At 37.8% G+C, this 70,176-nt stretch overlaps 7 protein-coding genes, 1 long non-coding RNA gene and 1 other non-coding gene across 12 annotated transcripts; 3 read left to right on the top strand and 6 right to left on the bottom strand.

Annotated features, from left to right (window-relative positions):
* The first annotated feature begins 5,475 nt into the window (after positions 1-5,475).
* On the top strand, positions 5,476-6,007 carry LOC121987530 (actin-depolymerizing factor 1-like). Its single transcript, XM_042541294.1, has 2 exons — positions 5,476-5,744; positions 5,857-6,007. Exons 1-2 carry the CDS (start codon positions 5,497-5,499, stop codon positions 6,005-6,007), a joined length of 399 nt encoding a protein of 132 aa, XP_042397228.1. The 5' UTR covers positions 5,476-5,496.
* A 348-nt stretch (positions 6,008-6,355) lies between these two features.
* LOC121987529 lies at positions 6,356-6,842 on the top strand. Its single transcript, XR_006113641.1, has 2 exons — positions 6,356-6,499; positions 6,572-6,842. It is a non-coding gene; the product is annotated as an uncharacterized LOC121987529 (long non-coding RNA).
* Positions 6,816-7,749, bottom strand: LOC121987528 (thioredoxin 1-like). The gene is made up of 2 exons (XM_042541293.1): positions 7,397-7,749; positions 6,816-7,240 (listed from the first exon to the last, which is right to left on the bottom strand). Exons 1-2 carry the CDS (start codon positions 7,599-7,601, stop codon positions 6,927-6,929), a joined length of 519 nt encoding a protein of 172 aa, XP_042397227.1. The 5' UTR covers positions 7,602-7,749; the 3' UTR covers positions 6,816-6,926.
* Positions 7,750-11,730: 3,981 nt separating this feature from the next.
* Positions 11,731-19,237, top strand: LOC121984645 (DEAD-box ATP-dependent RNA helicase 8-like). 3 transcript variants are annotated; one of them, XM_042537699.1, is made up of 10 exons: positions 11,732-12,343; positions 13,635-13,695; positions 14,161-14,395; positions 14,831-15,069; positions 15,282-15,533; positions 15,614-15,794; positions 16,731-16,819; positions 17,219-17,292; positions 17,378-17,528; positions 18,956-19,237. In XM_042537699.1, the coding sequence occupies exons 1-9, from the start codon at positions 12,081-12,083 to the stop codon at positions 17,454-17,456; spliced, it is 1,473 nt and encodes a 490-aa protein (XP_042393633.1). In that variant the 5' UTR covers positions 11,732-12,080; the 3' UTR covers positions 17,457-17,528; positions 18,956-19,237. The 3 variants fall into 3 exon arrangements, with proteins under 3 accessions (XP_042393634.1, XP_042393635.1, XP_042393633.1); XM_042537700.1 differs by lacking the exons at positions 17,219-17,292; positions 17,378-17,528; positions 18,956-19,237 and adding an exon at positions 15,889-16,206 and having other exon boundaries at positions 11,731-12,343; XM_042537701.1 differs by lacking the exons at positions 16,731-16,819; positions 17,219-17,292; positions 17,378-17,528; positions 18,956-19,237 and adding an exon at positions 15,889-16,208 and having other exon boundaries at positions 11,731-12,343.
* An 18,765-nt stretch (positions 19,238-38,002) lies between these two features.
* LOC121984644 (remorin-like) lies at positions 38,003-40,833 on the bottom strand. The gene is made up of 5 exons (XM_042537698.1): positions 40,557-40,833; positions 40,117-40,167; positions 39,926-40,013; positions 38,722-38,803; positions 38,003-38,430 (listed from the first exon to the last, which is right to left on the bottom strand). The coding sequence occupies exons 1-5, from the start codon at positions 40,747-40,749 to the stop codon at positions 38,236-38,238; spliced, it is 609 nt and encodes a 202-aa protein (XP_042393632.1). The 5' UTR covers positions 40,750-40,833; the 3' UTR covers positions 38,003-38,235.
* A 3,100-nt stretch (positions 40,834-43,933) lies between these two features.
* LOC121984643 (protein SHORTAGE IN CHIASMATA 1 homolog) lies at positions 43,934-56,442 on the bottom strand. The gene is made up of 10 exons (XM_042537697.1): positions 56,046-56,442; positions 55,931-55,969; positions 55,762-55,848; positions 55,593-55,667; positions 55,426-55,497; positions 52,539-54,526; positions 47,968-48,148; positions 46,407-46,886; positions 44,446-45,915; positions 43,934-44,368 (listed from the first exon to the last, which is right to left on the bottom strand). Exons 1-10 carry the CDS (start codon positions 56,382-56,384, stop codon positions 44,255-44,257), a joined length of 4,845 nt encoding a protein of 1,614 aa, XP_042393631.1. The 5' UTR covers positions 56,385-56,442; the 3' UTR covers positions 43,934-44,254.
* A 1,930-nt stretch (positions 56,443-58,372) lies between these two features.
* Positions 58,373-62,513, bottom strand: LOC121984642 (DUF724 domain-containing protein 3-like). 2 transcript variants are annotated; one of them, XM_042537695.1, is made up of 7 exons: positions 61,901-62,513; positions 61,383-61,802; positions 60,669-60,974; positions 59,941-60,564; positions 59,753-59,846; positions 59,512-59,685; positions 58,373-59,433 (listed from the first exon to the last, which is right to left on the bottom strand). In XM_042537695.1, exons 1-7 carry the CDS (start codon positions 62,369-62,371, stop codon positions 58,544-58,546), a joined length of 2,979 nt encoding a protein of 992 aa, XP_042393629.1. In that variant the 5' UTR covers positions 62,372-62,513; the 3' UTR covers positions 58,373-58,543. The 2 variants fall into 2 exon arrangements, with proteins under 2 accessions (XP_042393629.1, XP_042393630.1); XM_042537696.1 differs by having other exon boundaries at positions 58,373-59,286; positions 61,901-62,510.
* A 171-nt stretch (positions 62,514-62,684) lies between these two features.
* Positions 62,685-62,758, bottom strand: TRNAI-UAU. Its single transcript has one exon. It is a non-coding gene; the product is annotated as a tRNA-Ile (tRNA).
* Positions 62,759-65,147: 2,389 nt separating this feature from the next.
* On the bottom strand, positions 65,148-66,075 carry LOC121987527 (glutathione S-transferase U9-like). Its single transcript, XM_042541292.1, has 2 exons — positions 65,702-66,075; positions 65,148-65,612 (listed from the first exon to the last, which is right to left on the bottom strand). Exons 1-2 carry the CDS (start codon positions 66,023-66,025, stop codon positions 65,268-65,270), a joined length of 669 nt encoding a protein of 222 aa, XP_042397226.1. The 5' UTR covers positions 66,026-66,075; the 3' UTR covers positions 65,148-65,267.
* Between the last annotated feature and the right edge of the window lie 4,101 nt (positions 66,076-70,176).

Raw genomic sequence — 70,176 nt, 5'->3', positions numbered from 1 at the left:
TAATTATTTTAGAATTTTTAAAATTAGAATTTTTGGGATTGATCCAAATTGTGTTAATCGATTGACACAATTCACTGATCGATTGGGAAGTTTCAATCGATCAAGTGATCAATTATAGCTTTTAACTTTCGAACAGAATAACCCTTAATTGATTTGATAATCTATTCAGAGTCTTAATCGATTAAGTAATCTATTATGGAGTCTTTCTATTTGCGAATACGGAGCTTTCAATCAATTCAGTAATTGATTGATATGCTTAATCAATTCAATAATCGATTAAGAAGCTCTTTGTATACAATTTCAGAGTTCTGAATCCATTGGATAATCGATTCAGATGCTCAATTGATTTAGTAATCAATTACGAAACATTCTATTCGTGATTTTTGCCCCTAAATCGATTGACGGCTTTCATCAATCGATCGGGATCGATTGACGACTTTCGTCAATCGATCGGGATCGATTGAATTGATCAGCCAATCGATCCAGAGGTTAATTTTCACAATTTCTGACTCCTTAATCGATTGAGAATAAATTCCAATCGATTACAAGAATGTTTTTGTCGTAAATTTGAACTACGAATCAATTGAATTGGTCGCTTAATCGATTAACAAGCAGGTCAATCGATTGGCGGATTGATTAAAACCAATTCTGTGTGATTCCACTCTCGGATCAGGAAACAATTTTCCTTCTCCATAATTTCTTTAATATCCAAAACAATAAAACTACGATTACTACAATTTATAAAATTAATTTTACAATCATGTCCAAACATGATTAGATTCTAATATCATTATTGGGATATGTTCAATGTGGTGTGTATTTAACACGTTTCACAAAACATGCAGTAGAAGCAAAATACAATAATAAAACTATTTTATTATAATACATACATCACATGCATGCAGGATACAACTCACGCAGACATAATCGTAAAACAAAAATTTAAGAATAATAATTATTCTAGGCATACCTTACAGATAATGTGTAGCGTCATTCGCATCTACGTTGAGATCTTCAAGACAACTCCGGTGAGCAATAAAGTTCGCCTTCAATTAGTAAACTAAGTGTGGAGGTTATGCGATCAAAGAGAATGAAGAAAAAATGAAAGGTTAAGGAAGAAGAATTTGTTTTCTTCTTGGCTTGAGGTGGGCGGCGACAGAGAGAGGAGAGGAGAGAGAGGGAGGCTATCTTTTCTAAAAACCTAAACAAATGAATAATGAATATATATATATACTTCGATTAGAAAGCCCAAACTTAGTTCAAAATTCTTTAATTAAAATTTAGCTCATTATAACCTCTTGGTCTGATTCACAACCAAACTACTTGGTTCAAAACCAAATCAATTTGGTTCATGACTAAACCAAAATAGGGTACTCTTCCATAAGAGATGTGGCCTATCCGTGCTTCCGTTCCAACAAAATATCTTCCATATTTACCCTTTGATTAATCAACTAAACATTTTATCTCTTGATTTGAAAATCAAATTCTCAAACTTGTTTTACGTCTTTTAGATAGTCATAGTGTGTGTGACCTAATAGATTCCCAATTTATCTTGGTCGTCTGTAATTAACTATTTAATTATGGATCGATCATAAGTGGCACCTAGTAGTATATCATGATCCCTAATTAATCAAAAAATCATAGTTGATTCCAGAACTAGTTCTAAACCCTTCAATGACTACAGTGAGTTGTATCTTATTCTTTTCACTCATCTTATATCCACTTGGTTCATGACATGATCTATGAATTTGTTCCCACTAGACTGATTAAGTCACACCTAGTCCGAGTAATACTTCCTCGTCCTATGGATTCAAATTACTCTTATATGTGTCTAAGACTCTCATACTCTTAACATATGATGCTTTACAAAGACTTTGAGTAATAATTCTCATAAGTGGTCATAAAGTATACATCTCCTCGCAAAGAGCGATGAATCCTCTGTGGATTATCCAAACACTTTCGGGCACTTCGACCTATACACAATCATCTCGAGTTCACATTTCCAAGAAGATGTTTTGCTTAAGATGTCAAAATATAAGTCTTCATGATTAAGGTGACTTGAATACCTCAAGTCAAAGGAAACTTACACTCGAGGTATAGTAAGTACTTTACAGACATATCCATATATGTAGAGAACCATATGAAACCTTACAATAGGTCACTCCAATGAACTAGTTACCATAACTAATATCCACGTTTAACTCTCGACATCTCAATGTCTCCCGCTAGTGAGTAGCAGCTGCTTGGTTAGACCAAAGAGTATAATCCGTGCTAGTCTCATAGAGTTGATAATGTCCGAATGCATCAATTCATTAACTATGGAATGTTTCAATACTTTCATAATTATACATGTAAAGACTTTCACTAGTTGTGATCCAATCACAAGTTCTCTCATGTTATGAGTCATATTGTGAACATTCAGTAAATGAGTTTAAGATCATGCAAATACATAAATAAAGTGTACTCAAATAAAAAATCTATATTTATCAAAATAAATAGTACAATCGTAAAACGATTATCTCATAAGATCTCTCAAATATAATATACATAATCATACGACCTGAGATAATAAATTAACTGCAATCACATTGGGAAAAGAATGTGCTGGGCTTGCATTGTTTGACCAAATATGGAGCAATGGAGTTTCAAGTTTATTTCTTTTCCCAATCCAATGATCAATCGACTGTATGAAGTTTTTTGTGGTTAGAATGATACTACAACTTATTTCTATCTGCTGCTTGCTCAACTATCTCACGGCCGCACCCAAGTCGTCCACCTGTGCTTTTTTACGGAACCATGCTTCTCTCAGGCATTTCGTCAAACATCCTATAGGGAGTTGGCAGCCAGGCGTCATAGAAGTGGTGGAGATCGGTATGCTTAGTGAGTTCGGATGCGGCAGATCATAAAAAACAAAAATTAAAAAAAAATAAACTCTTTACCTTAACGGTTCTCTAGTACCGACCCCATAAATATAAAGAAAGAGATAAATGTATGTACACAGACGTTGGATGCATAATAGAATAAATCTTAGGTCGTCAGTTCATAAGAATCGATTACCATTATTGCATTACGCTCTAGGGGTTTAAAAGCTCGACGCCAATGGGGTTTAAAAGTCAATATTTAATTGTATTTTTTTATTTTTAGTTGGTATTAGGTATCCTTATTAATATGCTAATAACCTAACGAATCGAATCTACTAAATCGAATAAATTGGATTTTTAAACAAATCAAATCTATCATACTTTGTTATGTAAATTAGGAATATAAATGAACCATACGTTCGTGAATAAATTTGATGTTCGACTTAATAAGAGATTGTTTAAATTCATTCAATATACATAAAATCAATTAAATGAATAAATTTGAATAACTCTTTAAATTAAATAAATAAGTTTAAACATATATATATTCATCTCATTAATATTCGTGAAAAACGTTCAAAAGTTTCAAAATGAACAAACAAGTTTCCATTATTAAATTCAATAACCAACCAAACAAGTTTAACATGTAAAAGTTTCAAACAATTAAATAGTTTAAATTGAGAGTTCGATAATATCTAAACGAACCAAGCTCAAGCCAAGCTTAAATCAAGATCATGCTTGATCCTGTCCGAAAGTGGTGAAAATGACTGGCTGAGAACGTGGCTCTGGTGCTGACCAGATGAAGACTTCTCGCTATCCTGTGTGCCACAAAGAGCGTTAGTTGTTGGGCCAAGGAAGCGGTTTCCAGTGTTGGCCCTCCGATACTCAAATGAATAATCAATTTTGGGAGAGGAATAGTGAAAGAAAATGTAACAACGAGCGTGTAAATTATATAGCATCGCATACCTTTGTCTCTGGATGAAATCTTCCTTTTATAATGTCACTGTTGTGTTTATGCATGAATTACAAAGCACTTTCACAAAAGGACAGACCATAAAATGATTTTGACGCCTTTTCTAAAATAAGCCCGCAAATCTTTATGATTTGATAGGTTAGAAGCTTCGAAATTGCAATTTGCCTGCAGAATATCATCTGTCCTCCGTGGCATAAAATGCCAAAAAAAATATAATAATTTGTTGGGTTACAGGACCCATAATAAATTACTTTGACCAACCAATCGAATTATTGGTATAATTTGACCGACCCTTACTCTTGAGACGTACCCGGTCAATATTTATGAATGTAGTCGACGACTCGATTTTCACTTAGCTTCTTTATTTGAACTGTATGCAAATAAGTGTCTAGCCTATCCGATCAGACCATACGCTCGATCGACTGGAGTAGTTAGTCAGGATAATTGATACCTAGCTCCATGCTTCATCATTGATTATGAAATCAGGATTCAATGCCAGATTGGCTAGAGAGCCCAATCGAGCGAGCCCCTAGTTTAACACTTCGTCTACGCATAAGATTGGAACTTACGCCCCTTGGAGGTCTGGTCAGGTAGTCTCTTGTTCTGAATGATGTTGACCATCCTTTGACTTTGACTCCCATGTCAACCGATCTCTTGGACTTTGACCCATCCCAGAGGGGTCCACTTTAAACATAGTATCACTGCTCATAAAAAAGAAATCCAACGAGCTCAAGCCTAACAAGTTTAATGGATCATTTTAGGTTTTGCTTAACTTAATTATCTTATCAAATAAATTTGAACACCACAATAAAAATTGAACCAATCAAATCACTAAAAAATCAATTAATTTAATAATCGATTGAATTAATTAACTTTTTAACAGTAGATTGTGAATCGACTGTTATTAGACAACCAAGTCGGAAATCGAGATTTAAAAAAAAAACTCTTTAAATATCGATCCATAAAAGATCGATTCAATAACAATGTTCGTTCAATTTCATCGATTTAACCAATTTTTTAATTTCAAAATCAAGTTCGATTTCATGGTTTAACTAATTTTTGAATTTCAAAATTGAGATCAAATTGAATAAAAATCAAAATAATCGATATTTTCTTTAAAAAAATAAATTCCCCAATTGGTTTCTTTCTCTCATCCCTAACTTATGTTACATACTATTTTTAAAATAGCTTAGTTAGATACGCTTACTATTAATGGCAATTGATTAAGTCAAACTATTACTATCCATAAGAGAGGAGCAAACAAAGGTCAACCTTTTCCCTCCATCAAATAATTGTCTCTACCCTTTTTTCTCTCCCTCCCCCACAATTTCTATCATTAAATTCCCCTCTCCTCCTCCTATTCTTCATTCCTCCTTCCTTCTAATCTCAATTCTACTTGAATCTCCTCAAGAAATCATGGTAAGCAATTCAAAATGTCCTCTCTTCGATCTTTTAATACATTCGCATTTTAATGATCTCCATGGTGTCATTATACATTCAATAGTGTCTTCTTTTAAATGAAATGTTGTGCAAATCCATTTAATGCTTTAGATTTATTCCTTTTTGTTTGTGATTTTGTTTATGAATACTAAGTTTGTTGGTACTTAATCAACTTGCATTACTTATGTTGGGTTCATTGTAAAGGCAAACTCCGCGTCGGGGATGGCAGTGCACGACGATTGTAAGCTAAAATTCATGGAACTGAAGGCTAAGAGAAATTTTCGCTTCATCATCTTTAAAATCGATGAGAATGTGCAACAAGTCATAATAGACAAGCTCGGTCAACCGAATCAGAGCTATGAGGATTTCACTTTAGCCTTTCCGGCCAATGAGTGTCGTTATGCCGTGTTTGATTTCGACTTCATCACCGACGAGCATTGCCAAAAGAGCAAGATCTTCTTTATTTCTTGGTGAGAAAAAACAATAATACTTGATAATTAGATCGAATTAGAATGATTTCTCCTTCAATTTCATTTTTTTATAAATATAATTTAAAGACAAACTTACTTTTATTTCAATCAGGGCTCCCGATACATCGAAGGTGAGGAGTAAAATGTTGTATGCCAGTTCCAAAGACAAGTTCAAAAGGGAACTCGATGGAATTCAAGTTGAGTTACAAGCAACGGATCCAAGTGAAATGAGCTTCGATATCGTGAAAGCCCGAGCCTTATAAACCTTTCCAATACTAAAATCTATCGATTCCGACAAACTCCTTTAGCATTATATCAAATTTAATTAAGTCAATTTATTTTATTTCTATATTATTCATTTATTATTATTATTATTATTATTTATCATCATTGTATGAATATTGATTGTGCCAAGGAATTGATTTATGATATTTCACATTTTCATTAAATAGTTTATTTAATTTTGCAAATGATTAAAAAAATTGGTTCTCTTTTAAAAATTTGAACTTTATATGGATTGCAATTAGGGTAAAATGAGAATTCGGAAATTGGGAGGGGCAATTTTAAAAGTAAAATAAATCTCGGATCCGACCTCGATCTTATTTAATGCCATGCGATTTCATGTTCTTCGATCGCCCTATTGAAAACGGAGAGGCGGAGATCCCAATCCCAGGCGATCTGATCTGAAGCGGGTGATCGGTGAGAGCGCGCCGGAGAATTCGACGGTCTCTTCCTCTTCGCCTCAGTTTCAACTAGTAATTTCCCCGTCCTAGCTCGTTTGCTTCGTGGAATTTGTGGTTTTCGCGTCTCTCAGTCTTTCGATCTAGGTTATCGGGGAGGGAGTTGACAGATCGGATCTGGAACTCCGTCGAAAGAGGCGCGGAAGCTGCTCTGGAGTCGGAAATGAGCACTTCGTCGATGGAGATTACGCCAAAGCTTTGAGCTTTTACTCGCAGGCCAGCTCCTTTTCCTCGATTTTTCTTGATCTTTGAGTAGTCACTTCTCTTTTCCCTCTGTTCAAGTTGTGGTTTAGATCAAAAACTTTGATCATCAAATTTATCTCCACAATAATAATCCAAAGCAGACATTTAGATTTCAGCCAATGCTTCTTACAGAAACAAGCAATATAAACACAATATGCACAGCAATACAGAGAGCTGAATGCAAAAAAAATTTGTGACACTAGATGAACTTTTCGATAGAACTGGCCAGAGTAGATTCCGGCACAGCTCCGATCACAGTATCCTTCTTCTCTCCATTTTTGAAGATCATTACAGTCGGGATGCTCCGGATTCCGTATTGATTAGCTATTTCAGGGTTTTCGTCAGTGTTGAGCTTGTAACATTTCAGCTTGCCTTCGTAAACCTTTGCTAGTTTGGCTATGGTCGGCTCGATCATTCGACATGGTCCGCACCAAGGAGCCCAAAAGTCGATCAGAACTGGAACATCCGAACCCAGAACGCGTGTTTGCCATGCATCTTTCGATATCTCTGGGACTGCCATGGAGTGGAAAAAAAGGGAGCTTGATTATAGATCAAGATAAGTTGTAAGCCGAGTTCTTGATAAAATCATCGATGGTCTAAGAAAGTAACTTCCGAAACCACGGCGACATCATGAAAACCCTAGAGAAGAAGCGAGAAGGAAAACATTACGCTGGACCGCGGTTTCCTGCGCCTCGCAGACGACGGCGGCCACCCTCCTGATGACGGCCCTCGATCTCGACGCCGTTATCCTGGGGGGAAGCGAACCGCATCTGAGGCCGCTGAACCGGGGGATGACCCCCGCTCGACGGCCGGCTCTCGGCGCGGCGGTGGGATGGGACGGGACGATCAGCGACTCGAGGATTGCAGCGGCCATGAGGTCTGCCTGCGTGATCGAGGCGGAGCGAGACGGCGAAGGAGAAAATGGGAATGGAAAGGAATTTGGGAGATTGGCGGATGGACCAAAAAGAATGGATGCAATTTTGGCATCAAAATGAGTGGCGCAGATTGAGTTTTCAAAACGTCAAGCGAAGAGATAAGGAGAAAATTTAACAGAAACCGTAACAAAAATAATTATAATATCCCTTAATAATTGTCTTTTACTAAAATGACGCCATTTTTGAAATAATCATAATTAATTAGGGAGCCTTATAACAATCAAAATCTTTTATTTTAAAGTAAAAATTAAAAGGACACTTTTGTTATTTCAACCTCTATTTAAAATATTAAAAACATGCATTATCTATAAATTTCTTTCTTAATTATCTCTCTTTATCCAATAATTATAATCGATTAGTTAAATGACTAAAAGTTACTATATCATATAATAATTTGGTATATAATATAGTAATTTGGGCAAAGATAATAAGTGGTCCTTTTCAAATGGTCAAAACCACGTCCCACTTTAACTTTTTTTTTTTTAATAAAAAATCATTCATATCATTGTAAAATGACATAATTATTCTTCACTATATTATTTTTATTATTATATCACTTTTATATTTTCCTTCTAAATCTTGAACTTAAATATTAATTACGATCTCATAGCGGCTATACAATTATAGTAGCTATGATTTTATAGTTGTCACATAGTTGTAATAGCTATGGTTTTATAAATACTATAACATAAAAAAAAAATTAAGACTAAACTTGTTCGGAGCCTCCAAAAAAAATTTTAAATAATTTTTTTTTAGTTAAAATTGAGCTATTACATGTTTCAAGCCATAATTAGTTGTAGATCTTAAAACAAGTTTCGATTTGATATATTGTGTTTTGTGATTCAACCTGAGTCAAAAAAGTACGACATCTTAAAGTTTGATATTTAACATTCATATTGTAGTAGCTATGAAGCTATAGCTACTACAACTACGTGATAGCTCAGTTGTAACAACTATGCTTTTGTAACTGTTATAACATGAATGTTAAATCCTAAATTTGAGATATTATAATTTTTGACTTGCATTGAACCACGAGATGCACAATATATCAAATCAGAGCTCGTTTAAATATCTACAATTGATTATAAGCTAGAACCCATAATAGCCTAATTTTAGACTCAAAAAATGTCACTTAAGTCTTTTTCAAATGCTCTGAACAATATTAGTTTTTAAATTTTTTTCATGTTGTAGTAGGTGTGAAACTGTAGCTGCTATAAGCCTACAACTGTATGACAGTTTGGTTGTACTAACTCTGAGACCATAGTTGTAACAATTGGGCAGCAATTCCAAGATCGTAGCTGCTACAATACACCCCAGGTTCAGGATTTAGGCGGAAAATATAGGAGAGAGATAATAGTAGTTGGGTTATTTTACAAGACGGTGGGGGTACTCTTTTAATAAAAAGAAAAATCAAAGTAGAGGGTCATCTTAATGATTCCAAAAATAAGGGACGCCTTTTTGATTTTTACCCTAATAATTTTAACTAAAATTTTATAAAATTTGAAAAAAAAAAATTAAAAAATTAAAAGAGCGCTCACATCTAAGGAATTGTGAAATAGGTACTCATTTTGTAAAAATCATTAAATGGGCACTTCACTATATATTTTACCTCGTAAATACCATTATTTCTAGTATTGTTGTAGCAGTTATTATGATTAACTACTACAATATATAACAACTATAGATTAACTACTACAATGTTTTAACAAATCTTATTTCTATGACTATTATAGTAGATATGATTAGAACATTCACATAGTTATCTTATCCAAATATTTCATCCTAAATTTTGAATAAGATAGCTAAAAATCTTTTGCATCTATTTCTCTAAATTTGGAGAATAGATTGCATTCCTTAACTATTATAGAGAAGAGAGAAAAATAAGAAAATTGACATAATGTGTAGTGAAAAGTGAATATCCAAATTTAATAAAGTAACTCTTTTATTATAAAATTATATATTTTAGATAAGGAAATTGGTATGAATACTCTTAACTTCTATAACGTGTAACAGTTACTTTATAACTACTATAAAGTAACTACTTCCTAGCTGGTATAATGTGTAATAATTAATATAATTTTATTGTAGTAGTGAGTAGTTGCTATAATAACGATGAAATTTAGTGTTTAAGGTTTAATTATAATTACGTAGTAGCTAATTAAGTAGTTGGTACCATTTTGATGAGATTTAAGTAATTTTAATCGATAAAAAAAAACATATTTTGATATAATAATATTTTATATATAATAATTTTTATTAAAATAAAATAATTAATTTTTCATGTCATAAACACCTACTGAGTAATTGTAGCTATTATAATAGTGAAGGAATAAAAGATATTTTTATACAAAATATTTGGCAGGGCACATTTTTGGCCTAAAATTTTTAAATTACTACATGCAAATCTGATTGTGTAAAAAATAATAAATTTTATAAACATGTAAAGTATTTTTAAAAATCTATTTAGAAGTTTGATCAAAATCCATATGATGTGTTTTAAATTTGTACACGATACAAATTTACTTAGGCGTGCAGGATGAATACACTTTACCCCTCTTTAAAATTAAAGGAGGTGCAGCGGCCGAGTATTTTTTCAATTTCTCATATATTTAAAAATTGAGATATAGTTTTAATAGATGATTTTTTTTTTAACTAGCGATTGAACTCAAAATGTTAAGGTGATGGATTATCCGTTACGAGTAATTTTTGATTTATTTTAATGATTGATAGAAAATTTTTATCGGATCGGATTGATTATCCTAAGATTAGCCGACATAAGTTAATATCTAGTACCAATTAAAAAAATTGAAGAAACACATCCGCAAAACCCTTCTTAATGATTGAGTTTCTTCTCAATTTCTCGTACATGTAATGATCGAATTCTAACTTTAACAAATTAATTTCTTTTAATAAACTGTTAATATAAGAATACTAGGTTGATGAATTATTTATTATGAGTACTTTTTGATTTTTTTTTTTTTGTTAAAAATGTTAAATTTATGATACTTTTTGATTTATCTTAGTGACTGGTAAAATTTTTTTATAGAATCAGATAACACTTCCAAAATTAGATGACATAAATTAAATATTTAATGTAAAATACAAACATAAAATAATTGAAGAAACACAGTACAATAATTTGATCAAATATTCAAATTGATGTAGCAATTTTAATTTGAATAAATTTATTAATTTAAGCGTGAGATATCCTTAATTTAGTTTGAATAGTGAACCTTTCAAATTTTGTCGATCCTATCCGAATAAGGGAAGCTAAAAAGTTAGAGATAAGATGATTATGGATGGGATGAAGATCTTAATCCTGTAAAATAAAACTAAATCAGGGAAGGAGTCCTTGACGTTAATTCTCAGACACTTAAGTTAGAATCAGGAAGTGAGAATGAGTAATCAAGAAATAGAGCAATCTTGTCTTTCCTCATACCTGACGTATCCTTTTATATATTTTTTTTTATGATCATTCATATGTCCTTATTTAATAATATTAATTGTCAAAGGAATACTTGTTTGTCTTGACTTTCGTGTATTAATGATAGATAGAGTGTGTTTCTTTGTCTTGGCTTCTTCATATTTAATGATATACGGAGTGTTCTCTTTTGTTTTCTCGTTCCTTCTTGTGTAATGTCATTCCTTACTTTAGACGGGCGGTCCGAGCAGCTCGTTTTCCTGCCGATTGAAACAATTGGCTACGCGTTTGTCTATTCGTCCGACCGACCCATGATGTCCATCTGTCTGACCGATCGGGTGATCCGGTCGGTCACTCCTTTGTCGATCGGGATAACCAGACAGTCACCTTTGGTCAAGGGCCTTTTCGTAAGTTCCGACGTAGCCCGTCTTGATTTTGACTGACACCTACAATTCACCCGTGACAGATGGACTCTCCCTTATCGCTACATCCATTATTATTTTTATTATACAAAATACAAATTTTAAACATTATTTTACATTTAAAATAAAGTATAATAATTGAGCTCAGTTATTAATTATATTTTTTATCCGCTAGGCGGCCATGAACATCCGCCCATGTCCCATCGATCGAACCGATAAATACAAGGGCATTTCTGTCATCCACCGGTCTCCTTTCCGGCAGCCCTTCTCTTCGCCTTTTCCTCCGCAGCCTCGTCCTTTTCCGATTCGAGAGAGATCGTGAGAGAAAGAGATCAGCCTATTCACGCAGTGCCGCCTCCATCTGGAATCAAATCTTCGCTCAGTTGTTGCGAAATCAGAGAATCCCTCCCTTTCGCGTTTTTCTTGGGAAGTTCCCAGATCAATAAACCCTAGATTTAGTCGATGCTTTCCAAATTTTAGGTATTTTGTTCATCTCTCGGTTTTTAAGGAGAGATCTTTCGTTGGTTAGTGTTGATTCGTCTGTCGTCGCACGGGAGGATCGCTCTGTGTAGAAGATGAATCCTCGAGGAAGATTTCCTACGCCTGGGATGGGGAACGGTCGCGGAGGCAGTGGGAGTGCAAATCCTGGTTTTTATCCGAGGAATCCTCAGCAACAGCAGTACGTACAGCGGAGTCAAGTACACGGGCAGCCGGGTCCGCAGTTCCAGCACCAATATCAGCAGCAGCAGCAGCAGTGGTCGAGGAGGAATCCAATGGGGAGCGACTTCGGGACTCGGGTACCGGCACAATCTATTCAATACGAGGCTATTGATTCTAGGTAAACTGGAATGCGAACATCGTAGAGTAAAATTCTGGTTTTGGATTATTTGCTGCAATATTTGCCAGTGTTAATACTTGCAACTATATGGAGAGCCAGATAAATCACTCAGCAATTACTTCTTTTAACTCATAGATGGTATTCACTAATGATAAACATGTATAGCATCCTCTTTTTTTTTTTTGGATGATTCCTTGCGTGGTAAACGATAATGATGTCGTTTCTGTTTGTGCTTGGAGACCTTGCAAAGTGTCTGTCATGTTTTCATGTAGTTAACTCGAAAAGCTGCATCTTCTCCAGTTTGTAGGACTACTCTGAACAATTCATCATGAAAGTAAGTGTTCACTAAATGGGATAGCTGTCTAATACTAATATAATAGGAAAAAACTTCTTTTTCTGGATAGTTTATTGGTTCCATTTCTAACTCAGGCTTTATGCATTAATTCTTTTTAATCATATGTACATTCTATAACACAAAATAGGTGCATGAATGGATCTCATGTTACACTCTAAGTATGAAAGCATAACTCGCCTACCCATCAATTTTGGATTTCAGATGCTCCAAAATTAGTAATTGACAATCGTTTTTTCCAATTTTTTTTAAAATCAAGTATTGAGACAAATAGATAGAGAAGTGTTTTGACTAAATCACCCAATTATCTGTAGTTGGCTACATAGATGAAAAGCTTTTCTATGTACCAAAATTTTTTGTATTTTGAAAAGTTTTCTTTCATGTAAACAAGGAAACTTGCTCTTGATTACATTTTAAGAAATTGTAAGATCAAGAAAGTTTCAAATATGCAAATTATTTTCAATTTTAGCTAAAAAGTGGGCCTGATTTGTCATTTTTCTCTTAGAGATATTGTAAGGTGTGCAGTGGACATTAAGAATTTAGATGTTTGAGGAAATGATATGTGCACATTTGTAACTTTACTAATTTGATTCGTGATGCTATGCTAATTGAATCTCATGTAATCGATAAGCTATTAAAAAAATCTCAATGCATCTTATTTTTAACTTGTGAGCATAATGCTTGAGCATCACAAGCGACTTCAACGTCATCATCATCAAGTAATATTTTCCCCAACTATTTGGGGTTGACTAGAGCATCACAAGAAATATTTTTGGTATATTATAGTGATTGATCTTTGTGTAGCTGGTGATATTATATAGATGTGATTTATTTCCCACATATTTAGTTCAATTGACACGAAAATCATTGTGTTGCAATACCATATCAGCACTTTTTAAAAAAATCTTTTTTAGCTAATTTTAAGCCTGATTATTTCAGTTCCCAAGATTGGAAGGCACAATTGAACATACCACCTCCTGACACACGCTACAAGACAGAGGTAAAGTTAGTGTTCGTCTTGCTCTAATAAGAGAATAATTGGGAATTGGTTGCTGTGTAGTTTATGTCTACTAATAAATACAATTAAATGCTGCTATGCTTTGCCAAAGTTAAATAGGCGTGTACTGCAGATCTAGTGTCTTTCCTAGGGATCCACAAGAAAACTCATGTAACTTCTAGATGTATATTTATGTTAGTACAACAGTCTCCAAATGTAACATATTACAAAAATGTAGATTAAAATGTATGGCATCCTCTATTCTACCAGCACTTCATATTCAGCATCTGTTCTATAATTGTCAAAGAAATTACTCCCATCAAGTTTGTTAGGTTAGTTTAGATGTTCTCACCTGTAAATAAATTAGACCATGGACCATGCAAATATTCATAATGTTATCTTTTTGTTGGCAAGTCTTGCTTCTATGATTATGTATATTGATTATAATTGTTGGTGCACAATTGCCAGGATGTAACTGCAACTAAAGGGAATGAGTTTGAAGACTATTTTCTGAAGCGAGAACTTCTTATGGGCATATATGAGAAGGGTTTTGAAAGGCCTTCACCTATTCAGGAAGAAAGCATTCCTATTGCACTCACTGGCAGTGACATTCTTGCTAGAGCTAAAAATGGGACAGGAAAGACGGCTGCATTTTGTATTCCTGCTCTTGAAAAAATTGACCAAGATCTCAATGCCATTCAAGGTTCTTTTTTCTTCATATTTTTTTCCCACAGCAGTAGTTGTATCTGTGTACTGGTTTATATTTTGGCTCAGATGTGAGCATCTGTAGTTGAAATCATTATTTCTTTATTCTTGTTTTCTTTATTAGCTGCAAATTCATATTTCCTGTATTCTCATTAGCATCATAACTTTGAAGTCTTTTATTTTTTGTGCTGTTCTTCATTTGGTTACTGTGTTGTGCATAATGATTGATTTCTGCTATGCTTTGTTAGTCTGATAATCTTTATCTACATACTATACTTGATCTGTATTGTTGGTATATGAGGAAAGTAAAATGCATTAGACTCGCCTTGATATTTCATGTTACCATGAAGCTGTTCATGTGTGATAGATCGGTATTAATTGTGTAGTCAGAATGTTTTTCCATCCAATAATTGAGAACTTTTGTTTTTTTCAGTTGTTATATTAGTTCCAACAAGAGAATTAGCTCTTCAAACATCACAAGTTTGTAAGGAACTTGGAAAACATTTGAAGATTCAAATTATGGTTACTACTGGGGGAACTAGCCTGAAGGATGACATTATGCGTTTATATCAACCCGTCCAGTTGTTGGTTGGAACTCCTGGTCGAATACTTGATCTTGCAAGAAAAGGGATCTGTGTTTTGAAGGACTGTTCGATGCTTATATTAGATGAGGTAATGTATGATGAAGTTTGATCTTGCTGTACTAGATTAATTGAGGTGTTTTCATCAAGTCTGAGGCTATTACATTGTTATGTATTCTCTTATCCTTAACGAGTACTCTATAGTTCTCAGACATCTTTCTGATCTGTTTCTTATAAGCAAATATTTACTTCTGCCTGTTCATCCTCTTTTCTGATGGCAAGTCCAAATTTCTAATTTCACAGGCTGACAAGCTTCTTTCTCCAGAGTTTCAGCCATCAATAGAACAACTTATTCAGTTTCTTCCTGATAATAGGCAAATTTTAATGTTTTCAGCAACATTTCCTGTAACTGTTAAGGATTTTAAGGACAGATACCTTCCAAAACCCTATGTTATCAATCTGATGGATGAACTCACACTGAAGGGAATAACACAATACTATGCTTTTGTTGAAGAGAGGCAGAAGGTGCACTGCCTGAATACCCTTTTCTCAAAGGTTTGTCCTAAATTTGGACTATTTCAAAGGTTTAAAATTTTTCTTGGGCCTGAGAATGACTGGTTTACCTGTTTTGACAGCTTCAAATTAATCAATCTATTATTTTCTGTAATTCTGTTAACCGAGTGGAGCTATTAGCAAAGAAAATCACTGAGTTGGGCTATTCTTGCTTCTATATTCATGCTAAAATGTTGCAAGATCACAGAAATCGTGTTTTCCATGACTTCCGCAATGGTGCATGCAGGAATCTTGTTTGCACAGGTATGATATTTCTTTTATTTTGCCTTTTCTTTTTTGATTGGAATCTAGCATGTGTGTTGTTATGATGATATCAGCAATTATCTGCTAATTGTAGACAAATCCATCCCCAACCAATGAGATTCTTGGCTTTATGATTTTTTGCATGGGTCATACTCGAAACATGTCATGTGGAGATTCATAGAATGCAAACATTATTTCAAGCAAGATCTAGACAAGCACTGGCTTGGTGGATAAAGAGGAAGTTTGAATAGGATTGGAAGGAAATTAGGGAGAGTCCTCTTCTTCTAATTGCATTTGGCTAGTACCGTTTATTATTTTTCCTGAGTTCAGTGCTGTATCCGTTTTTGTGCTCTTCATCTTATGATTCCGGTTGAGGAACTCATGGTTCAATTACGTTGAAGAAGAAAGACAGGTGATGCAGTTTAAAATTACAAAATTCTAGTTTGAAATTTTTTAAATAGCTGGTTTTAAATTTTATGTTTTTTTTAAAAAAGTTTTAAGGTTTATTTTGAAGTAGTCAAGAGAAAGGAGGAAATTTTATATTTGCAGGATAAGATTTTTTAAAGAATTGCTATTTGTTTATCTAGCGATTGAATAGGTCAACGTTTGGGCCTTTAAAAAGACCCTAGTTCCTTTTGTTTTTCTCTCTTGAATTTATTAAAATTTCCCTCTTCAGTGGCTTTTGTTCTCCGTGTGAGACTAGTTTGTTCATCCTAAATAAAGAAGTGGTATCATATTGTTTACATGCTGCATTGCTAAGATTAATACGCTTCACATGTTCTATGGTTTTCTGAAAACCTGTTATATTTGACCGAACAACTAGATTGAGCATATTCCCAAATTGCTAATAAATATGAGAAGTTGGGCTAATTTTCCATGTTTAATATCTTGCTCTTCAAATGACATGTGTCGTGACATATTTGGCTGCCTTTGCAGATCTCTTTACCAGGGGAATTGATATTCAAGCTGTTAATGTTGTCATCAATTTTGATTTCCCAAAGAACTCTGAAACATATCTTCACAGGGTATCATCTTGATACTGTGTTTATATTAGTTAAGTGCAAATGCTACCAATTCATTGAGAGATGGTATAGGGAACATGCTGCTTGTCACTTTATTGATTTAGATGACAATAAATTTTAAAAAGAAAAAAATAGGCAAGCTATCTATCTAAGATGACAATAATTCCCATAAGTTCTTTTATTGTGGCCTTTTTTATTTTAAGAAAATGTTATTTGCCTTAATTCTCAAAGAAAGAAAAAACAAAGTTCTAAATTAATTAATCGTTCACATTTGAATTTGTCCATCCCCCTATGTCCTGAAATTGATTCATCAGCAAATCAATTGTGCTACTTGGCTGCATATGCGAGTTCACCTTTTCTATTAAAATATGTTCCCTTTGGCCAATGGTTGGGTGATTTCAGGTTGGTCGTTCGGGAAGGTTTGGTCACCTTGGTTTAGCTGTCAATCTTATCACCTATGAGGATCGCTTTAATTTGTATGATCACTTGCCAATGCTTAAGAATCTAATGCATTATTTTCATTTTCTTTTCATGACATGAAAATCAATTGCCTGACTACAGATATCGAATGGAGCAAGAACTTGGCACAGAAATAAAACAGATTCCTCCACAGATCGATCAGGCTATATACTGTCGGTGATCTGGAACAGTTAGGAGTCTGATATTTTCATGCTGAATAACTAGAGTGCTACCTGTATACGTTGACACATCAGTATGGAACTCTCAATCTTTGACATTTCCTCATTCAGATCAAATTAGTGTAGAACACACGTGCCATCTCACTTTCTGCTGATATAAAGTGATGCAAGGAAATATGATCCCAGTAAAACTTTGTTTAAAATGATGAAAATTTAGTAAAAAATTATTGAAAACTGTTTTCATTAACATGCCTGTTTGTGTTAACATGCATTCATGTCATACTAGTTTTAGTATCTACAACACTTATGCCATGGCACTACCAATATCAAAAAAATTTACCTTTAGCAAATTTGTTTTTTTTGCAGTGCTCAAGGAAAATTTAAGGATAGTCCATAGGCTATTCAGAGTAACTTATATGATTGTTTTTTCAATAGTTAAAATTGTCTTGTCAATGAAAAATAGAACTCCTACATTATTGGCTCCTCTATGTCAGTAAATCTCAGTTTTGTATTATTGTATATAAAAGATACCTTAATTTTCAAAAGAGGTTGATTATGATTCTAGCAAGTGAAGATTGACCAAAATGGAAAACATGTGACAGAAGATATGCTTGATCTAGCTAGAATTCATGTGGAGGTAGATATGCTTGATCTGCCTTTTTGGCGGGCATAGCAGTGTTTAATAATAGTAGCTAATGACAATGTTCTGATACATCTTTAAACAACAAAAGCTTATTTCAAGTTTTTGAACTATTAAATAGTAAACAAAAATTACACTATAAAATAAGTAAATAATTGAACAAATACTTCACATTTGACTTACAATGTAATTTTCAAAAGTTTATGTTTAAACATTGAAGTTCCTAAATACAAAATATCATCGAGGTTGATTCTATTTTTTTCTATATTAATTGTTTTAGTAATTCCTTTCTCTATGGCCAATCCAGCTTCTTCATATCTGATGCAGCTGATATCAACCTATTCCAATTTTGCAACCTATGAACTATATGGATCTTCCAAATTAAGCTTCTCAATTACTTTACTCTTTTCACCACTAATCACAATTGAGTTAATATATTAGGGTTCATCTAAAATTCACTATTCTTAGTTTGGTGAACAGTGTGTTGTTGATAGAAGGGAACCCTCACAGATGGTTTGACGATAAAAGGGAAAAAACTGTTAGAATTGTAGATTGTCATGCACACAGTTAATTTATTATTCTTTTCTTAAAGAATTAAATGCAATATTGATTTTATCCTCTCTTTGGTCACCAATTATGTGACTAAAAGTTGCATTTGAATCTTTTCTTTGCCTTTCTAATGGTATGCTACTGATTCCTGGGCACCATTTTTTTAAAGCAACCTAAGTACTTGCAGATTGTAATATAGACATCGTACTGAGCTGCATGAATGATGCAATATTGACTTTTGATGAATTTTACATTAACTATTTTATCATCATCTCTACTATACCTGACTTATTCCTTTGTGCACACATGCAGGGTTTCTTTTGTCACCTTGTGTTGGTGCCCAAGTTGCATCTGACGACTAAACCGCTATACTATGATTGGCTATTTGGTAACATCGATCATGGTCACTCTTAACTTAATATGTTATATTCAAAAATAGATTCTTCTAGTTCACAGTTTCATAGGCATTAAACTGTTGTGCATATACTGGTGAGAAGATGATTGTTGCTTCATGTTATCTGTCAAATGCATACAGTTGAAGACTGCAAAGCTGGATAGAATGGTTAGTGTGTTAAAATCCCACATTCTGAAAAACTAGAATATTATCTTGGTCTGTAGGATTTATGACATCATTTTGCTGATAGACTAATTTTTTTTCTTCTCTTGCTGAAGAAGTTACCGAAAATCCCTTGCCAAGGGTAAATTTCTGAAATCTTTTTGGGTGTCATTATTTGATCCAGGTTTATGAGCAGTGAAATAGGTTCAATTTAGACTAAATTATTACCAGTGTGTCATTTGTTTTCAGTCTATATGATCAAATTCAGGTTATTTTCACATTCTTTTGTGGTAAAAATACCTGAAATTTCAGGTTTTCGGTCTATAAGTTATACTAAAACCTGGATCAATTTAGGTTGTGCCTGATCAAGTTTCTCTTAAAATTCAGTTTTATCCAAACTCTTTTCCACTCCTGAGGCTTTCTGCTTTATCAATCTTGTAATTTTGATCAGCGAAACAAAACATGAGTAAACAAAACCAACTAAACGACTCCGTAACCAAATGGAATGCTTGATGGTTGTGGATATGATTTTGAAGATGCTATAGGATTAAAACTTTCATGATTGAGTATGACTGTTTGTTCTAACGACAGTGATTAAAGAATACACGGTTGTGTGCTTTTTTTTTTTTTGGCTATTCCTAGTCAAAACCCAAGTGGTTCCCGCTGATCGGGACTTCTTAAAATGCTGTTTGTGACTGCTAAATTTTTATTTTAAATTTTGTGTTTTTTTTTCTTTTCAAGCACCTTGCAATAACTTCTAATAGTTTATTTTTTTTTAAAAAAAAAATCCATCTAAAATATAGAATGTGAAAATATTCTCTAAATCATTTTGGTCCGAGTTGGCTTTAATGTGTGTGATTATTCTGAATCAGCATGCGATACAATTTCACCTACATAAGATTTCGTGTTTGAATTTCCATTTAACCTACTTTTTAAAAAAAAATAAAAAATAAAAATCCCTCAGATAAATTGAATCTGCTTATAATCGATTTGGCCTAAGAGAAATGTGAAATGGAAGAAACAGACAAAAATAAAATGGACACCAAAACAAATCTGGCTCCACGAGCATTGAAGAGAAGACAAAGAAGACAGCCACCCAGTAATTTGACACCACCACGGAACGCGACGCTGGCTGACGAGGCCGATAGCGGCACTACGTGTCGCAAGAGGCGACGCCACCAAGTCGTTGCCATCCATCGATGGCTAATTTATTAAATGCAGCGCTAAGACAAATCCCAGTCTAATAATAACTCCATGGTCTTCAAAGATGATAATCAACCACAAAAAAATTACTTTGATTGATTTTTAATTTATATAAAATATCTTAAGATTTAATAATGTTCAAATGGCTCACATTCTATTAGTAAACCTCTTTTCTTGAACGGAATCAATTTTAAACAGTATCAATCCATTTTTAACAGCCTTTTAAATTTCATCATATCCAAAATTTCTAAGATTTATATTACGGGTTGATGGCTTACAATATTCATATTTTAAAATTTTAAATAGGCTAAGAATTTTAGAAATACATTAATATGTTATTAAATGAATATGATACGCTTAAGTTTACACTGAATTTCTGTCAAAGTTATATAAACTATTTAAATTTTAGAAACTCATACCATACTATTAAGTTGTGAAATTAAGATTTGAAAATCCCGTCTAAAAGGAGGAAAGATGATGTGCTAGCTAGATGGTAAGAATATTAACAGAAGAAAGACTTCGAGTTAGGAGCTGCGGACCTGGAGCGATTCTCTCTACGCACATCAAGGAGAGAGCAATTAATGAAACGACAGAGAATGTCTGATATCATAATGTGATGAAAGATGTACATTTATCCTCCGAACAAGCTTATGTTACATGTATATGAACTATTTTTTATAACTTTCGTAATAATGCGACTTAGAATATCTGATGTCAGGTAATAAAAGATATACAACCATCCTCATAAGAAGGTTTCGTTGTATGTGAATGTCAGAGTATTGGTGATGCGGTGATGAGATGATGACACATGGAGGAAAAGGGCGGGTTGGTCATTACACATTTAGAGGGCTAGGGATTTTGAGAAAGGAGGCACTGTTCACAGAAGAGGGGGGTTTTTTTCGTTCGCTGGAGGAAAAAGCCACCGCCTCCTCCCTTCTCGATGCTAACGCCACTGAGTAGCACTGCCGCCTCCTCATGTCATCGTCGCCGCACGGACTCACGTGAGGACGCTGCTTCCTCTTCTTTTCTCTTCTCTCAACAACCACGCTACCACCTCCCCCTCCTCTCATGCACATCGCCGCGCACCGACATCCCCCTCTCCCTCTTGTCTTGTCGATAGCTCCTCTCATCGGCAACCCCAGTCATTGCTGCCATCTATAGGCGAGGCTCATGCCACCTCGCCGTCTGGCGCCACCTCATCGCTAGCCCCATCCCGCCTCCTCACAGGCACACCAGCAGGCCACGCACCTCCCCTGGCATCGTCTCCCTCTCCCTCCTTACCGGTGACCTTCTCTCCGTCAGCCACAGCCAACCAACGCTACCCTCTAGGGTTGCCGCCCACCTTATTGTTGTTGCCTTGTAACTAGCTGACCACGCCGGCACAAGATCAACCTCGAGCCGCATCTAGCCCCATCATCGTAGATGACTTCCGATCTGTGCTGTCGTACACTTCCGACGCTAATCAGGTATTCGATCAATGTTGACGTGCGTTTTCGGCATCGATCTGGCCTTTGAGCCACTGCTGTGTTTTGGCCATCGAGCCGCTATTCCATTCCAACTCTGTGTCATTGTTGTATTTCGACCTTCACACCACTATTATGATTGTGAGTTATTGGTATTATCCGACCTATGAACCGTTATTACGATTCGACCTTTGTATCACTATAACATTTTGGCCTACGAGCCACTATTATGGTCCAACCTACGAGCCACTGTTATGCTCCGTGCCGCTAGATCCAGCTCCTCATCCGGTTCACATTCATCTACTCTTCCGGATCATGATGACTCGATCAGCGTCACGACTAGCTCACCTGTCTACTAGAAGACACCCCCTTTGGTCAGGGTATGTCACCGTACTCATTCTTTATTCATTTCATTATTCTACTATTATCCTATTCCTTATATATTCGTGGGGATCTGCCTTGAGCATCGGGGTACCAGGGACCGGGACAACACAGTCACTGTCTGCATGTAGCATTGACCATAGACCTTCTGACAATTTGGTCAACATAGAAGACAACTCATCATACCCTCCCCCTCTGGGTCATGACAATTCGGTTAACATTCCAACCACATCACACCGATAATTTCGTCTTCTTAGCTTCCGGATGGGATCATATTTGGCATAGTCTGTGGGAATCTCCATTTGATTTGGAACGTGAAGATGGATGACGCCGAGAAACTCTCTTCCATCGTCATGGGCTCGGAGGATTTTAACGAACATATTATATTCTTCTCTCACTCCACGAATATTCGGGAGTTGAGAAATTGACTCGAAGCCTCAGCTGGTCGACAGGTTAATTTTTCTATTATATTTTTCCCTGACTCCACTGGTATTTGGGAGTCGAGAGATCGATACGGATTCTCAGCCGATGGACAAGGCTCCTTTATCAGGTACGCTACGGGCTCTACTCCCTTTTTACGATTACAGGATATGCTATAGCTCCCTAATAAGAGAGTAAGATTGTAGTTCCTTGATCAAAGACTAGGACCCTAGATCCTTGATCAGATACTAGGGACACAACTCCCCAATCAGAAACTAAGGGCACAACTCTCCGATCAAAGACTAGGGGCACAACTCCCTGATCATATACTAGGGACGCAACTCCTCAATCAGAGATTATGGGCACAACACCCCGATCAAAGATTAGGGGCACATCTTCCCGATCAGATACTAGGGACACAGCTCCCCGATCAAACATTAGGGGCATAAATCCTTGATCAGAGACTCGCGGTACAACTTTTCAATCAGGATCTAGGGGCCTCACAATTTGATTACAGGATAGGGACCTTACTCTTCGATCAAGGACTAGGGGCTTAGCTCCCCGATCAGGTGTGCTACAGGCTCTGCACCCTACACCTATGGGGCTCTACACCTTTTTACTACTACATGCTCTGGACCTTCCACCCATGGGGCTCTGTACCCTCTTATAGTTACAAGCTCTTTGCACCCTCCACCCATGGGGCTCTGCACCCTCCTACTACTACAAGCTCTCCACCCTCCACCCATGGGGCTCTGCACCCTCTCCTCCTATTAAGGCTATAGGCTCTATACTCTCCACCAATGGGGCTCTACACCCTCTTACAACTATAGGCTCTACATATTTCACTCATGGGACTCTGCACCCTCTTACTACTACAGGCTCTGCCTCCTTTTAAGGCTACAGGCTCTGCTCCCTCCTATTGCTATGGGATCTTCTCCCTCGCATTGCTATAAGTTTCGCTCCCTTTGACGGTTATGACTCAGATTATTCTCTCCCTGACTCCGAAGACATTTGGGAGTCAAGGGATTGATACTATTTCTCTCCCTGACTCTACGGGCATTCGGAAATCGAGGGATCAAATTATATCCTCAGCCGGTCAGTATCACTCCACGATCAGGTATGATAAAGGATCTGCTCCCTCATATTGCTATGGGCTCCGCTTCCACTGACATCATAGCTCAACCTTCCCAGTTCGGGGTCGAGTTATCTCCACTGGTCTTAGACCAAAGTATCTCCACTAGTCTCGAACTAGATTATCGCTCCAGCTTGGCTCATGAGCTCCGCTCCCGTTTGCCTTCGATTTCATAGGCTATGCTCCAGTTCAGTCATGGGTTCCACTCCCTCTCGGCTCACGGGTTTCTCTCCCATGCGCTTTCAATTTCATGGGCTACGTTCTCGCTCAGTTCTCGAGCTCCACGCTTGCTCAGTTCACGGACTTTGCTCTCGTTTATTTTCAATTTCACAGGCTACGCTCCCGCTCAGTTCTCGAGCTCCATGCCTGCTCAGTTCACATACTTCGCTCTTGTGCGCCTTCAATTTCATGGGCTACACTCCCGCTCAGTTCTAGGGCTTCACGCCTGCTCAGTTCACGGACTCCACTCTCATTCACCTTTGATTTCACGGGCTAATCTCTCGCTCAGTTCTCGGGCTCAATGCCTGCTTAGTTCACGGACTTCGTTCCTGTGCATTTTCGATTTCACGAGCTATGCTCCCGCTCAATTCTCGAGGTCTACGCTCGCTCAGCTCAGAAGTTTCACTCCCATTCGCCTTCGATTACACAGGCTCCTTGCCCTTTTCTATCTCGGGATCCATTCCCACTTGACACCTCTCAGTCACCCACTCAGCATTTGATCGATTACCCCCCTCAGCATCCCTTGGTCGCCTGCTCGGCTCATTGTTCTCTGCCTAGCTCTACATCTTACTTGTCACTCTGTCGACTCTCATTTTGCTCATCGCTCGGTTGCATCGTCATCGCTCGTAGGGCATTTTTTTCGTTGCTCATTTGACATTCGCTCAGTCACCTGCTTGGCATCCGCTTGGTTATTGACTTGATATTATTTTTCGTCGCTCGCTCTGCACTATTATTATGCCTCGCGCGACACTACTACTATCGCAACAGCTTGCATGGCATTATATGATGGGTTCAGTGATTTGACTCTATTATCAGGAGCGATTCAGCCTTTGCAACAAACTATCTAGTCAATCGGACTCATGCTTCCTTCGACTAGACTTGAAGCGGAGGCTTGTGATGCAGTGATGAGATGATGACACGTGGAGGAAAAGGGCAAGTTGGTCATTACACATTTGGAGGGCTAGGGCTTTTGAGAAAGGAGGTATTGTTCATAGAAGAGGGGGTTTTTTTCTTCCGCTGGAGGAAAAAGACACCGCCTCCTCCTTTCTCTACGCTGACATCGCTGAGCAGCACCGCTGCCTCCTCACGCCATCGCCACCGCATGGAATCACGCGAGGAAGTTGTTGCCTCTTCTTTTCTCTTCTCCCGACAACCATGCTACCGCCTCCCCCTCCTCTCACGTATGTCGCCACGCGTTGGAAACCCCCTCTCTATCTCCTCTTATCGACAGTTCCTCTCATCGACAGCCCTAGCTGCCACTGCCATCTATATGTGAGGCTCATGCTACCTCTCCGTCCGACACCACCTCATCACTAGCCCCGTCCCGCCTCCTCACAAGCACACCAGCAGACCACGCGCCACCCCTGGCACTGCCTCCCTCTCCCTCCTTACAGACGCCCTTCTCTTCGCAGGCCACAGTCAGTCGACACTGCCCTGCAGGGGTCACCGCCCACCTTATTGTCGCTATATTGTCGCTGGCCAACCAAGCAAGTGCAAGATCAGCCCCGAGACGCATCCAACCCCTCATCGTAGACAACCTCCAATCCGTGTTGTTGTACACTTTCAGCACTGATTCGGTATCTAATCCACGTTAACGTGTGTTTTCGACACTAATATGGCCTTCAAGCCACCGTCGTGTTCTGGCCATCGAGCCGCTATTCCATTCCAACTCCGTGTTGTTGTTGTGTTTCGACCTTTACGCCACTATTATGATTGTGAGCTATTGGAATTATCCGGCCTATGAGCCATTATAAAAATTCATCCTTCGTGTTGCTGTAACATTCTGGCCTGCGAGCCACTATTATGGTCCAGCCTACGAGCCACTATTATGCTCTGTGCAGCCAAATCTAGCTCCTCATTCGGCTCACATTCATCTACTCTTTCAGATCACAATGACTCGATCAACGTCACAACTAGCTCACTTGTTTACCATAGGGCACTCCACTAGGTATGGATACATCATCATACTCATTCTTTATTCATTTCATTATTATATAATTATCCTATTCCTTATATATTCATGGGATCTGTCTCGAACATCGGGGTACCAGGGACCGGGGTAACATGGTCACTATCTACAGGTATCGTTGACTAGAGACCTTCTAATGACTTAGTCAACATAGAAAATAACTCATCATATCCTCCCCCTCTAGGTCATGGAAATTCGGTTAATATTCTGGTCACATCACACTAACAGTTCCGTCTTCTCAGCTTTCGATGGGATCAATTGGAATATTCCTGGGTGGGTAGCGGTTATTCTCCGATAGGTTGTTGCGATTCCCAAACAATGTTATCCTCTCGAGACAGTCTGACCGATCCTATATCCAACCAGCTGTATAATTTCTCAGCCTCTGCAGAGACTCCATTCATCTTCATGGTCCCACAAGTTTCATAGAAGACCTCAAGGTGCTGGTTCGGATCTTCATAGGGTTCTCCCCCAAATTGGTGTTGTTGCACCATTGTAATAACTGCAAACTTTATTTCAAAGTGATTAGATTCAATGGTCGATCTCGTGATGCTTGACCTCAGGCCATGTGCAAAAGGTGTTGCATGGTCCTTGAGAGGTTTATTTGTCATTTCTGAATGTGATTGCTCTACTTGTTGCTTTCGTAGGTTGTTTCTTTTATGGAATGTCCTATCGATCTCAAAATCAATAGGATATAAATTTTCTACAATGTTAGTCCTATGCATACAAGAGTTATATTTTCTACAATGTTAGTTCTATGCATACAAGAGCAATATTAATCAATTAAATTTAAATAATTAAACTAAAAAAAATTTGAAAATGGAGAAAAATATAATTTTAGAAACAAAAAATAAAATGCAAAGTAAGTGAAATGCAAAAATTAAAAATACAAAAATATAAGTGTAAGAAATAGAAGTAAAAGAAATACAAGATGTATACAAAGGAATGTGTAAGTAAATTTTATAAAAAGAAAATAAAAGCAGAGTTTAAACTAACTCTAATTGAAAATCAATAAGTGCTAACAAATTCCTGATAATGGCGCCAAAAACTTATTACGAAATCGCAAGTGCACGGCTATGTCGTCAGTAATAAAAATATTAATCCCACAGAGATTAGGAACACTCAAAGACTCACATCTTGAATTAGCTAAACTAACGAATTCTTAAAAAAGTATTTTTGCATAAAAGTAAGCGGAGAAACATAGAAAAGTAAACTAAAGATAAAATGAGAAAGTCTTGATTAGCAAAATATTCTAGGGATTTCGATTTCAATGTGATGGGACTTAATGTGCTTAGTTTTACCCATTCCTTATTGTCAATTCTCATACATGTAGGAAGCCTAACCCAAGTACCAACACTAATCCGTGGTTATGTGTAGGAGTGTTATCCCTATTGTCATCCTATGCTCCTAAATGAGATGGTAATCTAAGAAGTTCGATTAAGAGAGAATCCTTGTTATTAGGACCCCCGGTCATACATTCCTAAATCACACAAATTATTTATAAGTACGAGATTAAGTAAAATCCACTAAGTTCAGTTAAATCTCCCTTGTGGGATGATTACCCTCTTCATTTAGACCTACCCCTAAATGTTTGATTAAGAGGAAATCTTTGTCACTAGAACTCCTGGTCATACAATTTAGAGATCAATCTATACTAAATTAATAATCCACACACATCCATCAAATTTAACATGAGAAATAAGCAAAAATCGACACATATACATTAGATTTAACAAGAACAAGAATAAAAACATCATTTGAGCAGGACATTGGTGTAATCCAAGAGTTTTATATCAAATCCATATCACACATACTCCTTAATCCCTAGAATAGGAAATCTACTCTATAACAAGAAAGGAATTGAATCCAAAGACAAGGAAAACAAACCTCAACATTCATATCAATAGAGAAGAGAATAAAAGACTTAGCGAGTACGATGAGTAATCTTCGGAGCAATCCTTGCTAATGGAGGAATAGAGAACTAGATTCCAACCTTCGATAGTTGATTCGAAACCTCCAGGACACCATATCTGAGCTTTAGATCATCTTCCCCAAGAGGGGAAAACTTCCTCCCCTTGAAATGGGGGGAGAATCCCCCATTTATAGGCTGGCATGACCCCTAACACGTGCAGTGCCACGGTCGTGCCTTTTGGGCACAGCCAAAGCCAGTTGGTCACAAGGTGGCACACAATCGTGTCGAATTCACACGGCCCCAGTGAAGTTGGTCTTTGGAAGCTAGGCACGACCATGCCAATTGGCATGACCTCAGTCAAATTGAGCTTTGGTTGCCCCACACGGTCGTATGAATCTACATGGCCTGAATGGGGGTTGGTTGCTCGATGTCCTGCACGATCGTACCTAGGGACATGACCAAGCTCTTGTTGCGGTCTAGTGAAGTAGCACTATCGTGCCAAGAGACACGACCCTGCTCTGCCCCCTTTCACCACAAGCTACTCCTTAGTGCGTTTTCACTCCATTTCTGCCTCAAAAGCCTTCCTGTCATAACAAATTACAAGAAGGCAAATCTTCGAAACAAAAGAGTAATAATGCTGAAATAATGATAAAAAGAAGTGCAAATGCGTAAAACATACTCGAGATAAAATCGTGAATGTACGATAAAGTATGCATAAATACATATGTAAATTATACACCATTCACCTCCCTCTTGCAGGCCGCACAAGGGACCAACAAGGAGGGTGCGATGTGCTGGCACCGGGATCTCCTCACGGGAAGGAGGTCGAGCTTGGCGCCTGCATGGCAATAGGAGCGGGCAAAGGTAAAGTATTGGCATTTGTTGGGGCTCCTATAAGCACAAGCAGAGACCGCACCAGTAATGGTGGGTTGACAGGTAGAATCTTGACTCAAGAATTTTGGGAGTCAAGGGATGGAGAGTCCCGAGCCGACGGAGAGGATTGCTGAGTGACCATGGTGGAACAATGTCTCTTCCAAGTTATCCGAAGAGGGGTCTTGGATTATCTGGATGACACTGATTCAAGGATTGTGGGGGCTAGAATCGCCTCCCATAGAACGGGTGTTGGCAAAGGTATTTCACCTTCTGAGGTGTTGGGTCGGCATTCATCAGCTAAAGCAGACACTTGAGTAGACCCAGCACCCGCATGGATTTCTACCCTAGTTAAATCAACGATTTCAACGTCACGGGTCACCAATTCAGCGTTAGTCAACCTAAGGGCATTCCTGAAAGTGGCATTCAATGTGGCAGAGGCTGCAATAAGGGAGATATTTTCAATTAGCAAATAAAACCCAAGGAAAAAAGCAGGATTTACTAAAAGAAAGGCGAAGAGCCATTACAAGGGGGCTTAGCCCAAACAATGGAGTAACCCCTCTTCAATTAGAGATGTGCTATCAAATTTCAAGTCTTGCAAGCGTTCAGACCCTTAGAGGTAACCGTGCTCCAAGTGGAGGTCCTTTATGAAAGGAGGTGTAGGTAGATCCTACTGCTATCAGGTGGGCCAGGATATTGAAAACGGAGGAAGAAGAAAAGTTAGAGTTTCCATCCCTTATGAGATGAGGGAAGGATCAGATCGTGACCTACTCAAGAAGAGAAGAAAAGTACCCCGTCATCCACTTTCTTAGGATAAAAAAGTAGTGGAATAATCAAGCGGACAAGGGAATTCGATATAGGTTGGACAAGATGACTAATCCGGTTAAAATTAAGAAGGAGTTAGGCCCCAACTAACACAAAAAGATATGAAAATATTGAAACACATCGGAGAAGAAGGGGGGCAAAGTCTGCTTATCAGATGACTTCGAAAGAAAGTAACATAACCAAGAGGGGGATAGTCAGGACGGTCATTATCATTGGGGAGTATCAAAATATGGTTAACGGGAATCTCATAGTAGCCCTTAGCCGGTCCAAGGAGGCGCTACTGAAGTTGGACTCTATAGATCGGTACCAAGGAGTGGATGAAGATCCTATAGGTATCACGAGACTAGTACTGGGATGCAAGTGGGAGCAGGGAAGATCGTGGCCAGAGGAGGGGTGAGCAAACCTTCGACAAGGGTAAAACAAAGAACTTACTCAAGGAAGGTAATGCAGTAGGCAAGAAGCAAGGGTGGAGAAGATCGGCGTACACACAAATGAGGGTTGCACAAAGAGGAGACCACCATCGCAATCTTATTTATATAGGGAGGTAGTTAATCAAGACCCTTAAATCTGTATTGTCTTGAAAATAGAGAAGAATCTGTGAGGGATCGGTCGGCCGACTTGAAGGGGGTTGGATAGACGGCGCCTCCAAATCGATTGATCTTCCTGCACTTGTTAGTATGCGCAGCGGAATATACAAAACAAACAAGCTAAAGGAAATTAAACTAAAGACAAGAAAGAATGCAAACCAAGTTACACGTTCATTTACGTGGTTCGGAGATAAAGTTCCTACTCCACGGCGTGTCCTTGAGGTGGACGATCCCTATCTGTCGGTGGATTACTCCCCAGAATACCTCCGGCTAGCTCACGTAGCTCCTTGTGGGTGGAGAAACTTCACCACAACTCTCACCAAGGACTCTTTACAAGCTAGGGCACAGGTAGACTACTAATAGAGATTAACCACCTCTATTTCGTCAACTATAACTAAGCTCCCAAACTTTGGTTATATAGGTCGCGGGTTGAAACCCCCCCCCCCCCGCCTACCATTGATTGTCAAAACATGCAGTCGACTGCCCTCTGTGGAAATTCGACCGTTACATCCCAACGACTCGATACCAGTCGACTGCTAAAACTTACAGTCGACTGGTGCAGTCGACTGCCAAAACATGCAGTCGACTGATCCACACTGACTGAACGAACAGAATCATTCTGTTCGCACTCAGTCGACTGCGCGGTCGACAGTACTGCTACAGTGACGCTACAGTAAACCCCTAAAACTAGGATTTTACTCCGAGTACAATCTCTCGTGCACTCATACCCTCACCCTTATGACTCACTTGATGATTCTTTGCAGCCTTGACCTCTTGTCTTCAAGTCTACTTCCTTTGGCTCTCGTCCCTCGGATGCATTCAAGCCCGCGGCTCGTCCCAATGTCATCCTTCGCGTATGCCTCGAAGTCGCTTCCCTCGGCCCTTGTCCTCGCTGCCTTGTCCACGATCCCTCGGATGCTCCATCCTTCACCAGATCCGAAGCCATCAACCTGAGTCACATGTGTATCCTGTAAACCTGAACAAATCAAATACATATATCAAATACAAGGGTGAACATAACTTAAACCCTTTGCCCAAACACCAAAACACATAGTCGCACAGATCATTGGGATTGCTCCAACAATCTCCCCCTTTTTGATGTTTGACAATACGTTTAAGTTAGGAAAAACAATAGCAAATAAATATGCTAAAATAAATGGACTTACGTTGTCAAGGCTACTCACTTGGACTTACACCGCCGAATGGACTTACGATGCCAAGGCTACACACTTGGACTTACAACGCCGAATCAATGCATCATGCATTGGAACCTATCCCAAGGCTCCCCCTACACCTATGCTCCCCATTGATCTCGGAATTTTCCCACAAGGATTTTTAAGAACCTATCCCAAGGCTCCATCTACGCAAAGACACTAAGGTTTTTCCAACTAAACCTTACTTCTCCCCCTTTTCCTAACATCCAAAAAGCTTTCGAACAATATCCCAATTATTGAAAACTTATCATCCAATTGACTCTAAACTCATGTATTTATCCCCCATGGATCCCATACATCTATACGAGCTGACCCGGTCAAAATCCAATGCTGAAAACACTTTCAGGATGGTATCAGTCGACTGCAAGAAGTACCAGTCGACTGACCTCATGAAAACGAGCTTACAGAGACATTTTGTGCTCAAAAATAATGTTACCAGTCGACTGGTAACTGTACCAGTCGACTGGTACACTATTCATAAAAAAATCAACATTTTCTGGCCAACTTCAGAAATACGCCAGAAATTTCATAGACCTACAAAAATTCTCAAATTTTGTGGAGAGGTCTATTATATCAATGTCTACTTGGGAAAAATATATACAAAAATATATTTATCACAAATCCCAAGATTGACACAAAATACAAAACTAGCTAAAAAGTTCAATTGAACCTTGACCTAAAGTCCTAGTTTTGGCTTCCTCTTGATGTATTTGCCCATACTAACCCACAATGCATCCCTGACATTGGTTTATATGAAATCTATACATCCAAAATCAATTTTCATGTTATATGACCTCAATTGTCATACTTCTTGCATGAAACATAAACCAATTGTGTCAAAACCCTTGGTTTGAGACTCAAGTCCGTCTCCAAACCACTTGGCACATTCCATGGCTTGTCTAGACTCCCAAGTAAAACCCCCTTGAGGTCCATTGGCCATGGGTCCTAAATTGACTCTTTGAGCTCCCCCTAGAGCTCTTAACCTTAGTCACCTCCCTAGGTGACTCATCCACAATGGCTAGGCCTACAAATCTAACATTTTTAACATTGGATACCTTGTCCTTAGTTAGTTTCTCCTTACCTTTAAATGATTTTCCCTTGCCATTTATTGGCTTCTCCTTGCTATAGTCATATATAACCCTAGCATAAGACTTTCCCTTAGCCTTGGAGACACTAGATCGGTATCTCAAACCCGATCTATCATTGTTGGGTCTTTGGCTACCCAACACCATACCTAAACCCTTAGATCCAACATTGAATCTTTCTAGGGTTTTCTCTAACTTATCAAGCTTTGTCTTCAAAACTTGATTTTCCCTTTCTAGGTTCCTAACCCTGGAATCAACATATCCACCATGGACATCCCTAGACCTACCCTTTCTAGGCATGTGTCTCCCCTTTTTGGGATTAATGCCTTGGGTTTCCTTAGGTCTACCATTTCTAGATTTATCATGAATAGACACCTTAGGGTTATGATCTACAATTACCCTATTCCTATCATGATATTTGAAACCAAAATTTTGCATGGGTAAATAATAAGAATTATTTCTAGCATGCATGGAGGAATTTAAATTTGACTTCAAATTTAAATTAGGGTTTACCTTACCCTTTACCTTTGGAGCTCCCCCTTGATATGAGCCTCCATTCTTCCTCCACTTCTTTTCCCACATCCTTAAATGCCCCAACTTTTTGAGCTCTCTCTTCCTTGGGCATTTGGTGTGGTAGTGCCCTATTTCACCACAAGTGAAGCATTTAATGTGCTTTTTCTCCTTCTTGTTCTTGTCACCATCATTCCTACAACCCAAATTAGTATCTAAAATAATTTGAGTGGGTTTAGGAGTTACCTTCTTACCCATTGGACATCTACTTTTGTAGTGTCCCCTTTCATTGCATCCGAAGCACACAATGTGATCTTTTGACTTTGCTTCGGTGGAGGTGCTCACTAGGTTAACTACTTCCAAGACCTCTTTTTCTTCTTCACTTGTCTTGGAATTTTCTTCAATTCTTGAGGATGTAGATGATATCTCATCTTCCTTTTCCTCCTCGGATGTTGAGCGTGACTCAACTTCCGTTTGCTCCTCCTCAACTTGAGCAATTAAACCCATCTCCTTGGGTTCTTCTTCTTTTTGTGTAGGTTTAGGTTCTTCCCGTAGAACCATCTTCACCTTGCTCCACAAATCGTGGGCGTTCTTATATTCACCTACACCAATTATCACATTAGACGGTAATATATCTATTAAGATTGATATTACCTTTGAGTTTGCCTCCGAACGTGAGGTTTGCTCTTCCGTCCAATGTCGTGGTTGAAGTCTTTTTCCCTTCTTGTCTCTTGGGACTTCGAATGGGTCGTTGATCACCATCATAGTATCCCAATCCGTGTTGAAGAAGACTTCCATCTTCATCATCCAAAATGTGATGTTCCCAAGGCTTCCTCCTTCAAACTTTGGAGGTGCTATCAAGTAGGCCATCTTCTTGCTTCCTCGGCGATTAGTCCGAAGGAGAGCATCCTAGCTCTGATACCACTTGTGAGGATCGGTCGGCCGGCTTGAAGGGGGGTTGGATAGACGGCGCCCCCAAATCGATTGATCTTCCTACACTTGTTAGTATGCGCAGCGGAATATACAAAACAAATAAGCTAAAGGAAATTAAACTAAAGACAAGAAAGAATGCAAACCAAGCTACACGATCATTTACGTGGTTCGGAGATAAAACTCCTACTCCACGGTGTGTCCTTGAGGTGGACGATCCTTATCCGTCAGTGGATTACTCCCCGGAAGACCTCCGGCTAGCTCACGTAGCTCCTTGTGGGTGGAGAAACCTCACCACAACTCTCACCAATTGGACTCTTTACAAGCTAGGGCACAGGTAGACTACTAATAGAGATTAACCACTTCTATTTCGTCAACTATAACCAAGCTCCCAAGCTTTGATTATATAGGCCGCGGGTTGAAAACCCCGCCTACCAGTCGACTGCCAAAACATGCAGTTGACTGTCCTCTGTGGAAATTCGACCGTTACATCCCAACGGATCGATACCAGTCGACTGCTAAAACTTACAGTCGACTGGTGCAATCGACTGCCAAAACATGCAGTCGACTGATCCACACTGACTGAACGAACAGAACCATTCTGTTCGCACCCAGTCGATTGCGCGGTCGACTTCACCAGTCGACTGCTATAGTAGAGCTACAGTAAAATCCTAAAATTAGGATTTTATTTCGAGTACAATCTCTCGTGCACTCGTACCCTTACCCTTATGACTCACTTGATACTTCTTTGCAGTCTTGACCTCTTGCCTTCAAGCCTACTTCCTTTGGCTCTCATCCCTCGGATGCATTCAAGCCCGCGGCTCGTCCCAATGCCATCCTTCGTGTATGCCTTGAAGTCGCTTCCCTCGACCCTTGTCCTCACTGCCTTATCCACGGTCCCTCGGATGCTCCATCCTTCACCGGACCCGAAGCCATCAACCTGAGTCACATGTGTATCCTGTAAACCTGCACAACTCAAATACACATATCAAATACAAGGATGAACCTAACTTAAACCCTTTGCCCAAACATCAAAACACATGGTCGCACGAACCATTGGAATTGCTCCAATAGAATCATCAGCTGTTAGATTGTGTACAAATTACAGTAGCACTTGATAATCATTGCACGGTTAGTCAATCCTATTTAAAGGTCACCTCATATTAATATGATATAATATCGGGGTCAATAGTATTCTCCAGAGCATGGAAGTCAAGACTGATAAAACATGTCCTGTATTTAATAGTTGTGGTGGTAATTAAGGCACAAATCTTATTAAAGAATGTACTTTTGATTTGTTGGTACACTTGCTAGGAGGAATAGAAACATACCTTGTTGCACTAGACATGTCCAGTCAATCAGACTATCACCTCCTTTGACTAGACTTGCGGGGAAAATCAGTGATATGGGGGTGACACAGAGGAAGTTATCGAGAGCCAAGTGTTAGTTAGAGTCCTAGAGTCAATCATTTGATGATTGTTGTATGGACTTGTTATATCATATTCTTATATATATAAAGACATTTGTTTATGGTTATTATGTTTACTTGTATTGGTGCCAAATAACTAAGTATAATAGCGTCCTTGAGTAGAAGGTTCTTACCTATATCAATCGGTTAGTTGAATCGATAGTGAGATGATATAGGGAACACTACTCTTAATCATTCCTAGTCAAGTATTAGCATTCAGGGAAAATGTTAATGCAACGAGACTAGCATGTAGGTCAACTCGATGACTTGATCTCACAAGTCATGGATATAGAGATATCAAGTTGACACATGAGTATGCATTGGAGAATGTATACTGAATGACCCGCCATGGGAAAGCGTCATGGATTGTTATATGAGTGTCATATACTTTCTCATGTAGCTATTAGCATGACTATTAGTCCTTAGACCTGGAGTCACCATGGTTCCCTACATGAGGAGTTACATACTTTGGCTTCGTCAAACGTCACCCGTAACTGGGTGAACTATAAAGGCGATTACTGGGTATGTAACAAATTATGCGGAGGGATGTGAGTGATGTAGATGGAATCTATCCCTTCTATATGATGGGAGAGACATCGATATTCTTGATAGAGTGAGACCACTAAGTGCATGGTCATGCCCAAATGAGTCAATATGAGATGTTGAGCTCATTTGATTAAGTGAAACTACTTGGAATTCAAGATTTAGATTGATTAGAAGATAACACGGTCTATGCCTCACATTGACCAATCTAGATGTCAAGGATAGAAGGACACTTGTCATATATTGTGAAGAGTCATAATTAGTAGTCACAAGATGATGTTGGATCTCAACATTCTTATAACTTGGGTAGTAATTATGTGTTGCTAGATACCGCTCATTATTTATGCTTCTAAATGGGTTTAGGAGCATTGCCAATGTTATAAAAACCTATAGGGTCACACACAAAGGGCAATTAGATGGAGATTAGGTTCATTTGATGAACCTAAAGGATTAGGTCCATGTGATGAACCAAATTGGATTAAGAGTAATCCAAATTAGGCTAATTGAGTTGGACTCAATTTGGTTCATGTGTTAGATGAGTCTAATTTGGACTTAGACTCATTGAGTCAATTTAATTCAATGAATAGAAATTCATTAAATTAAAATTAACTTGAACCAATGGTTAGATTTGATCAACCATGGGAGAGAAGTGGTCAAGTTTGACTTGACTTGAAAGGAAGATGAAGAGTCAAGTTTGACTTGACCATTTGCCACCTCATTGGTGAGTTGGCAAAGAGTGGACCAATGATGATGCTCCACATCATCATGGTTGCTTAAGTGGGATGCCACCTCATGGGAGTTACCAAGAGTTGTGACTCTTGGTATTCCATGGAGGTTATTAATCTCTTTATGTGGCCGACCACAATTATTCAAGAGAGTAGTTTTTCATTTTGTGTGTAACTCTCATCTTCTTCCTCAAGCTCTCTTCTCTCCCTCTCTTCCTCCATTGCCGAGAGCCACAAAGGGTGCTAGCACACTCTAGTGTCTTTTCTCCATCTCTTTGTTCGTGTGGATACACATAGAGGAGTGTCTACTTTGACATTTTCGATATCCGGCATTATTTGGACGAGCGAGATTAAGTGAAGGGCATCGCTGCAAAGGTATACCTTCTGATCTTGTAAATCTAATGTAGATATAGGAGTAGAGAAATTCGTACACGAATTTTTAAACTTCGCACGGATCCGGTGGCATGGGATTCGGGGTTTCCGCAACGCAAAAAGGTGATTTTTACGGTCCGAAAATTCCTACACCAAGTGGATTGAAAGTTTGTAATTTACTTAGGCAAATGGTCAAAGATTGTGTTGCAGAGTCCCGACTCTGAGTCACCATAACCCGACTCCCATCTATAGGCCTATCAGCCCACTCCAGATGAGAGAGAAACATCGAGTTCCGACTCCCGGCTACCAGCCCACTCCAGGTGGGAGAGGAGCGTCAAGTCCCGACTCCCAACTCTGAGTCACCAAAACCCACGTCCCGGCTACGGGCTACCAATCCAATTCAGATGGGTCAAAGGGACTCGGATACCGACCGAGAGTAAAGCGATGGATCATTAGACAACGTAGATAATACGAGCGTTATGGAAAAACGATGGAAAACGTAATCACTTACTCAAAATAAAAGGGATGTAATGGCCATTTGTTTCAGGAGAACATGAAAACACTCACAAAAAATCAAGAACATGACAAATGATCTCGACTCTATAACAAGATGACCAATCCCTATGAGACGTAAACACAGACATATCCAAAACACACTAATTCCAACAATTATTTATTTTCTAAAAAATCTTACTTGGGCATCGAAATGACTGCATCATATCCAAAACACCCTAATTCCAACAATCATTTATTTTCTAAAAAATCTTAGGCATCGAAATGACTGCGTCGAAAACCCTCCCGACCATCATTCTAACATAGTTTCTTATTGTGTTCCTCATCTCAAACTGAAAGTCACACAATCTCCTAAAAAATCAACATCAACAATAATACCTCACCGATGAGTCGACCATTGACGATCTTAGGCAGGAGCATACACTAAACGGTTAAAAATAATGCTGATCCACGAGTTAGATTAAATTTAAAAATAAGAATATCCACAATACAAATATAATGCAAACTATACAAACCAGTCTTTTGTTCTTCTAGTCAATATACAAAAGCATCAAGCTTTTACAGAGAGAAGCATAACTAAATACAAACATCAACCGATCAACGTAATTATAAACATTGGTACACACACCCACACACACAACAGAGGAATTAGATCACAAAATAGTCTGTTCCCATCCACGCATCAATCAGTTTCATGCTTAAAAGCAACCAAAAAGCTTTTTGGGTGCAATCCCCGTGGCACGATATTTTGCAGCATGTTCTTCAGCTTTCAAGAGCTCTTCCCCGCGCCTGGCCTCGGTCATTGCTCTCTTCTCCTCTGCCTCCTTGTGGAGCAATGCAATCTTGTTCTTCATCTTTTCAGCATACTCTGCCTTTTGCTTTTCCAGCGCTTCCTGCACATCCATCAGGATCCAAGTTTTATATCAATAAGCTATTTTTATTATATTAATTGATTATCACAATCATTAGTTCATGTTTTCGAGCACAATCGTTCGTGTTGTTAGTCTGTTAATGATTCCATCCTATAAAAGCAACCATATGAAAATCATTTCTACGGAAATCTCATGAAACCAAGAAATATTTCAATTCAGTATCATTTCTACAGATTCCTCATGAAAACAAGAAGAAATATTTCAGCTCGACAGCTTTGCCATGTGTGGAATATTACAGGAATAAGCACGTACCTCAATCTTTTTCAGCTCAGCTTCCACTGCTGCCTTTTTAGAGTTTTCCCACGCAGTAATGGATGACAATTTCTTAACAGCCCTGTTGAACAATGATGAGAAATCATATTAAATTAAATAAATTAGGTTGTCATAGAAGGAACCAGAAAGTGTATGAATATTGACCAGTTCTCCTTCACAGAAAAAAAAGGATAAAATTTTTGATGACAACTAAAATTAATATGATCAACCCTAGTACATAGATAAGTATGTTTAAGGTAATTGGATCATTGTTGTTTTTTCATTTAGAAATCGCTAGACCTCAAACCATACATGTAACTCGGCATTCAAAGATTAACCTTGTTATTTTGACAGTCTGATCCTGCTTTAAAATTTACCAGTGGCTATTGGTCAAAGAGAATGGCAAGATAGAGGGAGTTATTAATAATTCATGCTGCAAGTAGGTAACATAGCTCAGAACAAGTCGTTCAAGCAAATCAAACAAACAAAAAAAGATGGATCATGCGGTAGAGGAACAGCTAGCTGATATTAACAAACACACCTCAAATGCTAAAATCCTGTTAGTCCTGTATAGGTGAATTTTCTTTTCCTCATCACTTACTGGAATTCAATTAGAATTATATGTCAAATAGGCCTCTTTTCCTGAACTAAAATAATAAGGTAATCCAGCTCTTGTATTAGACAGCTTACTTCCAGATGGATGAGTGCATTTTAGTCTACCTTACATAACTTGGATTCCGAGGTAAGAATTACAACGCCACGTCAAAATAATAAGCACGAAAGAGATCTCGGTCTAGAGGTCTTGGTCCCGGCCTAAAAGCTCTCAGCCCTGAGGGTCCCGGGCCTGGAGGCCTTGGTCCCAGCCTAGAGGTCTCGACGTAATGGTCTTAGCCTTTAAGGTCTCAGCTGTAAGGTGCTTAAGCTATATATAGTTGAACTTAATTTTCTATAGTTTCTAATCTTCAATTTGAAAGTATACACCTTCAAGGGGAAACATAACTGGACCAGAAGAAATGAGTTGGTCCAGCTCATCAGCTATCCAGTCTGTTTCTATAATCAACTCTAAGCAATCATCTGTTGAATAGATCAAAACTTTGGCATTGCAAGAAGTCATTCCTAGATATCTCTATGTTTTTGAGGTTCTATGAGATGCATTAATAGAAGATTAAAGTGGAAGATTCAATAAGATTTCATATTGGCATACTTATTATCTGCCTTGGTCTTCTCATTTTCCTCCCAGGCCAGGATTAAAGACAATCTCTTCTCTGATTCAAGCCTTGCAAGAGCAGCATCTGAAAGATAAACATCATCAAACATTAACATCCTCTTTCCCAAAAATAACTTGATGTGAAAAGATAATCAGAGAAGTTACTCTGTAGACCTCCAAACACTTACCTCTATCAATAGACCCCCCTGAGCTCTTTTCTTTAGGTGGATCCTGAACTTCTGAAGGCAAAGGAAATTCTTAGGAAAAAAAAAAGTGCAATAGATAGTAAAGTTTCAGTAGATGAAAGATTCTATATCATGAATCTTCAGTCAGTTTTACCGAGGATCCTACAAGAGAAAGAACGAAATCGATGAATAGAAAAGGAATTATGACCGAAAAGCTCAAGTTCGAGAAAAGCAACCAAAAAAAAAAAATCCCCAATTCCACTCTTCAGTACATACACAAATTTCTAGCTGATTTCGCCATCACCAGCCAGTAACATGGATATGAAATCTCAATAGGTCAAAGATGGTCAGGTTTTAACAAGTCTCACAGAGCAAGAACACGTAGAATCCCTCCACGAGAACAAAAGATGAGAGACAGAGAGAAGAAGGAAAAACGTTCTCACTCTCCACGATGGCGAGAGCCTTGGAATTATCCGGCTTCTCGTCGGCCGTCGGCGGCGGAATCGGGGCCTTCTCCTCCGCCACGTCCTTCACAGTCTCCGGCGGTGGAGGAGCTGTCTCCGGAAGTGGCGGCGCTGTCTCCGGCGGTGGCGGAGCTGTCTCCGGCGCCGCCTGCTTCGCCTCTTCCTCACCCATCTCTCAACACCAAACCCTACAAAATCTACGAAGACAACAGCAGCGAAGTAGCAGAGGTCGCCGAGCTCCAACTCCGATATATATATATACAAACGCTACGCAAATAAAAGCGTAACACTGATCATCTGACACAACTCGGCGTTACTTGAGAAGATAACGGTGAGACGCATGTGCGAGGCTTCATTGGACAGCGAAAGTGGGACCCGCGTTCATGTGGCTGTCATCAATGACTGGACCACACGTTGATGTGGACCACAGCGCTCCGTGGGGCTCGACAACGGTGACACTTACCGAATAGCCCACCTGCCACCGTCGACTCACCGACTCACCTTCGCTGGATGCATGCCACGTGGGTAGGGTTGTTAATTAGGTTTGAACTGAAAAATTGAAAATTTATTGGATACCCAAGTCAACATCTTAGTTTTAAAATTTATTACGTAATGATTTTCCAAAAATACCGCCTTCCTTTTTACCATCAGTTTTGGATGGGATAAGTCGCATAGATTCCTCCGATCAAATAATTTTAACGAGTTGGATAAGTCGCACGAGTTACGAATCTAAGAGTCCCTTTATATGAGTCTAATAGTTAGTATATAAAATATTATTATAATAAAATATGAGATTCAAATTTTGATAAAGTCGAGGTAAATATCTTTTTTTATGTACTAGTCACTATTCTAAATATTAGTAATCGTTCGTAATTTACCTTCTCCGTATTAATTTTGGAATGAACTGACAGAGATACTGAAGACGAACGTATTCACTTTTTGTCACAACAAGTTAGGAATCTAGAAGGAGCACTCGAATTAGACCCCGGGTCCCGGGTGGAGAAGAAAAAAAATCTAAAACATAAAAATTAAAGTGAAAAAACTAACTCGTGGACTTGCTAGTCCACCTGCTCAAACAAGATGCCATGCTGATTACAAAATCGGGATTGAATTGATGGAGCGACTGCTTAGCCACGATTCCGAGGCTCGCTCAGTTGCAATATCATTGCTAGCTCGATTGTAATTTCATAATCAATTCGATCATGATTTCATGACCAAACCAGCCACTCGCATTTTCGTGGCCAACTCAATATTGAAATCGCAACCAGTTGATCGCTTGACTAGTTTGGCCTGGATTTCATACCTGTTTGGTCGGCCACTAGTCTAACAAAGGGCGGAGAAAGACACATGAGTAAAGGATGTTCAGCTTTCTGATTTTTTTTTTTAAACATATCTAAATTATATATCTTAATTTTAAAATTACTAAATCACACATTCAATTCTATTTTTATCTTTTTAGTATTCCAATTACAGTGTAATAGTTAAATCAATTTATATTTACCCTATTTTTAATATAATAGATCAAATTGATATTTAAAAATATAAATATAATCTGATATATCAAATTGATATTTATAGATATATTAAAATTAATAATTTTTAAAATATAAATAGATTATTTTAAAAATATATATTAATTGATTCGACTGTTATAATTATATAAGCAGTCAACTGAGAATAGTAATCGGGATAAAAATAAAATTGAATATATGATTTAAAAATTTTAAAACTAGGATATGTAATTTGAATATTTAAGAAACTTTGCCCGATAAAAAACTGAAGGATGTTTTGGAAATTTGATCTTGTAATTTGAAAAAGTAGGGTACTTAATTTAAATATTTGGAAAACTTAAGTACATGATTGAATGATGGAGGAAATTGCCACATTAAATTTTGATTTGGTTTTATTATTTAACGAAGATTTGATTGGATTTGGTTTAAAATATAGAAATGTTCGTTTGCCTTTTTACCACGAACAAGCGATAATTAATACGATACAAAGACAAGGTACGAGAGTTCAATACAAAAGAAAAGAAAAAAAAGTTATACAGCAATTTTTAAAAAAAAAACAATATTTTTATTTTTTAATAACTTAGGTGTCTATATTCCATCCAATTAATTCTAAAAATAGATAATTTTCCTCTTTATTATCTTCAATCAATATTATAGTGAAAGTCACTTTTTCTTTCAGAGAAGATTTCTAAGGGGACGGCTTGAATATTTTTCAGTATGAGGAAGGAAAATGTCGGAATCAAATAAAGGTAGGCTTATCCGTGACTTATGATTGTTGCTAAGTTGATGTTTAATAAAATTGGATATTAGATACCTCTGAAGAAAATACCTGAAAGACAGCTTTGCTACCACAAGAAGAGCTCCTTAATTTAAGATTTCTTTTTTCTCAAGATATTCGATCCTAAGGCTAGAAAAAGAGGTTAGGTGTTGCAGCTTATCTACTCATGTATTAACATCCTATTTATTTATTTAATTACTTTTGATGACATGACATTAAGATTGGACAAATTGATATCGCCGAATGGGCTGTCACGATTGTTCCTGTTCAACCTTGAATCTGAAGAATGGTATCTTTTTCAATCTAAATCAAGCTCCAGATGTGTGCATCTTCTGTCGGAAGGCTCTTACAGGATTGTCCTTATATAACATCAAGCTTTATATATATATATATATAAAGCCACAAAATTATAATAAAAAATCTCAGCTCTATCTCATCCATCAACTCTATAGCTCTAATTCCACAAAATCTCATAATCCATTTGTACAAGTTTTTTATTGTTCCTAGAAATATTAGCAAGACCACATTAAGGTAAAATATAAAATTTTCTTGACATGTATCAATTTCTTTGACAAATGCATAAACTGCTTTATTGTTATCTTACTAGAGAGATCTTTGCTGAGTAATTTTACTAGTCCTTGTCAAAAAATTATGCTTTTTCATACTAAAAAAAATGCCACAAAAAAAACATCTGGAAAAAAGAAATTATTAACATAGAAGAATTGACATTAGGGCTAATTTTCCAAAGGTTGAATTAAATTTTTTTTTTACTCGGTTCATAATATTCAGGAGAGCACGATTAAATCAACAGGTGTTGATCCTATTAAGATACATGATAAAAAAATATAGAGGGAATTATCTCATATAAGCTGTTGTGTTGATACTATTAAGATATATCATAAATATAGATGGAGATGAAGGGGGTTCGTCTCAATGATAAAAGTGACAAAAGACATTCTGTTGTTCATAAAAAGGACCACAAGATCGACTCATTTTGGCTCGGTGGAATCTATTGACCATTTAGTGGCTTTGACAACTCATTTGATTCTTCCCCAAGAATAAAAAACAGTAAGATTCAGAAGTATTATGGATTACAGCACCAACAGATTATGACAAGAGGCCAATCCAGTTTGATTCCGCTTAAAGTATGATCTTTGATCATGTGTGTTGCTTGTAGTGGGACTAACCAGAACTCAACTTTAATTTTACGTTTGGCCGAGAAATTCAAAAGGAACTCGATCACATAGTTTGGTAAAAAGAAAAAGGGATCTAATTCTTCTGTGTGTACTTTAACAGTACAAGTATAGTAGTTTGTGAAGAAATTCCTAGCCAAATTAAGTAAAACAGAGAAGTCCCATACCTTTCTATTATAATGTAGGCAAGCCAATTCACCAGTCCTCTCGGTGTCTCTTCCTAATGTTACTATCTAAGTTCGGGCTGTCTCTACTTCTCCAAACCAGTCTGCTCTGCTTCTCGTTTCCATTTCTTGTGAAATAAAGATTCTGCAGAATTGTCATATAAGTTTCTCTTTATGCATGTAAAAACATGCCAACAAATACAGGCATCGGAAATTAATTACCTGTCTGGCTCTTTTGTCAATTGGGGTCCATGTTCTGGTGATGAAGGGTGTGTCCTTACCTTTGTTGTTATTTGAAAATTGTCTTTTCACATCCTTTTTGCACTTGCGTTTGGTTGGGTTGGACATCTGATTATTGCCTTGGTACCTGTAAGCATCGATGATAGAAGGGCTCCGCGTCTTTATTGGTGTATCTAAAATCCTTGCAGAGTTGCAATATGGGTTTGTTTGGATTGTTTGTTGTTGCTTGTTGCCCTTCTCCTTCAGTCTGTTCAGAATATCAGTAAACCAGCCTGGTCCATGCAAACTAGATTGTCGAGCTGTATTTGAGAATGGATTCCCGGCATCAGCTGGTGGAGCTTTCTCTTGAGCTGACAAATTGATAATATTTGCATTGTTGTCCTGCATAAAGCTCTTGTAATGACCGCAGTTTATCATTAGTTCATCATCTTTGTTGTAGTTAAAGTGTGTGTGTTCGTTCTTAAATATTCTGTCGTCAAACTTTGGATGATCATTCAAAAAACTGTCCATATGATGGTTGATCTCTTCTGAGGTTGGGAATACAGAATGATCTTTTTTGCTCTGAGTTTGTCGGCTTGTAGATTTAGAGCTTCTGATTGTTGGTTCACTGTCAGAATCAACTGCCTCAAAAAAGTTGAAGGCATCTGATGTTGAGGAGAGATTTTCGTCTAGGAAAATGCACTCATCATTGATTACATCAATGAAGCTTTTACCTCTGTAATTGCTTTCGTTTCTTCCACTCAAACCATTACCAGTACTTGCAGATCCTCTGGCTGTTTTATCCAACATGTCATTGTGATCATCGTTGTCTATCTTTCTCATTTTCTCATGAATGTTGAAAAAATTCCGTAACTGATGTTGCTGGAATGAAGGAGGGTTTTCTTTTAGATGAATATTTTGATTCAATGGCTCGGCACAAGCAAGAAAAGGATCGTCAGAGGGTGTTGGAAGAATGTGAGAGACATTTCTCTGCTTTTTTCTCGGTGATGATAACAGTTGACTGTCAATATCCGAGTCGATAGAGGAACACTGCGTCATAACAGATTTAGATTCCCCAACTTCTCCAAATCGGCACAGAGCACTGAAAAGAGAAATACTTTCTTCAGGCACACGATACTTTGCAACTGCTTGAATTTTGCGTTCATTTGACCATTGCAGAAATTCAACAAGGCTACCACCAGAGGAAAGTATAACATGAGCGGAGAGAGGATTTATAGAGGGAAATCTTGTAAGAAATGATTCGCCAATGGACTCGGATTCAGGCATTGCTGGATATATACCCTTAGTTGAACTAGTTGCAGCTTTAATGCAGCTCAATATTATGTCATCAGTTGAATCAGGCTCATGTGAGCAAAATAGTTGCAAATTAATATCAAGACTGGCGGCTGCTGCATATAGTGCATCAGATGACTCCATTATGGCGGCGAGGAAGCTTCTCTCTCCCTCGAAGATCTAGAGCAGCATCGAGAAGCAAATGTGAGCAAGTGAAGATTTTCAGACTACAAAAATTATCAAAAAGATATATAGGAACAGCTTTGCAGGTACAAGGCTAAGGATAAACCGTCTTATTATTGTGCTAATAAAAAAACTAGCACATCCATTGGAGTTTACAAGGTTTAGCTATGCACTTCATGTAGTTCTAAGTGTATCAGAAGTTAGTTTCCTTAAGCTTACTGATGGAGGCAAAAATAACACGAAAGAAATTAATTCAGATATGTTATATGGAACAACTTTATCTTACTTTTTTTTCTTGAAATATTTGTTAATTGAGGGTATAATCAGAATAATTTTGATACTTTTCTGTTCAGTGTATAATTTGTACAAAACTCGTGTATGCCAATTGACTTTCTGATAGAAAGAAAATGGATGAAATGCATGCTTAAAGATTAGACAGACCTTCTATGATTCTTATATAGAGTTCAAGATGGACAGAATAGGCTCACCAGTATGCACGACTTGAAAGAGTAACTAAGAGAAATCAGAATGCTGGTCGCCATGTTCTCTACAAACATTGAAATAAATGAGTCTTCAGTAGCTTTACTGCCCATAGAATTTCTAGCCTCGTACCAAATTAGGCAAACTGCAGCATCAAGTACCAAGTCCAAAGGTAGATGAACATCTCGCTCCACTATTTGTAGTCCAGCCTTCTCCATTGCTAAAATTTTTTTGTATGAAGTTCGTCGAGAAATAAGCATTTTCTTATCAAATATTTGGGTATTAACAATGACTACCGCTTCAGGGAAGCAAGGTTCCCTGCAATTGATATCCTTTGATCTTATGGTTTGATTTTCATATGAGGAATCCCTCTCATTACCAGATTTGGATGCTAGACAACTATTCTTCTCAGATGGAACAAAATTTAGGATCTCTATAATGTTGTTCAAGCTCTTTTCGACACCGGGTATGGATTGTGAGCTAGTATCCTGCAGAAGATAAAAGATTCATAGTGTAAGTGGAGCAAGTGTTGATTCAGAGAAAATACAAAACACAACAATCTAAGAGTCTGGAAATTTTCTTAAACGAAAAGGAAAAAAAACAAAGGACTACAGTACCTAAGGTACCTAGACTTTGGACTCGACAAAGAACCACTCAATGGTATGCCCAGTAAAATACAAGACAATTCATAATCCAATACTGCAATGAAGTTATTTCCTGTTACTGAGCACCAATGATAAAGATAAATTCTCTTTTTCTGCATACAATTCTGTCCCTGACAGAAATTCAAGAAATATTTTACATATGTTTGTGTGCTTGCATCTGCATTGGCGCACATGTATTTGAGAGACGGGTGGATGCTCACTTTCAAGAATAAGTCAACTAGCAAACCCAGTTGAATTGGAGTACGTCTCTATGACAACAGATAAATGCAAATCAAATAACAATGTTATGTATGTATGTTGTAAGCGTATATTTTGTGGAAAGTAATAAAGTTGTATAAATAGTTCTTCGCAGATTTTTTTGTTTTTAAATATTTTTGATCCTGTGTATAAAGATTACAGCAGCTTATTAATAGAGGATAAACAAGTCGCTCAAAAACCGTCTATTCCTTCATAACTATATTGTTTGATACAATTGGAGCCCCATATGGCACTGATGAGTACTTTTAAAAACTGAAGAGCGAGGGCAAACCAACTAACCTCCCTAGATGCAGTTTTTCAAGATGAAAAATCCTGGTCAACTGGAAAAATAATACTAAATACATTGGATCAGAATAGCCACTCGCTGTCCATTTGATCAGTTGAATCAACGTCCTATTCAGTTCTCGCGACATTGCATACACCTATTTTCTAGTGATGGAAATGACTGGAAAGCAGTATTTAGTATTAACTATTAACAAAGTTCCTACTCCAAACACATTTATCTGTCACTTTTGTAAGCTACATACAGAAAGAGTTTGCCTAATTTTCAATTGGTAACAGGAAATGGATACAGTAAAGTTAATGCCATTGAGATTGAAACAACTGAAACAGACAATAGTTGAGAACAGTAAAAGAGAGGAAATACATCAGGGCCTTCACAAAGAAAAAGTGCAGTAGGATGAGTGGCAAATTCAACATGGATAAAGTGAACTCGAGGCAAGCCACCCAATATAGGAACCATTGAGGATAATCTTGATGATGCATATGGGCCTCCATACTCCAAGATGATGCCAAACTTTTTGAAAGGAAAAGATGCAGAAATATTCCTTGTGAATGCAACAGAAAGAATTTTGTGAAAATTTGTCAGATATCCAAGGCAAGCCTAAAATGGCTATACTATGAAATCTGTCAATTATAAGTACTAATGTAGATGAAATGTTCAAAACATTCTGGCCCCTGCTAGTCTAAATTACTTGTTTAATTGAATTGTAAGACAATTTAAAATAGATACTTCTGATTCAAAGAGGATAACATAATGCAATGGTATATTTTACATTCTAGCATTTGCCACTATATAAACTCTATTTTTAGCAATATAGATGATTCAAAACAGTGATATCTGAGTGTTTCTCATTTAACCAAGGAGATCAAGTTGATAGGTAATAGTTCTCATCTCTGCAATTTGAGGAAACAGCAACTAAAAAATGAAGAGATCATAGTCTATGGATTCATACCATAACAAGTAGTTGTTCAAAGAATATTAGAGCTAGTTGGGTTCCAGATGCTTTTTTACTTTCAATAGCAAAACCTAAACCCATAGTAAGTAAAGGGTTGATAATTTACCAAAAAAAAATATAATGGATAATTGAGAACATTTATAGCTTCTATAGACTGAAGATAACAAACATTGTATCATCAACACTTAAGCACGGATGTAAAAGATGCTAGAACTTAGAAAAAAGTGACCAAATAATTTTTATACAACAACAACAACAACCAAGCCTTTTCCCACTAGGTGGGGTCGGCTGTATAAATCCTTTTACGCCATTGAGCTCTATCTCCTATTATATCATCATCTATATTTAAATAAATTTTATCTTGTTTTATTGTTGCTAACCAAGTCTTTTTTGGTCTTCCTCTTCCTCGTTTGATATGCATGTTTATCATAGTTTCACATCGCCTAACTGGAGCATTTATTGGTCGTCTAAGTACATGTCCGTACCATCTTAAACGTGTCTCTCGGAGTTTTTCCTCAATAGATGCAACTCCGACTTTCTCTCTAATGCTCTCATTTCTTATTTTGTCCATCTTCGTATGCCCACACATCCACCTTAACATCCTCATCTCTGCAACTCTCATCTTCTGCTCATGTGCTCGAGTCATAGCCCAACATTCAGCTCCATATAACATAGCAGGTCTAATTGCGGTTTTATAGAACTTACCTTTAAGTTTAAGAGGTACTTTACGGTCACATAAAACACTCGACGCTCCCCTCCATTTCACCCATCCTGCTTGTATTCTATGTAAGACATCTCTCTCAATCCCTCCATCATTTTGTAAAAATGATCCTAAATATTTAAATCGCTCGGTTCCAGACAACTCGTCCTCTCCTATCTTAACAATTGTTTCATTACTTCTAATATTGCTAAACTTAAATTCCATATATTCTGTCTTTAATCTACTAAGCTTAAAACTTTTCCCTTCTAGTGTTTCCCTCCAAGATTCTAGCTTAGCATTTACTCCTTCACGTGTCTCATCTACCAAAATAATATCATCTGCAAACAACATGCACCACGGTACTGTGTCTTGAATGTGCGAGTTCGTCCATAATTAGTGTAAAAAGATAGGGACTTAGAGCTGATCCTTGATGTAACCCTATCTTTATTGGAAATGCTTCAGTTACTCCGCCTGAAGTCTTTACTCTGGTCGTTACATCCTCATACATATCCTTAATTAGTTCAATATATGTTACGCTAACACCTCTCTTTTCTAAAATTCGCCATATAATTTCTCTTGGGACTCTATCATACGCTTTTTCTAAGTCAATGAATACCATGTGTAGATCTTGTTTTTGCTCCCGATATTTTTCAATTAATTGTCTAAGAAGATGTATAGCTTCTATTGTCGACCTTCCAGGCATGAACCCAAATTGATTTTCTGTCACTGTGGTCTCCTTCCTTAATCTTTTTTCTATTACTTTTTCCCAAAGTTTCATAGTATGACTCATTAGTTTAATACCCCTATAGTTTGCACAATTTTGTACGTCTTCCTTATTCTTATATAAGGGAACTAGAGTACTTATCCTCCATTGATCAGGCATTTTTTTCATTTTCAATATCATGTTAAATAATTTTGTAAGTCATTCAATACCTTGTTTCCCTAAGCACTTCCATACCTCTATCGGAATATCATCTGGTCCAACGGCTTTTCCATTGTGCATCTCATTTAAAGTTTGTTTTACTTCTGAAGTTTGAATTCTACAATAAAAATTAAAATTTCGATGCTCATTTGACCTAATTAAATTACCCAAGTTAAGTTGGTCTCCTAAACCTTCATTAAAAAATTGATGAAAATACCTCTTCCACCGCTCTTTTATTTCTCCATCGCTTACTAATACCCTATTACATTCATCTTTAATACATTTTATTTGACTAAGATCTCTTGTTTTTCTTTCTCTCACTTTAGCTATTCTATAAATGTCTCTTTCCCCTTCTTTTGTATCCAATTTTTTATATAACCGTTCAAAAGTTTTATTTTTTGCTTCACTCACCACTTTCTTAGCTTCTTTCTTGGCTATTGTATATTTTTTAAGTTTTCCTCATTCTTACAAATATATAATTCCTTATAAGCTATTCGTTTTTCCTTCACTTTCTCTTGTACTTTCTCATTCCACCACCAAGATTCTTTACTTAGCGGTGCATGCCCCTTTGACTCACCGAGGACACTCTTAGCTACTATTTTCAACTTTGATACCATCTTATCCCATGTTGTATTAGAGTCATCATATATTTCACCTAATGCTTGTACTTCTACCTTCTCCTTAAATATATGTTGCTTCCCATCCTTTAACTTCCACCACTTAATTCTAGGAATTGTATATATTTTCTTTCTACTGATACTATGTTTAAGGCGTATATCCAACACTACTACCCTATGTTGGGTAGTTAAGCTTTCTCCAGGGATGACTTTGCAATCTTTACAAATCTTTCTATCCTTCTTCCTAACCATAAGAAAGTCAATTTGCGATTTATTATTCCCACTTTTGAATGTGACTAAGTGTTCTTCTCTTTTTTTAAAAACGTATTAACTAATATAAGGGACCAAATAATTCTTATATTAAATAAATAAGGCAATAAAAGGTAATACATGAAAGAGTTGCAAAAGCTTCAGTGGTTTGTTATTCCTTTCAGTGGTTTGTTATTACAAATGCAGTTTGTCATAAGTCATACACTTAAGATTATAATAACTTTTTCCTTTTTGAAGGCCAATTGGATTGAATTGATATAAGGACTAATGAGTAAATCTAGAATGAGATTTGGACAACAATAACTACCTAACATCTAGGTTTTGTAAACTTTTATAGGCATAAATTTCAGATGCTGGGGATTGTGTGCTGTCCAAGCAAAACTTAAGAGCTATGCTAAAAACTGACATTATAGGTTGATGTGGCAGCCCTTCCCAATGAAGAGTCATGAAACTAGCAGAAAATAAATATATGATCCTGAATCTTAACCTTTTTTAGAAAAATGATATGAGTGAACAGGAGCACAATTGAATGCATATAAATAAATAAAAAAGTAATATTACAGCTAACTGCAAATTACTATTATGAGATGCACGCATACAAACATAAAAGATTATTCAGGCTCTAAAACAATAAAATGATCCTGAATCCTAACTAACATATTTTTCTTTCACAAATCCTCTCTATCCAAGTTCTTCAAGATACATTGCCTTTATGCATTAGAGTTAGGCCTGGCTGAGAGAAATGGAAGGAAAGAAATAAGGAGCATAGAAAAGTCACACTAATTTTTCTATCCTTATGTTTCTCCTCCCATTTCTCCAGGTCCTTAGAACTTAACCTAGTATTAGATAAAAATTAAAAAAAAAAGGTGTAGGCAAGGAATCAGCAACATAGGGCAACCTTGGGGAGTTTATGGTATATATGACAAATTGTGAAGTTCATTCATAAGATATGAATTGAATATGGGATAAATTGGTTAAAAACTGTAATCCTAGATTTACAAATCAATCCATACGTAATGGAAAATTACAGATGAGGAAAAGCAAAGTAAAAATGGATAGTCAAAACACAAAAGAAACAAATCTTGCTAAAATATCGCTTGTAATCCTGTGTGTTGTATCCCATCAATATGGACCAATGAAGCCAAAATGAGATTATCAATCATTTCTAGTATACTAGATTTTTTTTAAAATAGGTGCAAGAATACACCTAGCAGACATCATATGACATAGAGAATAAAATCAAAACTAAATCTGGGTGAAAATCTGGACAGTAAATTATAAGTCTGATGCATTTTTCCTTCTTCCAAAGATGAAAAAAATAGCAAACTAATGATATCAAAGAAAAGATGATGTCTAAATGATTAGAATCAACTTAAAAAAACAAAAAGAAAGACAAGAATAGTAGTTTGCATTTGCTACTATACCTTTCAGGAAATACGTCTATCTACATTTATAATCCCAAATACTTACTCGTAAGATGCTATTAAACAATCTGAATGTTGTAGACCTTCCAAAAAAGAATGATCATATGCATCATTGTCTCTTTCATCCACACTACTCAGAGGCATATTATTAATCATTATTGTGTAATATTTTGTCCCCATTGAAGCCAACTTCCGAGTCAAAGGTAACCAAAATACCCTCTCAGCTACAATGAGTATCTTCTCAGCATTATGAATATTTGAATTCAGTATTCCCTCTATAAGAACCAATGATGGATGAGACTCAATCAATTGTCTGTCAGATTTGCTTCTTATATCTTCAAGTAAGGTCTCAAGATGTTGTAATCTTCCAGCTAATTTCTTGATGCTTCCAATCAAATAGCTTATATATAGATGAGCAGCATGAACCCCAAAGAAACACAAGAAATATGCCAACTTCTTGACACCATATAGGGCAATTAAGGTCGTGATATCTTCATGACTAGAGTCTGAAATGCATTCTTTTAGAAATTTGTCTATAATGAGGTTCAAAATATTTTGCTTTGAAAGGCCTGAAGTTTCATGATCATTGTTGATTTTCCAATTGTTGGTTTTCAAATAAGGGCTCTCTTCCAAGATGGTCAAATATGTTTCCTGAGTATGTTCCATAAGACCCAAAATACAGTCAGAGAGGGTAACAGTATGCACATCAACTACCCACTGTGCAAACTTCTCTTTAGGGATTTCACATGTGAAACATGGATTTTGAGAGAGAGGAATGGGTAACGAAATCTTCTTATCAGAACCTTTCATGGCTTGATGTCCATAATTTCTCATTGATGTGCCTCTTCTCACATCCAAGAAAAAGTTGAGATCATTGGATTGAGTCATCGACTCAAATAAGACAGAAGAGTTATCTGAAATAATGTTATGTTTCCATTCTGGAGTTTTGTCATTTAGAGATCCTTGATTTGTTAGTTGAGTGGTTTCATTCTGGAAAGGCAGTTGAGTAACATGCTGGACACAATATTGATCTTTTGTGGGCAATTCCTTAGACTGTAGTGTGTCCCCACTTTCATGGAAGTCCTCGAAGAATTCAATATCAGATGCAATCTCTGAACGGTCAATGTGAACATCAGAACTTGTTTCGCAAGTATTCACGTTGTACAGCATATTTATGTAGGAAAGGCAAACATCATTACTACATGTTCCTTCCAGCACAAGATGCCAATCTAAATATATTCCATCACAAGCAGACAGAGAATGAGGTTCCAGGGTATGAAGTAACTCTTCGACAATCATGCTCTTTGATTTCATTGTCTTATCATCAGAAAGGATTGGAGTCGGAAGTGATTTAAACGTATCATCCACTAGCGCCAGCTCAGTGCTGACAAAAGATTGATATAACCCATCAGTGTGATTAATATCATCTACCACCATTAGATCAGTCATCTCCAGAGTCTTACCCAGTTGTGAACTTACATAACTTTGCAAGACATCATCTGAATGAAAATCAAAATTTTGAATTTCCTGTAAATGTATAGAACACGGCAAGTGGGAATAGTGTCCATCAGCAGGAACTGCATATAGTATTGGACCATTTTCAAGGAGCATAACATCACCAATATTTATCATATCCATCTCTAGAATGGAGTTGAGACACATAGGTTTATCTTGATGACTGTAGTCCATTAAGCATTCTCCTGAAACATCTCCCATTATATCTACACTATTAGATTCCAAGAACTCATTGGCACTAACCACTAGTTTGTCATCTTGGGACCCGATACAAGGTCCAATAACTGAAAGCAGACAGCCAAAAGCTTCTGCACTGGAAATACCAGCATCAGATTCCAAAAAGTTCTTCACTTCAAACTGTGGTAATATCAACTTGGGTTCCACTGTACTAAAATTCCTAGTTCTTAGAGAAGACTCATGTTCATCGAATATGGCATCAAGTTCATCCACTAAATAAATTGATTTAGCAATCTTGTGGGGATAGATGACCTTAACTTCAATGTCAATATTGACTCTATCCTACAAAGAAACATATATTTGAACAAACAAAAATTGATATGGTTAATATTCTCCAATTAAAAGAACATTTGACAAATTATGTAATAGTTAGTATGAGTTTTTGCATATGTTTTTGGAAAACATAATTGACAAAAATAAAAGGGAGGTATGGTGATAATTTCAGAAGACCTTAACCAAAAAACATGAATGATGGGCATGGCATGCTCATCAGTGGTTAATTCCCAAAGGATAACAAATTGCATTTAGGGATTTTTAAATTTTTGTTATATTGAATTTGGGTTCTGAAATTATGCAAAATTTCAACATAACTTTGTGGCAACCATCTTTCTCAGCCTAGAATTTTATTTTGTTTCTTCTTCTGGTAACTCAATTGCTAAAGAAAAATTAAGACTAACATTTGAAGAGACAAAAGTTGCATGGAGAGAAAAGATTACTCAAATAAGATATCCTTTGAATTTAAGGTTAACAGGGATGAGAGAAGAATTTCAGAAGATGCACTAAAATTATTTGAAACTTAAGGATTACCATAAGAAGTCTATATGCATATTCAGGTATCGCTAATAAACTATGATGACATTTCTCATTCTCAAATAAACAATAACAGTGCTACAAATGTAGATAACTATTGAGATTTTGTTAAACCGAGGATGTGTATAACAAGTTGTTTATCATTTCTTCATAACTTTATCGAAGTTGGTTAATAAGACAAAATGTTGAAACAGCAAATATTTCAATTCATTTTTGTTGAGCTTGGAAATTTATCTAAAATGCCAGTTATATTCTGTCAAACAAGCTCATACAGAGGTACTTGAAAACTTAAGTGAGAAGAAAAATAGAGAGAAGAAAAAGGCATGAACTGTATAGAGAAATAGATTCATCATCAAATGGGCACATCGTACCATAGAAATAGTGATGCCTGGAATCTCAAAGTGAATTCCAGATGGCTCTGGTTCAGAGCCCATGGTTTCTCCCTATCAAACCAACAAGGGAAAAAAGTTATATCGATTTGAAAAAGAAAAATTAAACAGAACAAAGGAATCAATAATTATCATTACTAATATATTACCAAGGGTAGATCTATTTCGACTATCTCAAATAAGAATTCCTTGTGCAGTTCAATCCCCTGACGCAGTTCAATCCTCTGACGATGTCAAATAGAGAGAGACACAGAATTCTCGCAAGGAAAAAAGTTATCAAAAATACGAACTGTTACAAAGTGCATTAACTGAACCTACCTCGGAATCCTCAGCCGGAAGCTCATTATGCCTCAAATTTAAATCCCCATTCAGATCCCTCTCTTCGTGGAGTAGAAGAGCCACAATCTGTGAGCAATATCAAATTATAATCAACCAAATAAACCAGGAGAAACTAAAATTAGAAGCCAAGTAAAAGAAAGGGCGTCACTTCCGAAACAACATCAGGCGCTCCAGATCCTTCCGACACCTGGACAGCATGGAACACCCAGTTGCATTAAGAAAATCGACATGGGGAAAAAACTAAGAAAGAAGACTTAACTGACCTTATTGTCTTCGAATACTCCTGGTACAGAACGAAACCTTTTCTTCCTTGGGCTGATACGAAGGGAACCGCCATCCTCAGCTGCTGGAAGTGTCTTAGGTATGATATCCGATAGGAACTGAGAGAGAGCATCCTCGATCGGGAACGGATCTACATCCAACGTGATCCCGCGGTCGATACGTATACCGTCTAAGGAGATGCCGAGATCGAAGGAAGGATCGGAAGGGCATGGATCGGGAGGAGGAAGCGGAACGGGAAGGGGGAGGAATTGGAAGCGATTTAGGGTTCCGATAGAGGATCGGGAAGCGAAGTAGTCGACGTTAAGGAATCGAGATCGCATTATTCTTCGTCTTCTCAACCGAAGCTGCCGTCGTCGTCTTCCTCTTAGCCGTTGACAGACGCTGCCGCGGTTCTGCAATGGAAATGGCGCTTTGGAACTTGAATGGGATTTTTATAGTCCGTAAGGAGTCTAGAGGTGGAAAATGAACCGAGTCAACTGAACGGCCCATACGATCTGGTCCGGCCCGGATCCGAAGGTAATTACATGCCAAACGTGGCCTATGGATAGATCTGACCCGGGCAGGATCTGAACCGGGCCCGCAACCAGATCAACGGACTGAATACCCATTGATCCGATTCCCTATCCCTATCGAGTCAGTTACGGTTATTGTTTTTTTTTTTTTTTCAATTTCTATGAATTTTACCATGTACATCCACCGTGGACGACCACATGTCTGTGCGCTCGGACCAAATATGGTCTGGCATCCGGACATGTGAGAATCGACACATGTCCCAACTCGAGAGACCTCAAATGTACTAGAGCCGCTCCTACTCGAGGCCTCTCCAATTCATTGAAGGCGTGTTTGTCATTTTTGTTTTCCAGTGTTGCCTCAATTCAATCATGTACTTTTGTTAGGTACAATTTTTTTTTTTTTTACTCTAGAGTTAAATCAACAAGATTTTATTTTTAAGATTTAAGAGTTGATTTATAGTATTAAGCTAAAAAAAAAATAGATGTTCATAAGTAAATATTTAGAGCGTCTAATAATATTTTTTATTTTTTTTTCAATTCCAGATTAAACAAATTAGATTTTATCCTTATGATTTAGAAATTAAATTATGGAATTGAATTATAGTATTCAAATTAAAAAAAAATTAAAACTAACAAAAATTAAATTAAAAAAATTTAGATACTCATACAGTGTATATGTTTAGGATTTAATGTTTAAGAAATATTAATTAAAAAAAATGAATTGAGGGCGCCTCAACCATGTAAAAGAAAAATAAATTTGACAAACGCACTTCCAATGAATTGAAGGTGCCTTGAGTAGGGACCTTGAGGGCATGAGTCCATAATAGACGATCGGCATCATATTAATTTTCATACTAAAATTTGGAAGTCTTTCATATTACAAGTATCCGAATTGTTTATATGGAAGTTGATTTTTTAATAACTAATTAATAAATTTTTTTATTTTAATAATTGGAAAGATATATGCTTATTTATTTATTAATTTGTAGTTGTTTATATTTTATATATTAATAAATTAATTCATAACTAATTAATATTTGTTAACTATATAATTATTCTTAATAGTCCAATAGTATTTGAGTTCGACAAATAATTTTATAAATTTATATTTTTAAAAAAATAATATAATAATCTTGAATCATAATTAACCATAAACTGATGATTTCAAAATATGAATTATAATCATCTTAGATAATTAAAATTAGAATCAATCCCAAAAAATCATCCAACCTATTATTTGGAACTGTCGAACTGAACCAGAGTTGGATCTACCTATAGACCCCTACTGATTTATAAATGTGTAATATGACTCCTATAAATTCAGTCTTTTGAATTGGACCAATAAATTTAGGATAATTATAAAAATACCTCTCAAAGAATATTGTTTTTAAATTCATCTTAATATTTTGTAATATTGAAATATTCACTTTTTTTTACTAGCAAAACGAGTTTCTATTAATGAAAGTGTGATTTAGAGGAGGTATGTTAGTCGTCAAATATAATAATATTAGGCAAAGATTTCGGTATTAATGAACTTTAGAGGGCGTTTTGAAGATTTTTCATAAATTTGAAATAGCTTGAGCCTGTGAAGAGATTGAGTTGTGGCCATTAGGAACAAAAAGAGAGCGGTAAAAGGAACAGCAGATGTACAAAGCTTCCGCTACTATGGAATCCCGAAATATAATCGATCCATATTGAATCTATTGTTAATAATAATGCAACTCGAAACCAGTGACTTCCGGATGACAAGGCAACAGCAACGTTAAGGTTACCCAAGGCTCCCCTTCACCATAACATGGCCAAAATATGATATGACTGACACCAGCTTTTAGTCACATACATACTTAAAAACTAAGTAGTTCATAACTACATAATATATTTCACAAGACAGCACAAAGTTCTAATAAATTACACATCCTAAGATCATACAAGGCAACAGAACCATACTAAACTTCAGCACTTGCCATTCACCATGGAGCAGATGAAATATTGGAGAATTTTAACTCGCCAGCAACTTTTGCTTCTTCAACTTCATTCAGTACAATTTTCAATTTGGCAATTTCGAACTCGTACCTGTTTATCTGATTCATAGCTGAATCTTTTCTCTCTTGGAAGCAGGCAAGGTATTCTCTCAGATTCTTGATAGATCTATCAAGGTCCATAAATTGAGAGTCTATCATACTCTTATCGTCCATTTTGGCAATAATTTTTCCCTCCACTTCTGCTTTTCTAGTCAAACACCCCTTGTGATATATTTGAAGCTCTTGCAATTTCTCTAGGCGAGCACGTAGAAAATCAACACTGAATCCATTACTTTCAAAATGATAAAGAGCCTTCATCTTTGCGTCCAAAGATGCTTCATCTCTATCAATATGCAACTTCTGTATATCAGCGGCCAAGTTTGCAAAAGATACCATAAGCCCTATGGCCATCCCTTCTCGAAGCTCCATAGTGTACTGCTCCAGAATGCAAAAATGTGGCTGTTGTGGCATAACCTGGAATATTTCCATTGATTCTATTTGTTTCCACAGGCAGGAAGTCTTTGAGAATGGCAATGCTATGTCTTTCAATAGTGACCCACTGGAGTGAACAATGAGAGCAGCAGCACCCTCACCCTCGAGAGCAACTACCTTTGACTGAGTTTGATCATGAGCAATTTCAGTGCAAGTTTCCGCAAGAACTGATGGGGCAATCTGACTTTGAATGTGAACTGTTACATTGTTATAGATCTCATTAGAAGCAGCATCATTAACTGAATTCAATGTGACATCTGCTAAAAATTTAGGAATGAAGAAGCTGCCAGTTAGATTGTTTTCACTCAATCCTTCCATGCAAATGACACATCTAGCTTCTATATCTACAAAGGTAAAGGTAAATGCAATGTCACCTAAATTTTATTTAGGCCTCTATGTAAAACAACAGATACTTCGCTCACCTTCTATATCAGCACTTGATGGGGACCCTTGATACATTATAAGTTTATTCTGCTGGGTAATAGGTTGAGATGCGGCACTGTATAAATCTTGATCCGATAAGTCATCATTAGCTCTACTATAATTGCTCAATACGACTTGACTAGTATCTGATTTCTCGATATTGTTAATGTTCACTGAAAATTGGATGCAAATTTTAATAAGCTTCTACCATGTAGTTTGTATTAAAAATGCTTGACTTACTTCTCACAGGCACATGCAAGTGGCTGAATGATATACTCATCTGTTCTTCTCTCAACATTTTGCTGTCCCCGTCTTGTAATTGCTTTAGCACACCCTAGTAACAAGGACAAGGAAAAGAAAACAAACATATTCCTGTATACTGATTTATGCATATACTTGATTAGTTCTATCAGAAAAAAGTTCCTTACATCATTACTGAAATTCTTTTGCAGTTTTCGAGATTTAGCGACAAGCTTAGTTCTTTTCTTCTTAACTGTTGTATTCAAAGCATAATCCAAATTGTAGTTCATCCATTCTAGAAGATGGAGATGATCATTAGCTTCATAACCCATAGGTGTGCCATCAACTTCAGTTACATCTGGCTGATGCTTTAATAGCTGATGGCTGGCATTTGCAAGACCTTCCTCCTCAATAGATAATCCAGGTACATCCCTTATAGACGCATCAAGTTCAGCAATAGTTCCCCTAGAAGACGGGCTTATAGTAGAGGAGCTAGGATCCACCAGTGGCATTGAAGAACAAATATCTATCACAAACATTGGAGTTGAAGGGCCTTGAGATATTAACTGATGTTGTGGCATCGCATGATTGTATTGTGACTTGGCTTTCTTGAACATTTTGGAACCTTGTGAAGGCCCAGACTGTAAATTTGCTTTCTTGTGCTTCAGATTCAACTTGAGTCCCCCGAGTTCAGATGTAACTTCACCTTCACATTTAGAAGGAGGCAGTGAACTAAGAAGACTGCATCTTTTCTGACCTCGTGGACTTCGTTTAACAGAGACAGAACTGCCTTGTGATCTTCTAGTCTCTTGCTGAAATATGTAGCAAACAAACAAATTTTATATGGGACTGAAATTGGTTCAAAACAATCAGCAAAAAGTTAAAGGAAAATCCTATAGAGGGCTGATGAAATTACCACTAAAGAACAAATGCCGATGTCAGACAGTGGAGTTGAAGGGCCTTCAGGCATTAAGTCGGATTGTGGCCTCACATGATCGCACCGTGACTTGTCTTTCTTTAACTTTTTGGAATTTTGTGAAGGTCCAGAACATAAATTTGTTTTCTTATGCTTCTGATTCATCAACTTAAACCCCCCAGATTCAGAAGAGGCCTCACCTTCACCTTTATAAGGGGCTGATGAACTAAGAAGACTGCATCTTTTTTGATTTTGTGGATTTCGGTTACCAGAAACAGAACTGCCTTGTGATTTTCTAGTCTTTTGCTGAAACATGTAACAAGGCAACGTTTTTTCTACGGGGTTGAAATTTGTTGAACTCCAAACGGCGAAAGTTAAAGAAAATCCATTGAGAGCCAATAAAATTTACCAATAAATCAAATGGTATTTCACATTTCAAAACTGCTAACTAATCACTCTCCTAAGACTAATAGCCATGACTTTGTCATTCAATACAAGCACAAGGATTAACAACTAGAAACTAATGAACTATATAGCACCGAGCCAACATTTCCAGAAGAAAATGGCACGATGACATCTTTATATGGCACTTTATGCAAGGACTGAACAAGAACTGAATGAAACAAAATATTTGTCGTGATGTATGTAGTGAACCTAGCCACAACATTATTCCAAATCCTATATCTATGGCAAGTTTAAAGGTACAACTGTTACCTGAAACGTGAAAACCCACCGGTGACCATCCCAACACTGAGAATGCCTAAGCTGATCAAGATTAAACACCGTCACCGACCTAGTGTCCCTGACTTTGACAATGCAGCGAGATTCCTTGAGAATCTTTGAAATCTCTCCCGGCACCCACCCACCATCGAGAGGCACTTCTACCTCATCACGAGGGGCAAAATCCTTCACCGACATTGCATTTAGCTGGCACGGCCTCATGTACTGAACGTCGACAAACTCAGTCAGAAGCTCGCCGGTTGTCACTGAGGTCAGACTCTCGTATTCTATCAAATAGGTACTGATGCTGAGCACTTGCGTGACACTAGCGGAAAACCATGCCGAGACACCGATTTCTAGGTTACGGCTGACTTCAATCCGAGCTCCGACAGCAAACTCTGCCTCTTCAACTCTCTGAAATCAAGCCAGGGAAGAAAGCTGAGACATTAAATCGAACACATCGTCAACCCTAACAATAGTGCAACCGACGGAGTAGGTATCGCGACCGTTACCATATCGCCGAAGGGGACCCAATGGCGATCGGTCCACTCCAAGTGGTATCGAATCTCGGACGCGTCGAACTCCAGCTCCTCCCGGCTCGTAGGGAAGGCGACGATGTAGCGTCCGGTGGTATGGAGTATGGCGGAGATGACGCCGGCCCACCAGCCGTCTTGGTGGAAGGCCTCGACGAGATCGTGGAGGCCGTGCTGGCAGCGGGAAGGGTTCGTCGTCGGTGGTCGGGGACGGAGTTGGGAGACGAGGACGATCTCACGGAGGGGAAGGGAGGGGTCGTCGTCGTCGACGAGGGAGGAGTAGACGATCTCGACGCGGTGCTGGGGAAGGCTGGAGGCCGCAGTGGCCTCGTACCACGCGCCGAGGAAGCCGTCGTCGTCGCTGCGGACCTCCACCGGGTCCCCGGGCTGAAACCACACGGATCGTCGCCGGTCGCCTCTCTTCTTCTCACCGCCACTGTCCAGCGCCATCGCCGTCGAGGGGATTCTGATGGGCCCGAATGCCGAAAAGGGACAATGAAAAGGAGACCCGTTGATGAGTTGGTATCTACGCGGTAAGGTTACCTCCTCCTTCCCGGCGTTACGTGACAGGCGAAAGGAAGGAAGGTGTGGGGGTGGCAGAGTTCGTAGGTCTGCACGGCAGTACGATCTCATCGATGATAGCGAACCTCTTTCGTCGCTCTGATAAACCGTAGGATTTTTTTTGCTGGTCCGTTCTAAAAAAACTTATTTATTATTAATTTAAAAAAGAAGTAACTTATTTACTCGGTGATATGATTTAAAATGGTCCCGGCGGGGCTCGAACCCGCGACCTTCGGCTCATAAGACCAACGCTCTAACCAACTGAGCTACGGGACCTCTGTTGAATTAAGATCATCTCCAATCTATAACACTATATTTGGTGTAGTTTTGACCACATTGGTACAATTTTAACACCAAACACTATTTGAGCTCCAATCCATCCACACTATATCACACCAAAAAGAAATATTCTTTAGAATATTCTATTTTTCTTAGTAATATTTTTATATGATAAATATTATATTTAAAATTAATACTTCATTAATATTTTATATGTTAAATTTTTTAAAATTTAATATCCAACAAATATATGTATATAAATATATTTTTTTTTATTATATAATTATTCAAGAATAAATATATTTTTTAAATGTTATAAAATCACACACAATTAGCGCTTTAAATATAATTTTTACTTTGTATGTCAGTGTAATGGTTAATGTATTTTACATTTATACATATAAAAAATATTAATATTTAATTGTATTATTTTTATGAAATTAGTGATATAATTTATAAATGTAATTGTAATTGATCCGGTAATAAGGCCGGGGGGCCCTCACGATGGTAAGGTCAACGACACGTGGAGGTCAACAGTTAAAGAGAGGTCAACCCCATGGGCTCGATGAGCGGGCGGTGAAGGTCGAGCACTAGGCAACGACCTTCGTCCGAGAGAACAACCATCTGGCCGTGAGCCCAAACTTCCAATGAAGGGAAAAAGATCATATGGCCGAGCGGACAGTCCGCTCGGCCACATTGCAAATCAATAGTAAGAGCCGAGCGGATGCCCGCTCGGCCAGGGTGTCAAGCTATGAGAGCCAAGCGGGCGATGACTCTAAACCATCCCGGACGGACGACCACCGACGCCAGACCAAAGGCGAATAGTCTGGCCGAGCGGTTTGTTTGCTGATCAGGGAAGAGGAAGTCAAAGAGTGTGGGACAGCGGGTATGTCATCTTTGTAACCCCTGCTGCTGACAACAAGCATGTTTGAATACCAGGTCATACTCAGTATCGTACGACAAAGGATTCTGCTGTCCCATCAAGGAGACGCTCAGACTGTAGCAGTATGGCGTCAGACATGCTCTTCTGACAAGCCCATGCTGCGGCATGATATAGGACACGTGTACACCTTGGTTTGTGTGCACCAAGCTCTCATAGCTCTATATAAGAGCTCTTAGACTTCACCGGAGGTATATAATCTCGAATCCTGGAAGCCACCCTCTTGTTTTTTTTATCTGCCTGACTTGAGCGTCGGAGGGTCGTCGCCGGAAACCCCTTCCCGGCCCGACTTCTGTGCAGGTTCGCCGGGGCACCTTGCGATCAACCGGAGATCTACGTCAGTAACTTGGAGAGCGCCACGTGCCCAGCGTCCATTGATTCAGCTTTCGGACCGGATCAGTAATTAAAATATATTAAATAAATTTAAAATAATAATGTTAATAAGTTAAATATTTACAATATACATAATAAAATTTAAATATGATATTATATACCCTTAATTTAAATTTATAATAAATAATAATTATATTTAAATATCCTATAAGTAAAGACAAAAAAATAATAATTATAAATTAATTATATTTGATTTTATTAATTATATAATAAAATTAACAAAAAAAATAAAAATTCTCTCACACAAAATATGGTGATGTGAATAGTGCATCACCAAAATGGTGTTGCGCTACTATTCACCACACCATATTTAGTGTGAAATTTGGTGTATGAATTGGAGTATTTTGGTGCTAATTTGACATTAAATTTGATGTTTTGATGATGGTTGTAGATGGTCTAAGGGACCTTTAATAAATATATAAATAAAATATTTCCAATTGTTAAGCGATAAATCATAACCCACTAAGTGTGACTAATCTCATGGGATAAGGATTGATTGGAGATAAATCGAATGTTACCGATTGAAAATGGAGCTCGGATTCTTTGAACAGCTTTTTGCGATCTAGAGGATGATTCCTAGACATGCATTGGTGAAAATAAATGGTCTCTATCTATTTTATAAGTGGGGTCATACATTCCATCAATACATATTTAGGGATCATCCTTAAACCGTAAAAATGATCCAGAGGTCTGTCCTCCTGAAAATGGTTACAGAAGAGATCTTGATTTGCAAGGGACACACCTTCCTGGTCGGCGTCGGCGATGCGGCGGCCCTCGGCGGAGGAAAGAGGAGGAGGTTCTGGAGGCTGAAAGCCGCGATCGCGAGGCGGCTCGGCAAGGGAAGGAAGGAAGGAGAAGAAGAGTAAGAGGTGCTTCCCTCAACTTCGACAATGGATTCTCTGCTTAGTTTCCTTTTGGAATTCTTAGAGTTTGAACAGAGTTTTTGCAGCAAGAAGAAGAGCGTAATGATGAAGTCTGAAAACTTTTCTCCATCAATTTTTTTTTTCCTTTAAATTTTCCACTAATTTCAAAATGGCCTGCTCCATTTGTCTCTGTTCAGAAGTTCTTATTTTTTATTATTATCTTCTCGCCAAGTACAGTCATGGCTGCCGCAGCATCCAATCATCAATTATTCATACAAAGTCAACGAAAGGTCTTGAGCCGAATAATTGTTCAACGATCGTTATGGACGTGTTGCTGGAGGAAGTCCGTCGTCTCCTTCACGACGTCCAGCTGCAACAAGGCCTCCATGACGGAGCACAGCAGCGGCGTCTCCTCCTTATCCAGCAGTTGAACGCCGGCGACGCCTTCCAGGAACTTGATCCCGGTGTGGCACGAGCCCGCCAGCAAGTCGAGCAGCCCCGGCGCGTCGCCGTTGATGAACGGCCCCGCTCCGTCGACCCACAGCTCCTCTCGGACGCCGCCCTCCATGACGACCAGTTGAGCCCTGAACTCGGCCACCGCCGCCGCCTTCGAATCTCCCTCCGCCTTGGGGATGACGTACGTCAGCGGCACAACCTGTGTTCGAATCGACGAGAAAGATTGAGGGTCGATCGAATCATCCAGAGCTCGATTTCTTGTACAACAGATTTACATCGATTTCTTACCTTCTGGTAGACGAAATCCGCCCAAAATCGAACCTTGGCTCGGCGGTGAGGGTCCTCAGGCAGGAGCCGAGGCGCCAAGCTCCCCCACAGCTCGTCGATGTACTGCAGTATGACGAGCGACTCCGCGACGGGGCGGCCGTCGACCACCAGCACCGGAACCTTCTTGTGGACCGGGTTCAACCGCAGCAGCTCCTGGCTCTTGTTCTTGAGGTCCTCCTCCACGTAGTCGTAGGGGACGCCCTTGAGGCGGAGGGCGTGGTGGACCATCAGGCAGTAGCCACTGCGAGTCATGCCGTAGAGCCTCACCTCCTTCGCGTTCGCCATTGATGGATTTGCTCTGCAATGAAGACTTTTTTTGTGGTGGTGAAGAGAAGGGAAACAAGGAGTATTTATAGTTTCTTTTACCTTGATTTTAATGGTTTTGAGAAGTTTAATCAAACTATTATTATTATTTTATCTGGATGGATCAGTTGCTTGATCTGCAAGCACATGCATTGACTTGGAACACTGAGAATTAATTAGGGTCTGAATGAGTCTTTAAATTTATTTGATAGAATAATAGAGTTAAATTAATTTTATCATGATTTAAGTCATAAATAGTGATTCAAATTTAATTTGATCTTGAACTTCCTTCATTTATTTGTACTAGTCATCAGACACATTAGAGTATTCACATCAATTTCTCTATTACTATATCTAAAATTTAGGATAAATGATTCACTTTATTAAATTTAGACAATCACTTTTCACTACACATTATATCAACTACTCTAAAATTTCCATCATCCTTAATTTTTTATTATTTTCTTTTCTTTTTTTTTATTTTTTATTATTATATTTATGGAATGAGTGGAAGGAGAGAGATTGAAAAGATTGAGTGGAAGAAGAGAGATTAAAAAAATATATTATTTTATTTTTAGGGTAGATATTTCATTTCCTAAATTTAGAGAATCACTATTCATCAAATCTAAATTTAGGGAATGGATAAGGTAGCTGATGTAAAGGTTTTTTAACTATCTTATCCAAAATTTAAGGTAAAATCTTTGGATAGGATAACTGATATAGATGCTCTTACCCAGATAAAGGCATCCATAGTGAGAGCTCTCAAATGCGAGGGAGCTCCTTCCTATGTGATAAGGAGTGGCTCCATATAAATTGGGAGCACTAAAATGGGAGGGAACTCCTTCCCATGTGGTAAAGAGTGGCTCCATATAAATGAAGCCGTACCTTCCCTTTTTTATTTTTTAATTCAAATATTTTTTAAATTTAAAAGTGATAATGGAGATATTTTTTAATTAAGAGAGAGATATATGGCGTGGGGGTATAAAAATATTGAACTTATAAGTGGATTATTGAGAGATTTTTTTAAGTAGAAAAATGTGTAAAAAATTTTATTTGTGACGTGGCACGGATGTGGTAATAAAAGAGCTCTAGTCGAGCTCGCACTATTAACATGCTTTAATATAATACATAAATATATGTAAATTATAAATCCATATAAATTTTATAAAATAAATAATATTTACTATCAAATCATTAAATAATATTATTCAATGCTAATATGATTTATTTTATAAAAATTTTAATTTGAAAATAAAATAAAAATTAGGTTATTAATCGTACCTCAAATTATGTAGTGTGAATAACTTATATCACTCATATAATCGATGTGATAATCGATGAGATATAAAAATGGATAGATAGGTTTATAATTTTCACTAGAAGAAAATAGATCTATAGTGACGAAAAATGTCGTCATTAAATGTTCAAAACTCGTCATCAAATAATTATAATGACTGGAATTTATCCGTCAAATCTTCATTACTGCCCTCCTAGGTAAAGGTAATTAATGACAGTAAAGTCGTCCCGTCATTATTGTTGTAATATTTTTAGTGATGAGATTATACCCAAGGACGAAGCCAGATACAAGTATACAACCCTACCCAGGTTGTAGCCCGGATGCCCAACAGCGACGAAAAGAGAAAAACGTTGATTTTGTTATGACCGAAATGTAACTAGAGGGGGATGAATAGCTCTTCGCGATCTTGTGCTCTTCGTTGCTTTGTTTCTTCGATGATGTGCAGCGGAAAATACAAGAAACAACAACTACAATGCTAACACAAGGGATTTACTTGATATCCACTTTAAGAAGAGGTGACTAATCAAAGGATCCACACACTCACGCACCCTCCACTATGAAATCACTGCTTTACGGTAACTACCGAAGGCGGAGAAGCCTTACAACACTCTCAATACAAGAAGAAAAATAAGGGAAGACAAATACAAGAAATATATTACAAGATATGCAATAAAAACTCTAACCCTAGCTTCTTCTTCTTGTTGTAGATCCGCCTCTTGACTTGGAAATGCCTCCAAGAACTTCAAGATCTGACGGTGAGAGCTCTGTGGAGAAGCTGTGGAATCGCTGTGGAGGAGAGATAGAAGAAGTGCGCAGAAAAGCGCTCGCCAACGGCTTTATCTGCGCCAACGGTCGAATCCCAATCGATTGGATTGCCCCCAATCGATTGGGGAGGCTTTGGATTGATCGACCGATCGATCCAGAGCGCGTCTGTGCTCTTGGAAATCGCCTGGATCGATCGGCCGATCGATCCAGGGCTTATCGCGTAAAATCGCAGCTCCCAATCGATCACCCGATCGATTGGAGGGTCTGAATCGATCGGTCGATCGATCCAGAGATGTTATGTGCGATCGCGAGCTTCTCCCAATCGATCACCTGATCGATTGGGAGGAGGCTTGTCGCGGAGACTCACCCAATCGATCAGCCGATCGATTGGGCATGAGCCAATCGATCGGCTGATCGATCCAGCTCATGGTTTTTGCCCAAAACCAAGTCCAAAGTCCCCTAAACCAACATCTGGTCAACCATGACCTGTTGGTACATCATACCTAGCATCCGACCACCCTTTACCTGCTAGGACTCTCTCACCAAGTGTCCGGTCAATCCCTTTGACCCACTTAGATTTTTTCTCATCGTGCCAAGTGTCCGGTCCTCCATGACCCACTCGGACTTTTCTCCTCGTGCCAAGTGTCCGGTCATCCTTGACCCACTTGGACTTATCTCCACCAGGTGTCCGATCAACCTTGATCCACCTGGATTTCCCGTGCCTGGCTTCACTCACCAGGACTTCCCTTTTGCCTAGCTTCACTCACTAGGACTTTCCTTCTGTCTAGCTTCACTCACTAGGTCTTTCACCTGGCTTCACTCACCAGAACTTTCTTTCTGCCTAGCTTCACTCACTAAGACTTTCCTTCTGTCTAGCTTCACTCACTAGGTCTTTCACCTGACTTCACTCACCAGGACTTTCTTTCTTCCTAGCTTCACTCACTAGGACTTTCCTTCTGCCTAGCTTCACTCACTAAGTCTTTCACCTGGCTTCACTCACCAAGACTTTCCTTCTGCTTAGCTTCACTCACTAGGACTTTCCTTCTGCCTAGCTTCATTCACTTGGTCTTTCACCTGGCTTCACTCACCATAATTTTCTAATCAAGTATCCAGTCAACCTTGACCTACTTGACTCTCCTTCACATCTGAACTGGTCAACCTTGACCAAAAAGGGGATTGTACCAAACAATCTCCCCACATGAACAATTGCACCTGCAATCTCCATGTATTGTAAAACATCGAAACTCAAACAACAAGACTCGAGCTTGACCCAATTCAAGCTCAGTCAACCTTGACCTAGGGAATATTGCACCAACAATCTCCCCATTTTTGATGTTTGACAATACCTTTAAATTAGTCTAATCTCATAGCCTCAACTTCCTTCATGTCAATGTATGAATGAGGGTTTCCTTCATTCTCCCTCTTTCCTAGAGGGCAAACTCCCTCTTTAGATAATGAAGGTCTAACTTAATCACACATTCTCCCCCTATTGGCACACATCAAAAACTCTCTCCCTGAAGAGTCACTCACCGTTGTTCACAACTTCACTCGTTGTGTTCAACACGATAATGAAAGTCTCATACCCTTCATTATCTTTTAATGCTCATCCTTGAGTACGAACACCCAAACAATGAAGATATCCACTCCTCATTATATTCAAAATGCTCAACCTTGAGCATTTACGCTAAGGAAGGTTAACCATCTTCCAAGGTGTATGAAAAATAGATTTTCATGTCCTTAAAAAGTAACTCCCCCTAAAGACATGCACGTAACTTCTGTCATTGCACCAACAATGACTTGGAATCCCTAAACATATAGGAAACTCAAATTTAGAAGTTCTGAGGTTCAAAAATTCAATATTGAAACCAAACCTCAACCTAAACTTCTACTTAGTCTTCCTTAACCAATCCATCCTTATTTTCATCATGAAAACTCCCCCTAAATGTATACAAATGTATTTTGAGAGGTAAGGAGTGGTTATATAGACTAAAAAATGCTGAACTCTAGCTTACCCAGCCAAAATCAGCATTTCAAATGATTGGAGTTGGGTCCCAATCGATTGAACCCAGCT

This window comes from Zingiber officinale, chromosome 5B, assembly GCF_018446385.1.
Source record: "Zingiber officinale cultivar Zhangliang chromosome 5B, Zo_v1.1, whole genome shotgun sequence".
In the NCBI taxonomy this organism is placed as follows: domain Eukaryota; kingdom Viridiplantae; phylum Streptophyta; class Magnoliopsida; order Zingiberales; family Zingiberaceae; genus Zingiber; species Zingiber officinale.
Note: the sequence above shows the minus strand (reverse complement) of the source record. Positions and strands in the feature narration are given on the sequence as shown.

Excerpts from the sequence above, each read along its gene's own strand:
- LOC121984643 (XM_042537697.1), bottom strand. The coding sequence starts at position 56,384 with ATGCGATCTCGATTCCTTAACGTCGACTACTTCGCTTCCCGATCCTCT. Across the intron at positions 55,849-55,930 it reads CGCCTGATGTTGTTTCGGAA|ATTGTGGCTCTTCTACTCCA; the intron begins GTGACGCCCTTT and ends TATTGCTCACAG. Across the intron at positions 48,149-52,538 it reads TGTTTAATAGCATCTTACGA|GAATATTTCTGCATCTTTTC; the intron begins GTAAGTATTTGG and ends TGCATTCACAAG.
- LOC121987528 (XM_042541293.1), bottom strand. The coding sequence starts at position 7,601 with ATGGCCGCTGCAATCCTCGAGTCGCTGATCGTCCCGTCCCATCCCACC. Across the intron at positions 7,241-7,396 it reads GCAGGAAACCGCGGTCCAGC|TCCCAGAGATATCGAAAGAT; the intron begins GTAATGTTTTCC and ends ACTCCATGGCAG.
- LOC121984645 (XM_042537699.1), top strand. The coding sequence starts at position 12,081 with ATGAATCCTCGAGGAAGATTTCCTACGCCTGGGATGGGGAACGGTCGC. Across the intron at positions 12,344-13,634 it reads TACGAGGCTATTGATTCTAG|TTCCCAAGATTGGAAGGCAC; the intron begins GTAAACTGGAAT and ends TGATTATTTCAG. Across the intron at positions 15,070-15,281 it reads CGATGCTTATATTAGATGAG|GCTGACAAGCTTCTTTCTCC; the intron begins GTAATGTATGAT and ends CTAATTTCACAG.
- LOC121984644 (XM_042537698.1), bottom strand. The coding sequence starts at position 40,749 with ATGGGTGAGGAAGAGGCGAAGCAGGCGGCGCCGGAGACAGCTCCGCCA. Across the intron at positions 40,014-40,116 it reads AGGGGGGTCTATTGATAGAG|ATGCTGCTCTTGCAAGGCTT; the intron begins GTAAGTGTTTGG and ends TTTATCTTTCAG. Across the intron at positions 38,431-38,721 it reads CTGAGCTGAAAAAGATTGAG|GAAGCGCTGGAAAAGCAAAA; the intron begins GTACGTGCTTAT and ends ATGGATGTGCAG.
- LOC121984642 (XM_042537695.1), bottom strand. The coding sequence starts at position 62,371 with ATGGCGCTGGACAGTGGCGGTGAGAAGAAGAGAGGCGACCGGCGACGA. Across the intron at positions 60,565-60,668 it reads TCGGCATTTGTTCTTTAGTG|CAAGAGACTAGAAGATCACA; the intron begins GTAATTTCATCA and ends TACATATTTCAG. Across the intron at positions 59,686-59,752 it reads CTTGCATGTGCCTGTGAGAA|TGAACATTAACAATATCGAG; the intron begins GTAAGTCAAGCA and ends TCCAATTTTCAG.
- LOC121987530 (XM_042541294.1), top strand. The coding sequence starts at position 5,497 with ATGGCAGTGCACGACGATTGTAAGCTAAAATTCATGGAACTGAAGGCT. Across the intron at positions 5,745-5,856 it reads AAGATCTTCTTTATTTCTTG|GGCTCCCGATACATCGAAGG; the intron begins GTGAGAAAAAAC and ends TATTTCAATCAG.
- LOC121987527 (XM_042541292.1), bottom strand. The coding sequence starts at position 66,025 with ATGGCGAACGCGAAGGAGGTGAGGCTCTACGGCATGACTCGCAGTGGC. Across the intron at positions 65,613-65,701 it reads CGGATTTCGTCTACCAGAAG|GTTGTGCCGCTGACGTACGT; the intron begins GTAAGAAATCGA and ends ATTCGAACACAG.